At 45.2% G+C, this 60,948-nt stretch overlaps 3 protein-coding genes and 1 long non-coding RNA gene across 10 annotated transcripts; 3 read left to right on the top strand and 1 right to left on the bottom strand.

Annotated features, from left to right (window-relative positions):
• Positions 1-4,201: 4,201 nt before the first annotated feature.
• On the bottom strand, positions 4,202-5,262 carry LOC118024657. The gene is made up of 2 exons (XR_004683163.1): positions 4,982-5,262; positions 4,202-4,869 (listed from the first exon to the last, which is right to left on the bottom strand). It is a non-coding gene; the product is annotated as an uncharacterized LOC118024657 (long non-coding RNA).
• Positions 5,263-5,317: 55 nt separating this feature from the next.
• On the top strand, positions 5,318-37,374 carry GGNBP2 (gametogenetin binding protein 2). Of its 7 annotated transcripts, none has more exons than XM_035026650.1 (15): positions 5,318-5,522; positions 6,033-6,228; positions 13,379-13,459; positions 15,335-15,588; positions 17,437-17,535; positions 21,503-21,628; positions 21,717-21,830; positions 28,574-28,777; positions 29,842-30,016; positions 31,226-31,420; positions 33,215-33,362; positions 34,164-34,289; positions 34,370-34,518; positions 35,238-35,486; positions 36,730-37,374. In XM_035026650.1, the coding sequence occupies exons 2-15, from the start codon at positions 6,136-6,138 to the stop codon at positions 36,931-36,933; spliced, it is 2,217 nt and encodes a 738-aa protein (XP_034882541.1). In that variant the 5' UTR covers positions 5,318-5,522; positions 6,033-6,135; the 3' UTR covers positions 36,934-37,374. The 7 variants fall into 7 exon arrangements, with proteins under 7 accessions (XP_034882541.1, XP_034882539.1, XP_034882546.1 ...); XM_035026648.1 differs by having other exon boundaries at positions 28,574-28,783; XM_035026655.1 differs by lacking the exon at positions 21,503-21,628.
• A 1,848-nt stretch (positions 37,375-39,222) lies between these two features.
• DHRS11 (dehydrogenase/reductase 11) lies at positions 39,223-47,492 on the top strand. The gene is made up of 7 exons (XM_035027459.1): positions 39,223-39,699; positions 42,326-42,535; positions 45,142-45,236; positions 45,648-45,777; positions 46,377-46,469; positions 46,672-46,737; positions 46,863-47,492. Exons 1-7 carry the CDS (start codon positions 39,223-39,225, stop codon positions 46,902-46,904), a joined length of 1,113 nt encoding a protein of 370 aa, XP_034883350.1. The 3' UTR covers positions 46,905-47,492.
• Positions 47,493-48,316: 824 nt separating this feature from the next.
• On the top strand, positions 48,317-51,974 carry MRM1 (mitochondrial rRNA methyltransferase 1). The gene is made up of 5 exons (XM_035026647.1): positions 48,317-49,016; positions 49,211-49,304; positions 50,992-51,124; positions 51,226-51,345; positions 51,561-51,974. Exons 1-5 carry the CDS (start codon positions 48,454-48,456, stop codon positions 51,731-51,733), a joined length of 1,083 nt encoding a protein of 360 aa, XP_034882538.1. The 5' UTR covers positions 48,317-48,453; the 3' UTR covers positions 51,734-51,974.
• Positions 51,975-60,948: the final 8,974 nt, after the last annotated feature.

Raw genomic sequence — 60,948 nt, 5'->3', positions numbered from 1 at the left:
TATAAGGCAATTAATAACAAAAGCAAAGAAACACATTGACAACAATACAATAATAGTGGGGGACTTTAACACCTCCCTCACTGAAATGGACAGATTGTCTAAGCAAAAGATCAACAAGGAAATAAAGGCTTTAAATGACACACTGGACCAAATGGACTTCACAGACATATTCAGAACATTCCATCCCAAAGCAACGGAATACACATTCTTCTCTAGTGCCCATGGAACATTCTCCAGAATCGATCACATCCTAGGTCATAAATCAGGTCTCAACCGGTACCAAAAGATTGGGATCATTCCCTGCCTATTTTCAGACCACAATGCTTTGAAACTAGAACTCAATCACAAGAGGAAAGTCGGAAAGAACTCAAATACATAGAGGCTAAAGAGCATCCTACTGAAGAACGAATGGGTCAACCAGGAAATTGAAAGAAGAATTTTTAAAATTCATGGAAACCAATGAAAATGAAAACACATCTGTTCAAAATCTTTGGGATGCAGCAAAGGCAGTCCTAAGAGGAAAGTATATAGCAATACAAGCCTTTCTCAAGAAACAAGAAAGGTCTCAAGTACACAACCTAACCCTACACCTAAAGGAGCTGGAGAAAGAAGAGCAAATAAAGCCTAAACCCAGCAGGAGAAGAGAAATAATAAAGATCAGAGCAGAAATCAATGAAATAGAAACTAAAAGACCAGTAGAACAGATCAACGAAACTAGGAGCTGGTTCTTTGAAAGAATTAACAAGATTGATAAACCCCTGGCCAGACTTATCAAAAAGAAAAGAGAAAGGACCCAAATCAACAAAATCATGAATGAAAGAGGAGAGATCACAACCAACACCAAAGAAATACAAACAATTATAAGAACATATTATGAGCAACTCTATGCCAGCAAATTAGATAACCTGGAAGAAATGGATGCATTCCTAGAGGTGTATCAACTACCAAAACTGAACCAGGAAGAAATAGAAAACCTGAACAGACCTATAACCACTAAGGAAATAGACGCAGTCATCAAAAATCTCCCAACAAACAAAAGCCCAGGGCCAGATGCTTCCCAGAGGAATTCTACCAAACATTTCAAGAAGAATTAATACCTATTCTTCTGAAACTGTTCCAAAAAATAGAAATGGAAGGAAAACTTCCAAACTCATTTTATGAGGCCACCATTACCTTGATCCCAAAACCAGACAAAGACCCCATCAAAAAGGAGAATTACAGACCAATATCCCTGATGAACATGGATGCAAAAATTCTCACCAAAATACTAGCCAATAGAATCCAACAGTACATTAAAAGGATTATTCACCACAACCAAGTGGGATTTATCCCTGGGCTGCAAGGTTGGTTCAACATCTGCAAATCAATCAACGTGATACAATACATTAACAAAAGAAAGAACAAGAACCATATGATCCTCTCAATAGATGCAGAAAAAGCATTTGACAAAGTACAGCATCCTTTCTTGATCAAAACTCTTCAGAGTATAGGCATAGAGGGTACATACCTCAATATCATAAAAGCCATCTATGAAAAACCTACAGCGAATATCATTCTCAATGGGAAAAAACTGAGAGCTTTCCCCCTAAGTTCAGGAATGCAGCAGGGATGTCCACTATCACCACTGCTATTCAACATAGTATTAAAAGTCCTAACCACAGGGCGCCTGGGTGGCTCAGTTGGTTAAGCGACTGCCTTCGGCTCAGGTCATGATCCTGGAGTCCCGGGATCGAGTCCCGCATTGGGCTCCCTGCTCAGCGGGGAGTCTGCATTTAAAAAAAAAAAAAAAAAAAGTCCTAACCACAGCAATCAGACAACAAAAAGAAGTCAAAGGCATCCAAATCGGCAAAGAAGAAAACTCTCACTGTTTGCAGATGAAATGATACTTTATGTGGAAAACCCCAAAGACTCCACCCCAAAACTGCTAGAACTCATACAGGAATTCAGTCAAGTGGCAGGATATAAAATCAATGCACAGAAGTCAGTGGCATTCCTATACACCAACAACAAGACAGAAGAAAGAGAAATTAGGAGTCGATCCCATTTACAATTGCACCCAAAACCATGAGATACCTAGGAATAAATCTAACCAAAGAGGCAAAGGATCTGTACTCAGAAAACTATAAAATACTCATGAATGAAATTGAGGAAGACACAAAGAAATGGAAAAACATTCCATGCTCATGGATTGGAAGAACAAATATTGTGAAGATGTCAATGCTACCTAGAGCAATCTACACATTCAATGCAATCCCCATCAAAATGCCATCCACTTTTTTCAAAGAAATGGAACAAATAATCCTAAAATTTGTATGGAACCAGAAAAGACGCCGCATAGCCAGAGGAATGTTGAAAAAGAAAAGCAAAGCTGGCGTCATCACAATTCCGGACTTCCAGCTCTATTACAAAACTGTCATCATCAAGACAGTATGGTACTGGCACAAAAACAGACACGTAGATCAATGGAACAGAATAGAGAGCCCAGAAATGGACCCTCAACTCTATGGTCAACTCGTCTTTGACAAAGCAGGAAAGAATGTCCAGTGGCAGAAAGAGAGTCTCTTCAAAAAATGGTGTTGGGAAAACTGGACAGCCACATGCAGAAGAATGAAACTGGACCATTTCCTTAAACCACACACAAAAATAGACTCCAAATGGTTGAAAGACCTAAATGTGAGACAGGAGTCCTTCAAAATCCTAAAGGAGAACACAGGCAGCAACCTCTTTGACCTCAGCTGCAGCAACTTCTTCCTAGAAACATCGCCAAAGGCAAGGGAAGCAAGGGCAAAAATGAACTATTGGGACTTCATCAAGATAAAAAGCTTTTGCATAGCAAAAGAAACAGTCAACAAAGCCAAAAGACAACCGACAGAATGGGAGAAGATATTTGCAAATGACATATCAGATAAAGGGCTAGTATCCAAAATCTATAAAGAACTTATCAAACTCAACACCCAAAGAACAAAGAATCCAATCAAGAAATGGGCAGAAGACATGAACAGACATTTTTCCAAAGAAGACATCCAAATGGCCAACGGACACATGAAAAAGTGCTCAACATCGCTCGGCATCAGGGAAATCCAAATCAAAACCTCAATGAGATACCACCTCACACCAGTCAGAATGGCTAAAATTAACAAGTCAGGAAACGATGGATGTTGGCGAGGATGCAGAGAAAGGGGAACCCTCCTACACTGTTGGTGGGGATGCAAGCTGGTGCAGCCACTCTGGAAAACAGTATGGAGGTTCCTCAAAAAGTTGAAAATAGAGCTACCATACGATCCAGCAATTGCACTACTGGGTATTTACCCCAAAGATACAAAAGTAGGGATCCGAAAGGGTACGTGCACCCCGATGTTTATAGCAGCAATGTCCACAATAGCCGAACTGTGGAAAGAGCCAAGATGTCCATCGACAGATGAATGGATAAAGAAGATGTGGTATATATACACAATGGAATATTATGCAGCCATCAAAAGGAATGAGATCTTGCCATTTGCAATGACATTGATGGAACTGCAGGGTATTATGCTGAGCGAACTAAGTCAATCAGAGAAAGACATGTATCATATGACCTCACTGATAAGAGGAATTCTTAATCTCAGGAAACAAACTGAGGGTTGCTGGAGTGGGGGGGTGGGGTGGGAGGGATGGGCTGACTGGGTGATAGACACCGGGGAGGGTATGTGCTCTGGTAAGTGCTGTGAACTGTGCAAGACTGTTGAATCTCAGATCTGTACCTATGAAACAAATAATGCAATATATGTTAAGAAAAAAAAAGAAGATAGCGGGAGGGGAAGAATGAACGGGGGAAATCGGAGGGGTAGACAAACCATGAGAGATGGACTCTGAAAAACAAACTGAGGGTTCTAGAGGGGAGGGGGGTGGGAGGATGGGTTAGCCTGGTGATGGGTATTGAAGAGGGCACGTTCTGCATGGAGCACTGGGTGTTATGCACAAACAACGAATCATGGAACACTACATCTAAAACTAATGATGTAATGTGTGGGGATTAACATAACAATAAAAAAATTTAAAAAAAAAGTCCTAAGTTTGGCTATGTAGTCTAACCCGTCAGAAGCTGCATGCTCGTCCTATATGCCTACACGATCTAAGCTAACAATCACGTTGTTCTGCTCGCCAAACATGGCCAAAAGACACAAATAATAAATACTGGATAATCACACCTTTGGGACTGAACAATGGTTCTTCCAGTTTATTATGTCACCCAACCTAACAGTGACAACACAATGTCATAAGTGAACATGGCTAAAGATGTACTGCGGGGTTTTTTGTTGTTGCGAGTCTCTAAGATTTGAGGTGACGAAAATACTTTTTACAGATCAGTATCACTGCTCTAGCCTAGTCTACCAGGAAATACAGATGTCATCAGGATTAGTTAGTTGTAAGAGCAGCAAATGGACTTATCCTTAAAGTCATCAAGACTTTCATAGGCAAAGTACTTCCCAATAACTGGTTTTGGCTTTACAACAGGCCTCCAAAGCCTTCAAGGTAGGAAATGAGTACATGGTGGCACGCAGAGTGTAGATGAATTGCCTTTATAGCGGCTCTGCTTCTCAGGAGAGGGTCAGAGGGAAGGGCCTTTACCCGTCCCAGTACTTTGCCCAGGGGAATCCGTGTCCCGAGTCCCTAAGTTAATATTAACCCGGCCCAAGAAGTTTCTCTGGCGAGTGCGTTCACGAGCCTCTCCTCACAGTCTTCCATCTGCCTCTAGTGTAGCAGCTACAACGCAAAACCGTCAGCACTTAGTTTCCCTCGGCGGGATCTTGACGCAATCGCAGTCAAGGAAGCAGTGATGCGGCTGCCTCCCGGTGAATCAGGGCGTTCAGGGAAAGCGGCGTCAACTACCTGGAAACCAAGCCCGGAGTTTCTCGCTCTCCCTCCAGACGCTCGTCTCCCCTTCCCTCATCCCGCTTTCCGCTCCCACTGACTTGGAAAGCCTCAGCTCCTTCCCACTTACCGAAGTCCTCCCGGGGCCTCGACCCTCGGGTGGGCACTGAGTCAGCTCGGCTCGGCACCCTTCGGCCCTCGGGAGAGCGGTTCCCAGGCCCGAGCGGCAGGGGGACAGAGGTTCGGGCCTATTCACTCCTCCTGGCGGCCCTATTTCGGATTTATTTGGGTAGCTAGACTCGGGGGAGGGGGTCGGTCACGCGTTCGAGAAGCCCGAGGGAGCACCCCCACCCCCTCCCCCAGGGTTTCGAAAGAGGCAACCCGGGAGCGGCGGTCTACAGTCTCGCGAGAGGAGGCGCCCCCCCCCCCGCCCGGAGTTCTCGGCCCCTCCCTGCCCCACCCTCCCCACGTCCCCCGCCCTCCCTCCCCCACTCCCCGTGGCGCGAGCGGCTGACTGAGCCTGGAGAGGAAACAGCATTCGGAGCTGCGCTCCCGCCCAGGCCGGCCCTGACGCGGGCCTCGTCAGCCGGTAACGGGGAGCAGAGGTGGGGGCCAGGGAGGCGACCACGAAAACGGTGAAGGTCAGAACCGAGAGGCCTCCTCCGAGAAGGGTGAGGAAAGGGTCTGAGCCTCCTTCTACAGACTCTGCAGAGCTGAGGCGGGGTCGACCCCTCCCAGGGGCGGGGTCGCGCTGGGCAACTGCAGCCCTGGGGACTGACTGGGCGGGGCGCGCCAAGAAAGGGGAGGAAGGGGTCAGCTGGGGGTTGAGGGCTCTCCGGCGGCGGGAAGCAGGAGGTGGGCTGTGGGGCTGAGGCCGTGGGTGGGGTCCTGGAGCTGGGACTCCGGTGACGGGCTGGGGAAGCCCCGGGGCCAGCGGGTCCCTTCCGCCTCTCCTTTGGACCCTGACTGGAGGCCGGCGGGGGTGGGGGCAGGGGAGGGCGAGCGGCGCGAGGGGGCGGGTCCCGGCGCTACTCGGCGCTGATTGGCTGAGCGCGTGTGGAATCGGGTGATGGGAAACGCAGCCCGGTTCTCCCGTGCCCTCCTGCTCCTCTCCCTCCCCACCGTGGCGAATGTGCTGCGCGGCGGCGGGTGCTTACGCTCGCGGGGTTTGGCTGTTGCAGGCAGGAGCTGGGAGGAGGCGGCAGCGGCAGCGGCAGGAGCAGCGGCGGCGGCGGCGGCAGCTGGGAGGAGGTGGTGACGGTGGCAACGGCAGCGTCGGGGACGATGGCGCGACTGGTGGCAGTGTGCAGGGACGGGGAGGAGGAGTTCCCCTTCGAGAGGAGGCAGATTCCCCTCTACATAGACGACACCCTCACGGTGAGCGGGCCGGGCCGGGCCGGGCTCGCCGCTCCCCTGGCAGCTGTTTCCCCTCCTCCCCCTCCCCCAGGCCGAGCGCTGCGCACTGGAGAAAGAGTGTGTTGCAACTCCTAGGCGAGGCCTCCTCTCCGGCAGGCCCCACAAACTCGCCTTTGCAGTGTGTCGCACGGTAACCTCTGCGGGCCCCTAGCCCAGCGCTCCGTAAGCATTTCGAGCCCCTCTCGCCAGATTTTCCTTCCTTTTTGAACCTCTTGCTTTCCCCTGCCTCTGAGCGAGACGCTGCTTTTGCCAAAGCCCGCGCCTCGGAGAGGAGTTGAAGGATCTTGGGCGTTTAGGGCCTATCCTTTACAGAATCCACCTACCCTCGGGGAAGCTTCATTATCTGGAAATGTCGCAGCTGCACTGCTACCTGTATATTTTCTCTCTCAATATTATAGCTCACTACGGGAGCTTAATTACTTAAGGCAGAGTGACATGCTCTCGCACAGTAAAGATTCCACTAAAATGATTTGGTTTCATTGCAAATAGTGTCATATTGCCTAGTACATTAACACTCTTTGAAATGAGTGTAGTGCTAGGCCATGACTCTTCAAAATGGATTTTCTTGGCAGTAGTTATTTTTTAGTGTACAGGTAGCCTTTTCTTTCTTTTTTTAATAAAGCAAAATTACTGAATGTGTAAGGGCATTATAAAAAGCTGATTGTTCATCTCGAGTGTCAAAACCCACTTCTGGGTAGTTTTCTTTTTTAGAGTTGATGGTAGTATAGCATTACTGACCCTCTGCGCTGTGTTGCTGTACTATTTCCTTTGAAAGGAAATGGCAGAAATTTGAATTGAATCTGAACAGGAAATGAGTGCAGTTGCTTGCCACTATTTCGTAAAAAATGAAATGAACCTTTTCTGAATATCTTTTGAAATCTGCATTTTGATGATGCTGAAGCTTTGGATTATACATTTGCCTATTTTGATAGGTGCAACTCAGTCTCTTTATCATATTACCTTTGCCTTTTTGCTTTTCAGAGGCAGTTCTGTTTTGTTCTTGAATTTTTTTTGGGCAAATATCTATTGAAGTTTTTTCAAATTTTATATAAAATGCAAGTCATTGTAGAGCTGCCACTCTGTGCCTTTCTGTTTGCCAGTCTCAAGACTTGATTGAGCTGCAGTATTTTTAGATTAGAAGAGCTATTTGGTGACTTAATTTGTTAGAACTTTTTATGTGAAAGCATCTTTTTTTTTCATGGAAAGAAAGTGCATTTTTTTTTTCATGGAAAAAGAATGATTTGGCCTGACATAAGGTAAATAGAGTTTGTGTTGATGCATTAGAAAGTGCCTGTATGCCTTGATTATGATTTCTGTATTTTTTACATTAAAAGTATAATGGAATTGTATCTTAAGTTAAAAAACTAGCACTCTGATCAAATTAAATGATGCATTTCTCCATTTGAAAACTCCTAATATGAGTTCATTTGTTACTTTCTTCTCTTCCTCTTCTTACACAAACACTTTTCTAGAGCACGTAATTTGGTATAAACTTTCTATGATTATTGTCCCACAGTGTCTTTGAAGTTTAAAAAAATCCAATGGGTTTAGACATAAGGTTACTTTTGAGTGTATAATATCAAAACATAGGGGAAATCAACATAAATTTGAATATTTACAGCATTTTAAAAGACCCTTATTGACACTTCCTGACACTTCTTTATGGTCACATAACCACCTTTTGTGCGAATGGAGCATTGATAGATCTGTCATATAGCACTTTAAAACAGTGGGTGTTTTTATACTCTGTTCTCTGTACAGTGATACTAGTTTCTAAAATTTTCCATAGAAAAAGATGTAACCTTGCACGGTGATACGTGATTGTACTTATTTCTCCAGAGAAGTTGGGATTGGACTGAACCTGGTGATGGAGTTTTGCTTTTATTGTATTGTGGACTTGTGACCAAGGCAAATAAAATTTAGGGTCATTGAATTTAAATATCCCAAAATAGCATTTTATTTAGGAAAAGGTGCAGTTTTTCTTGTCTTTAGAAGGGTTTTTATCACTAGGAATGAGTGGGACTATTTATTGCTTTGTCTTGGAACTTGTGCATAGTCATTGAATGCTGGTTAGTGAAAATTCTTGTCAAAAATGCATTATATTTAGGGAAACAACTTTCAGAACTTTCTATCAAATACTACTCAAAAGAAGAAGACAGAGCAAACACCTGTTGGGGAAGAGGGAGGGAAGATGCCTGTAGCAGAAGTTTATGCTCTGCACTGGTCCACTGATAGTTTGATGGCAGTGTATCCCTGAAGTTAACATTTGGTCTGGTCTTTGTTCTTAGGGTCCATAGGTAATGCATTGAAAAAAGGTTGTGTGATCTTTATTTCAAGTAGTCTTAGAATCTTGTTAGCGCCTACATGTTAAGTCTGGTTACAGCTTTCACAGTTCAGTTACAAATGTTGTATCATTTTAGTAACAGAAGTTGAAACCTCTAGCCTTAATTCTACGTGATTTTAGGTTGGACTTTATAAAATGAAATTGAGAAGCTTGTATGTGAGGAAGTAGTCTCCTCCTTTACGTGGTATGTTAAATCCACGTTGAAGACTCATTTGGTAATTCTTAGTGGGTTTGAATACTTGAGTACAGCTGATATAGGTGTATTTGAGAAAATCCCAAAGAAGTAAGTTGGTGGAATATTTAGGAAAGTGGTATGCTGTGTGGCCAAAATGCTTTTTGGTGTTACTAGAATTGTAAAATAACAAATGGGCAGAATACGGATTTTATTTTAGAGATATTTTTGGAGAATTACAATTTTTACACATGATCTTAGCCAAAAGGCCGAGAAGCGATGGAGAATTACAATTTTTAAGTGAGTAGTTTTTTAAAAAAAAAATTAAGAGTCAAAATTTACACCCTTTATAAAATAATCTTGAAAAATAACGGTATAACAAAGAAAAAAAATTATCCTTAATCCTACTTTCCAGAGATAACTAAGGAGATAGCAGCATTTGCTATAATTCTAGTCATAGATACACACTTAGACGCAGAATTGAGATGTATTGTTTACTGTAACATTTTATATCTGGCTTTTTTTTCCCCCAGTAAATGTAATACTGAGAACATTTGTTCTTGTCATTCTTAAGCAGCTTTATTGGCCATATAATTTGTTGTGTGACATTCCATAATTTAATTATTCTTCCTTTGTGGATGTAGGGGTGATTCTACTTTTCACTATGAATAATATAAAAATATAAATAATGCATAAATCTAGGCATTAAATTTTTTTTTCTCAGGCTTTGAAGTACAGTTCTGGATCACAGAAGAGCCTTTTGTAAAGTTCTTGATACATAGTGTCACATTGCTATAATATTGCTGGGAAGCAGTTTACCCTCCTAATAATTCAAACAATCTAAATGGACTAGAGACTCTGATAATGGATTTTAATGGAGACATTAAAAGATAGTAAATGTTAACATATCCACATATATATATATATATATGGGGATTAGGTGTTTAGCATTTTTAAATTTAGTATTTAATGTTTTCTTTTAACTCTTAAGTATTTAATTGATTTTACCAAAGGTGATAGATGTTAGAAATAGCTGTGAGGATGAAGTAAAAAAGTAAAGCTAAAGTGACAGTGACTTTTAATAAATACAGATTTAATATTGTTGGTTAGAGCTTGTGAGAATGTGCTAAGAACAGATTATTTGTGGTCAGGAGAAACCAGGACAGATATTTAAGAGTGAAAGTGGGTAATGGATTCAATAAACTTTATAAAGCAGTAATTGCAGGACAATGACTGATTCTATTTTAGGCCAGTGAGGGAAAGGCAACCTCATCATGAAACAGAACACTAATGATTCCTCTGTGAAACCACACCTGAAATACTTTACATGACTGTCTTCCTTTAGGTAACCTAGAATCCGAAGATTAAGTCAAGGAAGCGGTTTTAAAGAATGGGAAAAAATAGTGCTACTCTCCTCTTTGTCTTCTCTTTTTCCTTTTTTCTTACTGTTCTCTCTGAACATTAAAGAGCATATAGTGATTTACCAGAAAACAGCAAGGTAAAAAGCCATTGTCCTATGTGTTTGAAAAGCAAGGACAGAATAATTTAGTGTGAGTGCAGAGTTTAACCAGGGTGGTATAGAGTAAGTACAAGAGAAAATTTAGTATTATCCAAGCCAGTGAAACCCAGGAAAGACACAGTAGTAGACCTAATCTTGACATTTATCTCTACTAGTTAGGTGAAAATCAAATGATCTGAAATGAAGATTAAAAAAAAATTTTTTTAACCCTGTCCCTTGTACCTTTTAGAAAGGATTCCTAAAGCAGGTATTATCCATTAAATTATATATATTTTAAATGTCAGCTGTTAGATCTCAGTGTTAGATTTGTTTTTTGACCTCTGCTTTAATTATTAAAACAATAAAACATAGTTGATAAAAATTCATTATACCGAGTCAGAATTTAGGATTTCACCTATGAACCAGACTGGAGAGACCTGGATTTGGTTAAATAAGGAGCATTCTTTGAATGTTCCTTAAATTGGTAGCTTTGATCTTAAAATAGTATAGGTAATTATCTTAATTTTTTTATGGTGGCAGTGGATACGTGGTGAAATGGTGTGCATTTGTATCAAACAAGTGAGAATGCAAATTAAGGCGTTAGTTGCTTAAATGGTAGATTTGGAGTGACCTGCAGTGTCCTGTTCAGTTACATGGCTTTAAAAGTTTTCCTACACCTTTTTTCTGACTTGACAGTATAGTTTCTTTGTGTTTTAAACCATGTAGTGATGACAAAAAACATGTGAGTTAACTGTACAGTACTATTAACTATTTTTATCTCTTACCAGTTTTCAAGGACCAGGATTTCTTTTTTTTTTTTTTTTTTAAGATTTTATTTATTTATTTGAGAGAGAGAGAATGAGAGACAGAGAGCATGAGAGGGAGGAGGGTCAGAGGGAGAAGCAGACTCCCTGCCAAGCAGGGAGCCTGATGTGGGACTTGATCCTGGGACTCCAGGATCATGACCTGAGCCGAAGGCAGTCGCTTAACCAACTGAGCCACCCAGGCGCCCAAGGACCAGGATTTCTAATATTGGGATTATTAATTTTTTAAAAAATTTGAGTAGACTGTTAAATATAAGTACAATGGACGGTATGGATCATTAGTTTTTTTTCCCATATATTTCTGTTATATACCAAGAATGGACAATGATGCAAGCACCAACTCAACAATCCCATTTAGAGTTCATTTAGAGCCACCTTGTTAAAGCAGACCAGTGACCAGTTTTACTTAGTACTGTTGGTGAAGTTAACATATGAAAGTGCATAGAACAACACCCGGTATATATGACGCTACACTAAATGTCATTATTATTACTACTACCAGTCTTCGGAGATATTAATAAGACTGTAAGAGGGAAGATTAGAGAGAAGTCAATAAACCTGAAAATGGGGTAATTGTTCCTTGAACCTATGAGATTTGGACATAATAGTCTATGTGTATGGAAGAAGAAACTTCCAGAACAATAAAGCTCTTGAGATGGAAGCATGTCTCTGAATATGGTATAATGAACATAGAATTGGAAGCAAGGAACACTGACTTTTCCCCCTTGGTAATAAACAGTATATATGCATTGTAATAAATTTGGGAAAGGTAGGAACACATAAAGGAAAAACTCTTAATCTTTTCACTGCCTAGAGATAGGCCACATCTAACATGCGTATTTTCTTTTTCTGTAAGAAAGTATACCTGCATACAAACATTTGAATCATTTTGTACATGCAATTTTTGGTTCTGTGAAATACAGTGGTATCCTGGATTGTTGAGTTGGTGCTTGCATCATTGTCCATTCTTGGTATCCCCTTGTCTCTACTTCACATATCCTGTGTTCCCCCCTTATCAAATTAAGAAAAGATCTATTCCTTTTACTTGTCTTTATTGTTCAGTCCTTAGTTTATTGTTAGAACAAGCATGTTTTAGGGCTGTTATTTCTAATGTGGAGGAAAAAGAGGGTCACGTCTATTAAAGCAGGTCTTTGTGGTGCTGGTTGGTGAAGAAGGAATCTTTTTAAGATCATGTTCAACTGGTTGGGGTATTTTTAGTGTTTTGTTTTTGCCTCAAATGGGTCTCTTTATCATGACTTCACTCTTTGGATATGTAGGAGTTTGTGGTCCTTGTCATCTGGAAATAGAAGTTTGTCCTAGCACAGTATGTTTAATACCTTTAACAATGTTTTAGTTAAGATATAAATGTGTTACTTTATTTCATTGTTTTGAAAGGCATACTTTTTTTGCTCCCACATTTTACCATCTCTGAAATTGGGATGTTTCTTTCATTTGGTGACATATCTAATAGTTATAAAGGCTCTTTCCTAGTGGTATGTAACCATGGTACTTTCTAAAATGAGTGGTGTCACAGATCAGTGACATGTGCTAATTAATAGTTCCCCATTATCTGATACTCAGAAACATCCTTTAGCTTTATATCCCTCTTCCTCTGGTAGGGAATTTTGATAATTGAATAAATATCTCTGTATCCTTTTTGTTCCTAATTAGAATAGACATTTAGTATATGCCAGGTATTGTTCTGAGTATTTCATATATGTGTGGTCCGTATGTGTATGGCCATTTGCATAATAAAGTTTAGTATATTCCATAATTAAGAGGAATAACTAAAAGTATGTGTAATGTAAAATATCAGGTTATTTTACATATTAATTATTATTATTGGCCTCTGCAACAAACACTTTTAAACATAATTTAATCTTTACAACCTACTCTATGAGAGATATTAAACATTATTACTTAATCTCATTTTACAAATGAGGAAGCTGAAAAATCAAACAGGTTAAGTAACTTGCCCAGAGTTACGACATACTTTTAAGTGGTGGAGCTGGGATTTGAACTCTTGTTTGCCTGACTTCATTGTCCTTGCTTCTAATGACTATACCATTCCTGGCTTTAGAAACTTATGTAACTTGGGTGGTGGTGGTGGTGGTGGTCTTAACTTCTTTTGACGGAGGGGGTGTGGGGGGGGGAGACTGGGATGTGCAATCCTGCTTTAGGGATCTATTTCTGTCCTAGGAGTTTATAAAATAGTTTGTAGCACGTGTTCAAAGAAGATAAAATAATTGATTTTCATTCTTTTGCATATTAAGATGGTGATGGAATTCCCTGACAATGTGTTAAATCTCGATGGGCATCAAAATAATGGTGCACAACTAAAGCAGTTTATTCAGGTAATATTTTTTAAACTTAATGTTTTAAATGGTGTGTGTGTGTGTTTTGAAGAGTCATTTAAAATTTTAGCTTTAAGTATTAGTTTCATTTTACCTGGGGCTCTCTAGGTCTTAAGATTGCACTGAAATTGCTTTCTTTCACTGTTGCTGTAGTGAATATATTTATGTACCTGTTATGTGAAAGAGGTTTGGTGGTGGTGTGTTATCACTGTACATGTGCCTATGGCTTTAATTTCACCAAGCCATCTTTCCCAGTTTTTGAAAGATAAGATGTACAGCTTTTCTTTAAGAACGTGTTGGTTTTCTTCTGTAGTGATTGTTTTGTTCAAGAAAAAAAAAAAAACAACTTGTACTATGAACTTTATGATTTTTATTTAATTTTTAAGCAATAGATACCTTATAAAACCCTGTATGTAATCAAGATAATGGAAGGTAAATTGCTATTTCACTTCAAAATTCTATTTCTCCTTTTGGAGAAAACTTTGAGTGAAAGGTTAATGGTAAATGTGAGAAAATTCTTGGGAGTATCTTACCCATCTTTTTTGGTAAAGCTAGAAACACTATTTGTAGTATAACTAACTCCATCCAGATAGAAGTTACTTACTAGAGTTTTGCCCATTTCTCTACAGCTGTGGTTCTCAGTCATTTTTCTACCTGATTGTCATAACCAACATAACATTCATATGCACCACCATATTACTTACTCACTGCAGGCTTCTACATAGGTAAGATAGGCCTTGTTCTCTCCCACTAATCTGTAACACACCTGTCCATACCTCCACGTTGAGAATTGTTGCTTTACATGATCACCATCCTAACTTGATTCCAGTAGCTAAACATAATGCGTTGGTAATTGAGAGGAAGACATGGCAAAGCTGTATTCCATCTTTATTTTTTTCTTTGTTTTAAAATTTTTTTTTTTTTAAAGATTTTATTTATTTATTTGAGAGAGAGAGAATGAGAGACAGAGAGCATGAGAGGGAGGAGGGTCAGAAGGAGAAGCAGACTCCCTGCCGAGCAGGGAGCCTGATGCGGGACTCGATCCTGGGACTCCAGGATCATGACCTGAGCCGAAGGCAGTCACTTAACCAGTTAGCCACCCAGGCGACCCTAAAAATTTTTTTTAAATTTTATTTATTTGAGAGAGAGAGCAGAGATAGCGACAGAGATAGCACGAGAGAGTATGAGCGGGGAGGAGAGGGAGAAGCTGGCTCCTCGCTGAGCAGGGAGCCCAATGTGGGACTCAATCCCAGGACCCTGCCGTCATGACCTGAGCTGAAGGCAGATGCTTAACTGACTGAGCCAACCAGGAACCCTAAAATTTTTTTTTATTTCAAGTGAGCATACTAAGCTTAATAGTCACTGACCAAACTAAATTTCCAGAGGCAGGGCTTCTTTTTGCTATGCTGAGGCACATACTGCTAGCCCTGACATCCTAAGCAGAGTTTTGTTTTGTTTTGTTTTAAAGATTATTTATTTATTTATTTATTAGAGAGAGAGAGAGTGCAAGCAGAGGGAGCGGCAGGCAGAGGGAGAGGGAGAAGCCGACTCCCTGCTCATCAGGGCGCCCCATGCGGGGCTCGATCCCAGGATCCTGGGATCATGACCTGAGCCAAAGGCAGACACTTAACCGTCTGAGCCACCCAGGCGCCCCAAGTTTTTTAGACCTCAGATGCTAGAACAGAGGGCTTTGTGGAGCAAACAGTACAGCTTGGGCAAGGCCGACTTGTTTTTCTGACTCCGTTGTAGATAGAGATGGCAAGTCCTGCCCATATTGTACTTACTACACAAAGACAGGAACCAGAAGTAGTAATGAAGAGAAATTTTATGTCTTTTTTAAGGACTGTTCTTCATTTTTCTTTTCCTCTTTCTCAGCGACATAGCATGCTTAAGCAGCAAGATCTAAGTATTGCCATGGTGGTGACATCACGTGAAGTATTGAGTGCACTTTCTCAGCTTGTCCCATGTGTTGGTTGTCGTCGCAGTGTGGAGCGCCTCTTTTCCCAGCTTGTAGAGTCTGGAAATCCTGCACTTGAACCCCTGACAGTAGGGCCCAAGGGAGTCCTATCTGTAACTCGAAGCTGCATGACTGATGCAAAGAAGCTTTATACCTTATTTTATGTACATGGGTAAGTGTAATCAATGGGGGTTAGATGACTTTGTTAAAAATTTTTAAACTTTGTGACAGTGGTAGCTCTTTTACTAAATTTGGTAGTGGCAAAGCTTGATTTCAAAATCAGTAATTTTATTGAGTATCTTCTGTGTGTCAGTGACTATATATATTGTTCTCATATGGAGAGAGGCAGGCAGTAGGCAAATACATGATTTGTCCAGTAAGTTATAAGTAAGGGAGATGAGAATGGTTGGGTGGAATTGATACGGAGGATGGTCAGGGAAGGCCTCTGTGATAAAATGACATTGAGTGTAGACTTGAGTAAAGTGAGTAAGTAAACCTTGTCGATATCTGGGGGAAGGCTCAGGAGGAGGAGCAAGTGTAAAGGTTCAAAGGTTGGAGTTTTCCTGGCATGTTTGAAGAACAGTAAGGAAGCCATTGTGGCTGGAGCCAGATGATTGAAGGGAACAGTAATAAAAGATGAGATCAGAAGAGTCATAAAAGGCCTACTTACGTAGTGCCATCCTGAGTTTTTTGTTACTGTTGGTTTTTTTTACTCTAAGACGGGAAGATTTGGGAGTGTTTTGAGCAGAGGAGGGACGTGGTCTGACTTGAACACCTCTGTGTTGAGAATAAGTGGAAGGGGAGAGAAACAAAGGCTATTTAATAATCCATGCAAGAGATAATGGTGACCAGTATGGTGGTCACAGAGGTAGTAAGAAATGGCTGGATCCTGGGTATATTTTGAGTAATGAGCCAGTAGTATTTTTGGATAGATTGGATATGGAGGACATCAAGGATGATTCTCAGATTTGGGATCTAAACAACAGGACCAGTGGTTTCCATTTACTGAGATGGGTAAGAATGGGAGGAGCAATTTTGCAGAGCTCACTTTTGGACATGTTAGAGATACCATTTGGGCATCCAGGTAGAGTTCACAGAGGTCTGCCCTAGAGATAAAAATTGGTGTCATCAGCATATATATAGTATTTGAATTATAAATAAACTACACACACACACGGACATAATTTAAATCTATGAGATGAGATGGTCATCAGAGACTGAATATAAATAGGAAATGAGAAGGTCTGAAGACCAAAGCCCTGGGTTTTTCTGTTTAGAGGTGATGGTAGAAAGTTAGGATTTTTTAGTGTACCTGAGAAAAGGCTTGCAGGGTTTTTGAACAGAACATAATGTGATTTTTGTTTTGAAAAGATCACTTCAGCTGCTGAGTGAAGCCTAGGATGTAAAGGCAAAGGGTGGGAAGCAAGGAGACCATTTGGGAGGTCAGCTATTGCACTTGGCTAAGCTAGAGAGGTGAGTTGGATATCGATGGTAATGGTGGAGGTGATAAAGGATATGATTCTGGATATATTCAAAAGTTAGAGTTGACAGGCTTTGCTGATTGGTTGGATGTAGGGTGTGGATATTAACTGTACACATTACTATATTTGCATAAAATTTCTGTTGATGGTTCCTCATCAAGGATAGTTTTTATTTAGATATTTTTTGAACGGGAAGATGGCTGAGAGGTAGCAATCAGTCATAAAATATGTGAGTGTCAGACACACTGCTAGATACAATGCAGATACAGGAATGAATGAGACAGATGCAGTCTAGGGGAATGAGTACATTGAATAGAACAGGTCTCTCTCAACATATTGACAGACTGGGAATGGAATGGAGAAGACAAGTGTACAGATTCTTCCCGGTTAGAATTTGTTTGATGAGAAATTTTCAAGGTCAGTGATGTATCTATAATACTTTAAATATACTTTGCACTAAAAGGTAGTAAATAGAGATTTTGAAAGTTCTGAAGAAAAATGAATATTAATCAAAATTTTAATGCTTTATTTTTGATTAGGTCCAAACTAAATGACATGATAGATGCTATTCCAAAAAGTAAAAAGAACAAGAGATGTCAGTTGCACTCCTTAGATACACACAAACCAAAACCTTTGGGGTAAGTAGAATCGACTATCAAGATGCTTTGTAATTGTTAAGATTTAAATGTTGATTGTATTTAGTAAAAAGAAAAAAAACACTGCTAGTTTTATTAATTAGTTAACACTACAACATAGGTTAAAATAAATCTGTCTTCCGATTCTATAAGGCCTTTTTGCATTGAGACTGTGTAGGGTCTGAATATAGATTTGATTTTTCTTTTGGAGATTTTTTTTCCTTATATTAAATATGTTTCAGAGGAAGAAAGTTGAGATCTTTATGGATATTTATTTAGCCAACACTAAGTGTTTCAAAGTAGTGATATCATTATTTGATCTATATATAGTCATAATGTATAAATTATTTTTCTTGTCTTTCTTACCTCTAGGTCTCCCTAATAATTTATCAAGGATTAAAAAAAAGTCTTGGATCAGTTGTAGCAATGTGTATTTATGTAACTAATCTGCAATTTTGTTCTGGTTAGGTGGTACAAATGCAGGAGGCTGCTTTTGCCCCCATCTCCCAGCACATTGTTACATTTGCCCCCTACAAAATTGCTTGAGGTTGCGGGTGGTAAGGAAAAGCCATGGAATTTGAAGGGGGGTTCTAAGAAGTAACTTGTGTTTTGAAGAGAATGGGATGATATAAAACAATACTGGGTTGCTTTAAAAATCAGTTTTTTAATATCTCATTAATAGTGTTGACACCATTGTTGTATAGACCTTTTCCTTCCTGGTAAAAGACCTGGATGACCAGGTGGTGATATGTTAATAATCTATTAACAAGTTTGTTTGTTTTCCTGTACTCAGGAACAAGATTTTTAAAAAATTTTATTATGAAAACTGCCAAACACATAGGAAAGTAGAGAGACTATTCAGGAACCTTCCTTCCTACCAAATATCTTCACCCAGATTCAGTAGTGTTATCAAGATTTGTCACATATGTTTTATTTATCCATCTTTTTCTTTGCTGAAGTATTTTAAAACAAGTCCCAGGCATCATGCTTTTTTACTCCTACATATTTCCACATCTATCTCTAAATACATGGACATTATCTTTCATAACAACAGTGCCATTATAACACTTAACAGAAGTAACTATAATAATCTAATACCCAGTTTAGATTTCCACAGCTTTCTCTAAAAGTGTCTTTTTACATGGATTTGTTAGAATCAGGATCCAGACAAGAACCACAAAGTATATATCTAAATGTGAGAGTACTCTGAACCTTCAGTGAAGCTCTATACAACCTGAAGTGGTTATCAAAAGAAAATTACTTTACATACCTGATTTACCAACATCTTTAGAGAATTCCTGTCTTTCTAAATGTAAAACTCAGTCTAGTTTTCTCATTATACAGTATCTTTAACTGAATGACCTGTTGGCTAAAGCCACAGAGTAGTATCGTATTATAAAAAGCCTGCCTTGTGGTTTTTTTGTTATAAATATTCTTCATTGCAGAACCAAAGAGCAACAGATCTCAGTATCTTACACATCTGCTCATTGTTACCTTCCTTCAAAGACCAGTTCTACTTTTGCTCTGGGTTCCATTTCTTCTTGTTCTCAGTGACTTTGCTTTATTAATTACCTACTTTTGTTAAATTGACATAAGCTATGTTTTCCTAAAAACAAAAACAAACCTCCACAGACTTCACATTCCCCTTCAGCCACAGCACCACCACAAAGCCAAATGTTTTAGGAGGAGGTTTGCTGAATTATGGAATCAGTATGAGTTGATCTGGGGCACTGTCTCCTAAGGTAGCTTCAGTTATTCCCACGTGCCATCTGGATAGCAGGCCAGGGAGTACAGTGTGCTTAGGCAAGACTCCCTCTCCTCCACTTTGGATGGCCACTGCCATTGTATGATACTGTGACTCTCCATTTTACGTATTTCCACTGTTATTCCCCCCCTTTCTCTGTTTAGACTTTCTCCAGGGAAGTGTTAACAATTGATTAGGTTTCAGCCTAATCAATGGCAGCAGTCCAGCTCAGCTTTCCTGAGAGTTCTTGTATCCATGCAAGTAACCCCAAGTTACTGGCTGCCTGGGAGTAAGTTTGAGATCCAGAAGAAAAGTCTGGGCTACATTTGTAGGCCTGTTGCTGATAACTGAAGATTATCTTAGAGAATAGTATGTCACATCTGTCTGGAGAGAGAGTAAGAAGGAAGAATGCTGAGGAATTCATTCAGTTTATTGGTAGAAAAGAAGCTAGTAAAGAAACTTGGGAAAGAGTGGCCAGAGAGGTAGGAGGAAGCCAAGGGAAAAGAGTGTTTCATGGGGGTCTGGTCAGCTGTGTTGAATGCTGCTGAGTCATCAAGGACCCAGCAGTGTCCATTGGATATAGCAACACTGTGATAATTGGTAATCTTGATGACCAAATCTGTGGTTGAGTGGAAACAATTCAGATCAGAATGGGTAGAAAAGTGATTGCGATATAACGTTGTAGTGGATTAAGCTGTGAGAGGAAAGTACGGGAGTGGAAAGACTTCTTTTTCAGAAAGCTTGATCTTGAAGGAATGATATAAAGACAGTTTAGAGAGGTTATGGATAAAATCTTGATTTGAACTACAGCATTTTTTTTAAAGGATTAATGCTCTCATGTTCTGATGATATAATAATCGTTCCCCAGCTCTGATTTCATGAACCTTTTCCTCAATTGTGAGAACTTGGGTTTGAGAGTTGATCAGTTGTAGGAGATTATGGATCACTCAAGCATAATTAGAAAAAGAGGAAATATGGGCGTTGAGAGTAGAAGGATAGAACATGGAAGTCAGAGGGGAGTGGTAGAGGTCTTTGTTTCAAATTAGAGTGCTGAACCTTGCTTGAGCCCTTGTGACAGGGAATAGGGAGTTGAAATGTACGGATGAACTTAAAATGGTGGGCAGGGAGTTGAGAAATACCTGTTTAGCTATATAGAGTAGGTTAAGTAAAGATACAGAGGTTTTTCCATCTCAAGCATCCAAGGTAACGAATTTCTAGGGCTGCAGTGAGACCTGCAAAGGAATAGGCAGGAGCCAGTTGTTCAGAATCATGAAATAATCAAGAAGAATATCATTGAATGGAATAGAGACACACATTTCTCTTGGAATTTACATCTGCAACAAAGCAAAATGCATGACCAGCACTACATTGAAACCTGTGGGGGAGGGAGAGTCTGGGAAGTTTTTAGTAAGTTTTTAAAAAATTATTTATATAGGGGCGCCTGGATGGCTCAGTTGGTTAAGCGACTGCCTTCGGCTCGGGTCATGATCCCAGGGTCCTGGGATTGAGCCCCGCGTCGGGCTCCCTGCTCGACGGGAAGCCTGCTTCTTCCTCTCCCTCCCCTGCTTGTGTTCCCTCTCTCGCTGTCTCTCTCTCTCTCTGTCAATTAAATAAAATCTTTTAAAAGTAAATAAAAATTATATAGTATTTATTACTGATATAGGCAGTGTAAAGTGTTCATCTTAGTGTGCTCTCTTTAATTCAGTAAGTGTAAAAATTTGTTTACTATAATTAGATTAATCTGATTTTTTTTTTTTCCTCAGCTACTTATAAATGTGAAGGTAGAGAAGAGTTGTTGCCATGGGTTAGATATAAAACCACATTAAGTAGATCAAAACTTCTTAGAATTTTCAATTTGTGGACGATTGATCCATGTTTATAGGTGAAAATGTTGTTTTTCTAGTTCTGTTGACTTTAAAGCATTCCAAGTAGATTTGCTCATAAAATGCTTAGTATTTTAATGAGTTGGTATCTTGATAAATGTAAATGTTGTTAAATTGTGTCAAATAAGCTTAATAAGTTGAGCAGAAATTTTTATGTAAAGGTATGAGCATATGTTTAAATAGTATTTAATATGGTTAAAATGAATATGTAATTATATACAAATTTGTAAACTTATTCTACTACTGTAAATGTATTAAAGAGTTGATGATTTTAATTTAGACTATAGAAATTATGCCTTCAGATCATCTCTGTCACTAAGCTTTGTACTATACTGTACTGCAGTGAAGGGAGCAGTAGCAGTGTCAGTTCAGAGAAGTTAAGTACAGATAAGAGAAGTAGTGAAGACCACAGGAAGGACAGCAAGTGTAGGATCATTTTCCATTATGGACCTTTCCAGGGAACAGCCAGGTAAAATCAAGCAATCCTTTACTCTGCCTTTTTTAATGTTTTACCCTTATCTATTCCTCCTTTCACTAGTATTTGTTTCTTTCTGCAGAGGTTGTTGGATGGACGTATGGGAACTAATGTCCCAAGAATGCAGGGATGAAGTAGTTTTAATTGACTCTAGTTGTCTTTTAGAAACACTAGAAACATATCTGCGAAAACACAGGTAAGTCTAAAGGTCATCACATTATAGTTGGAAGGTGCCTTAGTGCTCTCTCAGTCATCCAGATCGACCTGTTACCTCCTTCATATAACAGCACTCCAGTCTTCCCATTAATACCTGCTGCTGGGCAGAGCTTAATGTTAGGGTAAGCAGTTTCTTTATGGGATGACTCTCAGTGTTAGCCTTCTTGTGTTGAGCCGGCATCTCCTCTTTTTGTAATTTTTACCTCTTGGTTCCCGGCCAGTAAAGTGTACTTAATTGAGTAAAGTGTGCTTAATCACTTTGGAAACTCTATAGTGTTTCTTGTTTTTATGGTAGAAGCATTTCATGTTGTCATTTTCAAAATTAAAGTTTAAATTAGCAGCTTTCATTTAGTAATATTTTGAAAGATTTCTTCTATAATTGTCAAGACCTAAAAATAGAGTTGGAATTTGTGTGGTTCGTGTACTAAAAAAGTAACTTTTGGTTTTTCTTTTTAGAAAAATAGAATTTTTTAAGATTTTATTAGAGAGAGAGAGAGTGCACAAGCGGGGAGAGGGACAGTGGGAGAGGGAGAAGCAGCCTCCCCGGTAAACAAGAAGCCCAATGCGGGGCTCCATCCCAGGACCCTGGGATCATGATCTGAGCTGAAGGCAGATGCTTAACCGACTGAGCCACCCAGGTGCCCTACAAAGGAATTTTCTCTAAGTGTCATTAACATTTGGAAATTTGTAGGGAGGGAGAGTGCAGTAGGAAAGGAAACTGGTAAGGGAGCTATCTAGAGATGGTGTTCTTGCGGGGAGCTGTACTCTTTTAATATAAATTCATCAGTTATTTGGTATGTGATTGTGTGTTCGTTGATGTGGGACGTAAATATTTACTTTGGGGAAACTTCTAGAAAACATACGTGAATGATAAAAACTAGCATTATCAAGATTCGTGTTTATATGGCAATGAGCTAATGACTTAATCTGCATACTAAGTTTATTCAGTGTTTTTCTTTTTTCAGTTACAAACTTTCATGTTTATTTGCCTTTTTGGTTGATTATACCCAAGAGAGTAGAGAATATGTCAAATATTTGTAGTTTTGTTGGAGAGGGATTATACCGACAAAAAACATATTTAAATATGTAGGTCCATTATAGATTCCTTCCTCTTTCAATATGAATTGATCCTTATATTCAATATTAATTGGTCCATCCAAAAGATAACTTTTTGGGCTGATAAATTACTAGTTATAAGAGCTAATGTTTAGGAGTTTCCTATAATGGTTGTAGGTGCTTCCTGTATTTGGATGGCAGTATTTTATGCCTATAAGAAGGTGGAGTCTATTTGATAAATACCTGAAGGGTGGGGAGAAGTACGATTAAGAGAGATTGCTTTGGGGCGCCTGGGTGGCTCAGTTGGTTAAGCGACTGCCTTCGGCTCAGGTCATGATCCTGGACTCACAGGATCGAGTCCCGCATCGGGCTCCCTGCTCAACAGGGAGTCTGCTTCTCCCTCTGACCCTCCCCCCACTCATGTGCTCTCTCTCTCACTCTCTCTCTCAAATAAATAAATAAAATCTTTAAAAAAAAAAAAGATTGCTTTGAATCTGGGTTCTACTGATTATAATTTTGTACAAGTTACTTGACTTTTCTTTGCCTCCATTTTTTTCTTAAGACAAAAATAATGATAGTACTGATTAATTGTAGGATTAAATTTGTCATGGGGATAGACGATACACAGTCAGGCTTACTTAGAACAGTATCTGGCTGGGAATGCAAGCTGGTGCAGCCACTCTGGGAAGCAGTATGGAGGTTCCTCAAAAAGTTGAAAATAGAGCTACCCTACAACCTAGCAATTGTGCTACTGGGTATTTACCCCAAAAATACAAATGTAGTGATCTGAAGGGGCACCTGCACCCCCATGTTTATAGCAGCAGTGTTTACAATAGCCAAACTATGGAATAAACCCAGATGTCCATCAACATGAATGGATAAAGATGTGGTATATATACACACTGGAATATTACGCAGCCATCAAAAAAAAAAAAAAGAAATCTTGCCATTTGCAACGATGTGGATGGAACTAGAGGGTATTATGCTAAGTGAAATAAGTCAATCAGAGAAAGACAATTATGATACGCGGAATTTAAGAAACAAAGCAGAGGATCATAGGGGAAGAGAGTTAAAAATGAAACGAGATGAAACCAGAGAGGGAGACAAACTAGAGACTCAGTGTTAGGAAACACACTGAGGGTTACTGGAGGGAAAGGGGCTGGGGGGATGGGGTAGCTGGGTGATGGACATTGGGGAGGGTATGTGTTGTGGTGAGCGCTGGGTGTTGTGTAAGACTGATGAATCACAGACCTGTACCTCTGAAACAAATAATACATTATATGTTACTTAAAAATAATAATAATTAAAAATATATATAAATAAAATGTGAATATATATATAAAATTAAAAAAAAAGTATCTCGCACATAGTAAGCACAGTAGTGAATGTTTTCATGCCAGATTTGCAAGGTCTTGTTATTCCTATGTATCTAGTTCTTGTTTTAGGTCCAGTTTGAGTTTTTGAGGTCCGTATAATCAGCTGAAAATGATTTCTAAATGTCTGAATAATGGGGGCACCTGGGTGGCTCAGTCGGTTAAGTGTCTGCCTTCAGCTCAGGTCCTGGTCCCAGGGTCCTGGGATCGAGTCCCATATCGGGCTCCCTGCTCAGCAGGGAGTCTGTTTCTCCCTCTCCCCGTGTCTGCTGCTCCCCCTGCCTGTGCACGCGCGCACTCTCTCTCTCTGTCAAATAAAATCTTTAAGAAGAATGAGTAATGTACCTTTTTGGCAGTTCTGTTTTATTTAGTGGACTTTTCTGAGTACTTTATAATAAAGATTTGATGGGGAACTGGGGTGGCTCAGTCTGTTAAGTGTCCAATTCTTGATCTCAGCTCAGGTCTTGATCTCAGGGGTGTGAGTCCAGGCCCTGTGTTGGGCTCCATGCTGGGCGTAGAGCCTATGTATAATAAAGATTTGATAACACTAGCCAGTTAAGTATTATGGTAGTACATGATTAGAAATAAAGTGTTAAGAAACTGAAACCTCTGCCTTAAAAAATGTTTTTTACATTTATGTGCAAGGTTACTTTTGAAAACATGAAAAATCAGTTTCATTCTTACTGCTTCCATATAGTATTTTTAAATTGCTGTTTACTTATACTTATTATGATTATGTACAAAGATACATTAAACTGAGGATTTAAAGTAGTAAAATAAGGGCGCCTGGGTGGCTCAGTCGTTAAGCATCTGCCTTCAGCTCAGGACACGATTCCAGGGTCCTGGGATCGAGCCCCGCGTCGGGCTCCCTGCTCTGCAGGAAGCCTGCTTCTCCCTCTCCCACTCCCACTCCCCCTGCTTGTGTTCCTGCTCTCGCTATCTCTATCTCTGTCAAATAAATAAATAAAATCTTTTTAAAAAAAATTTAGTAAAATAAGGGGAAAATATTTCAAGTTTTATTATTGTTACTGTATGACATCTAACCATTTATTTACCTGAAAATGTAAACTTACCTTTTATAACCTGAAAACATGGAAGTATTTGTTATTTCTGCATCGAAGTCTTTCTTCTCCCCCTCAAGGGGAAGACTTTTTTTTTTTTATTGTGGTAAAAAAAACATAAGTTTACTTCTTAAACAGCTTTTAAGTAAACACTACATTACTATTCACTATGCACATTGTTGTACAGTAGATCTCTAGAATTTTTCATCTCGCATGATTGGAACTACACCCATTGAACAACAATTCCCCGTTAACCCCTTGACCCACGCCCTGGCAACCAGAGTTCTGTTTTCTGTTTTTATGAATTTGATTATTTTAGATAACTCTCATATGTGGAATCATTCGGTATTGGTCTTTTTGTGATTGGCTTATTTAACTTAGCATAAATCCGTGCTGTAGCATATGATGCAGAATTTTCTTCCTTTTTTAAAGCTCCGTAATAGTCCCATTTGTGTATATACCACATTCACCTATCAGTGGACATTTGGTTGTTGCCCCTACATCTTAGCTATTTGTAATGATACTACAATGAACATGAGTGTGCAGGTATCTCTTCTTTTGGCTATATACTCAAAAATGGGATTGCTGGATCATATGATAGATGATAGTTCTGTTTTCAGTTTTTTTTAGGAAATGCCATACTCTTTGCCATTATTGGCAGCACTATTTTACAGTTTCAGCAACAGCAGTGTCAAGGGTTCCAGTTTCTCTACATCTTTGCCAACACATGTTGTTTCCTATTTTTTTAATAGTGGCTATGCTAACAGGTATAAGGTAGTATCATGTGGTTTTGATTTGCATTTCCCTGATGATTAGTGATGTTGAGCAACTTTTCATATGCTTGTTAGCCGTTTGTATATCTTTGGAGAAGTGTCTATTCATACCTTTTGCCCAGTTTTTAATTTTTTTCGTTATTATTGAGTTGTAGGAGTTCTTTATAAATTCTGGATATTAACCACTTATGCAGTATATGGTTGCAAATATTTTCTCTCTGTGGTTGTCTTTCACTCTCTTGTTTCCTTTGCTACACAGATTTTTTTTTTTTAAGATTTTATTTATTTATTTGACAGAGACACAGCAAGAGAGGGAACACAAGCAGGAGGAATGGGAGGGGGAGAAGCAGGCTTCCCACTGAGCAGGGAGCCCGATGCGGGACTCGATCCCGGGACCCTGGGATCATGACCTGAGCCGAAGGCAGGCGCTTAACGACTGAGCCACCCAGGCGCCCCGCTACACAGAAGTTTTTAAGTTTGATGTAGTCTTATTTGTCTATTTGCTTTTGTTCCCTGTGCTTTTGATGTCCTATCCAAAAAATCATCACCTATTCATTGTCATGAAATTTTTCTTCCTGTATTTTCTTCTAAGAGTTTTGTAGTTTCAGGTCTTAATGTTTAGGTCTTTAATCCATTTTGTGTTAATTTTTGTATATTTCTGTGTTATTTGAAGCATTAGTGAAACTGATTTAACTTGTCAGCATTATTGCCTGTGTTTACTAAGTGGGTTTAGGGACTGTATTAACATATATTCATTTCAAGAAACATACTTAGAGGGGCGCCTGGGTGGCTCAGTCGTTAAGCATCTGCCTTCAGCTCAGGTCATGATCCCAGGATCCTGGGATCGAGCCCCACATCGGGCTCCCTGCTCCACGGGAAGCCTGCTTCTCCCTCTCCCATTCCCCCTGCTTGTGTTCCCTCTCTCGCTATGTCTCTCTCTGTCAAATAAATAAATAAATAAAATCTTTAAAAAAAAAAGAAACATACTTAGATGTGTGCATCAAACTAATGTGTGGCAGTATAAGGGTAAATGCAGTAGGAAGTGTAAATTGCAAATATAGGAACACGGGAAGGCTGAATTCTAGTTACAGGAATTGCAGAATGCGTCTTTAAGATGGACATGATTTAGGCAAATGGAGCAGGATCTGGAAAGGGGTGGGGAGGAAGCAGAAGAAACAAGACTTTGAAGTAGGGACACATCTGCTATGTTCACAGTAGTCCATTGTCTGTATGGTATGTGTACAGGAGCAGGGTAAATTGCCTAGGCAGGGGGAATTGGAAAGAAGACCTATAAGAGATGTAAGAAATAACTGATACCAGTTGGCTCCACGCCTAAAAGAGGATCTAAGAAGTTGGGAGTTAACTGAGGTTTTCTTCCTGGGTGACTGTATGAATGGTGGTGTTCTTAACAGGTTTGTAAGGGAACATTCATGTTGCCCTTGGTTTTGGAGAGGAAGTTTAACATGTTGCCTATTGTACATCTATGATGTCCCCGATTTTTCAGTATGGGTTTAGCCCTCAGGCAAAGGCAGAAGACTTGAACAAGAGCTGTAGAGGTGAGAAGTACACATGTTGGCTGAAGCCATTGGAATAGAAGAGGTCACCTAGAGAGATGAATTTAAACTAAAGAGATTGAAATTTCCTCATTCCACCACAGCTGATCTTCTCAGAGATGCAGTTATTAATTCTATGAGCCTAGCATTTTTATCAGACCAGGTTGTTTCTTGTTTCAGGAAATCAAAGCTAAAGAAACAAGGCTCTGTTTTTTTTCTGATTGAATAATGTTTGGTTTCTAAAAGAAAATGTCATCATCCTCTACATTCACACTCTCTTCTACACTTTTTTTCTCTTCTGCTTTTGCCGCTGAAATTTAGACTACATTTCTATGTATATATTGTCAATATTATGATTGTGTATTTTTTTTAAGAAGAAAATTTTTTGGAAGTTATTAGTAAACTAAAACTACATGTGCGACTTTCCTGTTCTTCTTGCCCCATTATCTAGTGAGGTGTTAAAATGTTGTAGCAAAATTTGGACCCAAGGTTTACTGATTGAAGATAGCTATTTTCAGAGGCTAAAAGGAGAGGGATTCTTTGAGTCACTGGTTTGTGGCCTCTTGTTTTATTTCCGACTTGTACAAATAGCTCTTGAGGTGGAGATACTCTAGTCCTTGGCAACTATTTTCTGGACGTATATTTTATGAATGAGCAGGTATATATCCATCTCATTCTTTTAGGTCCACATATCTCTCTCATTTAAGAATCATTTGCAAATGGAGATCTAGCTATACTCTAATCCCTAAATTTGTATTTCTCTTACATGTGTATGTTTTAAATGTGTGTTTGGAGGATTTTTTTTAATACTCCATATGGTAGGGGAGTGTCATTGTCTAGTACACTGTTAGTTTCATGAAATAATTACGCAGCAAGTTCTTAATTTTGAAGTTTTTCTTTTCAACAGGTTTTGCACTGATTGCAAAAATAAAGTCCTCCGAGCATACAATATCCTTATTGGTGAACTTGATTGCAGCAAAGAAAAGGGCTACTGTGCTGCACTTTATGAAGGTTTGCGGTGCTGTCCACACGAGCGGCACATACACGTTTGCTGTGAAACAGACTTCATTGCACATCTCTTGGGTCGTGCTGAGCCAGAGTTCGCAGGAGGGTATGAGTATGTAATTTGCTAGAATGGGCTATCTAGCGCTTTGCTTCATTTTATTACTGAAAGTTTATTTCCATCACCTTTTGCCTCAGTACATATGATATATGTATCAATTAAAGTGTGCCTGTAAAGATTTTGCTTTCTTTAAAGTATGCATTTCTTAATTGACTGAGTAAAAATAGGTAGGGAGAAAGTGTTGTGTTCATTTCAGCCCTCTGCTCCTTGTTGCTTGAAGTAGACAGGCTTTTTTTTGGCTTTCATTATTATAGATTATCATTTTCATTTGAAAATGATTAGAAGGGATTTTCCCCCCTCCATCCATGCATTTCCATGTTTAAATTTTGTTCATAATGATGGTTTTTGCATAGGAAGGAAGGTCTTTGCAGCAGGGGGTTAAATACTTTATTGACTGTAATTCATGAACTGTATATATTATTATTGAATTGCGTAAGAACCTAAAATTTTATCTCTGGCTTTATTATGAAAATAAAATTCAGAGAAAGTTGTTCTAGAATAAATTGAACCCATTTTTCTTTGTGTTTTGTATATCAGCTCTCATTTGAGTGCCTACTTTCTGCTAGGCATTTAGAACGTGAAGACTTATCACTGAAATTCTGTGAACACTTCTACTGAAGACTAGCCTGAAGGGCTTTTGTCCATGATTGAATCACGTTGGCATTTCTCCATTCCCCCTCAAAAAAAAAAAAAAAAAAGAAAGAAAGAAACAAGTAGGCATTTGTTATAATAGGTGAAAGGAGCTGTCATGCCTACCTCTGAGCTGGACACATATATGACTTCTCTGTGCCCAAAAAACCATCTCTTCAGGGCCAGTTCCTGAATTACCTTATTTTTAGCAATATTAGGACTGAGTTCTGCCTGCATGTGTATTTCTTATTGGTTATATACATGTGTGCTTGTATGTTTATGTGTATATTGAATTTGAATGTATAACTGGCTTGTTATTAGATATGCAAATTGTGTTTAAAACCTGAACTTAAGTCTTACCTGTCTTTTACTGTTACGGTAAAGGGTATTAGGAATTATGTGTGATTTATTCTCCTTTACAGGCGAAGAGAAAGGCATGCTAAGACAATAGATATAGCTCAAGAGGAAGTTCTGACCTGCTTGGGAATTCATCTTTATGAAAGACTGCATCGAATCTGGCAAAAACTACGAGCAGAGGAGCAAACATGGCAGATGCTTTTCTATCTTGGTGTTGATGCTTTACGAAAGAGTTTTGAGGTAAGAACGGTGGGCTGCTTCAGTGTCTAAGATTGCTTAGTCACATTATTAGACTGAATGTTAATATAAGCCACCAGTCTGATTTTGCCTCAGAGGCCTGTGATCCACTGATAGTGTAATGGATTTGGAGAGGTTCGGGAAGGAGAATTGGAATCTAGAAGTTGTTTGTGGGTTTTTCTTAGTTTTTTAATCCTCTTATTCTGCCAACTTTGTTTTTAGACTTTCTCAGAGTAGAAAACTGAAGTTGATGATTATTTAGCAAGATGGTGCTATCAAATATATCTAATGAAAAGTTAAAAGCAGTCCCAAAATAAGCAATAAAATTAGAAACCTTTAATGAGTCTCAGCTTGCCTGCTGATGTCCAGTAGCTTCTTTATATTGCTGTATTGGGTTTAGTGCTTATGATTTGGTGACTTTTTTTTTTTTTTTTTTTTTTTGGTTCTACTCTCAGCACATAAAATAATTGGCTAGTGAACATTTTGTTACATTCTAGGGCATGGTCGTAACCCTTTAACTGGGTCACAGATCCCTTTTGAGAAGAGTATGAAAGCTATAAACCCTTTTTTCAGAAGCCCATCCATGAGCTTAAACATTGTTCTGGGGAGTCTGAGGAGATTTGTACTAGTTCTTGCTGAACACATTTCTGTTTCTTTTCTCTCTGTATGTTTGTGACTTCAGAAACTAGATCATCTAATCAGGTTAAATAGTCTTCTCATTGTGTGAAGAAATTAATGTTTACTCGCTGCATTAAAAATTTTGAAATTTGAAACTAGAATATTGCTGGTTTGGAATAGGAGTGTGTATAAGTCTGGCTTTCCTGTAGGGATTAGTGGTATATTCACTTGCTGTGGATTTTAAGATGTCATCATTTAAAGTATTAAAATTGAAGATTCTTTATGGGGATGCCCTGTAGAATTGCAACATGAATTACCTGTCTGTGTGTGGTATCATTTAAAATTAGCAAGTGAGGGGGGCGGAAATTAGCAAGTGAGGGGCACCTGGGTGGCTCAGTCGGTTAAAGGTCTGACTCTTGATTTCAGCTCAGGTCTTGATCTCAGTCGGGGTCGCGAGTTCAAGCCCCGAGTTGGGCTCCATGCTGGGCATGGAGCCTACTTAAAAAAATAAAATAAAATTAGCAAATGAGAGTTTCCATGGAAAATAGAGGAAGTTTTGACCAATATTCATTCTCAACTTTGTTTTTATAATAGATGACTGTGGAAAAAGTACAGGGTATTAGCCGATTAGAACAACTTTGTGAAGAATTTTCAGAGGAGGAACGAGTAAGAGAACTCAAGCAAGAAAAGAAACGCCAAAAACGGAAGAATAGACGAAAAAATAAATGTGTATGTGATATTCCTACTCCCTTACAAGCAGCAGATGAAAAGGAAGTAAGCCAAGAGAAGGTAATATTCCTTAATTTTGACTCATAATTATGTAGTATTGCTTTTTGCTAGATTTTGGCATTTTTACTATGCTTTTCCAGAATGTGAGGAGCTGCAGCTTGTGTATTGGCTTTTTTCCTACTACAAAGCCAAAATTTTTAATGTCTTGTATTCATTTTATAATGTTCAGTAGTTATCTTTTTACCTGATCTTAGCATGTTGTTAGATCAAATGTGGAAAGTTAACTCCATGCATGACCTAGAGCAGTTCTTTTTGGCCTCAGGATCCCTTTGCATTCTTAAAAATTACAGTGCCCAATGTGCTTTTTGTTAAATTTACTGTATTAGAAATTAAAGTGGATAAATTTAAAATTACTAGTTTTTAAAAAATAATATAAGCCATATTATACGTTACCATGAATAACATTTTTTGAAAAATGTCACCGCCGCCCCCAAAAAAAGAAGTGAGAAGAGTGGCATTATTTTATATTTTTACAGATCTTTTTAATATTTGGTTTAAAAGGAATTAGATGGATTCTCATATCTGCTTCATTTAGTCTATTTCCATATGTTGCTTGGTTGAAGCATATGAAGAAAGTCTGGCCTCACACAGAAAAGGGAGGAATATTTTAATATAAACTTTTTCAGATAGTTGTGGCTATTCTTTGGCATTACAACTTAACAAGTGGTAGTTTCTTAAAGATTAGTTATGATGTGGAACCTGGCACCTGTCAATGACCTTTTCATAACTCAGTTAAATTAAAATCCATTATTCAGTCTTGCACTTTGAATAGATCTTTTACTCATGCATGATTCTGTAACATCATGCATTGGTCATTTGAAAGATACAGGTTTACTGAGTTATGCAGATCTTGCCAGATACTGACATTTCATTACATAACATCACATAATCATGTTAAAACCACTACTGATCTCATCAGAAAGGTCTTTAAGTATTGGGAAGCTTCAAGCTCATTGTGCTTGTGTATACAAGTTTTCAAAATTCTGATTGTGATTTGAAAGTTTGAATTTTATCACTGACAACAAATACTGTCCATTGTTTTCCTTGAGGTGATGGGCTGATTTCATTTTTGAGAAAATTTCTTTTAAGTGTCTGAGTCTGAATAACCACGGTTTGTCTCTCATGCTTTCAAGTAAAATTAATGTTCCAGGATAAAAAAACACCTAGTTCAGTTTATAACTCAAACAGTTGCTCAAGTGCTCTTCCTTGAGACAACCGTTGTACTTTGGTATGCAGCAAAAGTGCGTTAAGCGTACTTCCTGTTTGTCACATAGACTATTAAAAAGGCATCTACTCGTGAGTTGATACTTAATAAAAATATTTTTATTATCTTCACCAAAGAAATTCATAAGTGGAGTATCTACTTACTGATTTCTAAGAGTGCTTGACAAGTAAAGAATATAGTGACTGTTAGTACACTTGGATTGCCACTGCTTTGACTTGTGCTAAGTACCAGCAACTTTTCCCCACCATTGCTTTTGTACTGTCAGTGTAAGTGTCAGTACAGTGAAAAAGGCGATTCGCATCTTGGTATTCTGATGAAAATAGTTTTGACCTAGGAATCAGCAGTCTACACTTTGAGAACTACTCTCCTGGATTTTCCTGATACCGTTAACTCTTAACCTTGCTTTTAGTTGTTTCATAGTCTTGATCAGTGGGTTAGTGATTTTTTCATGAGAATAATTTTTTCAGTTGTTAACCTCTTAGCTCCTAATTAGTTGATGTTAAGGAAATTAAAATGTATCCATTATGAAGGTAAGACTTTTTACTATCCCTTAAAATTGGTCCTTAAAGGAAACAGACTTCATAGAAAACAGCTGCAAAGCCTGTGGCAGCACTGAAGATGGTAATGGTTGTGTAGAAGTCATTGTTACCAACGAAAATACGTCCTGTACCTGTCCTAGCAGCGGCAATCTCTTGGGGTCCCCTAAAATAAAGAAAGGTAACCAAATACAGTTATGTTTTTTCTTTTTTCTTTTTTTTTTTTTAAGATTGATTGATTTATTTTAGAGAGAGCACGAGCGGGAGGGGCAGAGAGGGAGAGAATATCCAGCAGACTCTGCACTGAGCGTGGAGCCTGACGTGGGACTTGATCCCACGACTCTGAGATCATGACCTGAGCTAAAACCAAGAGTCTGATGCTTAACTGACTGTGCCAGCCAGGTGCCCCTCTTTTTTCTTTTTTATGTAGGCTTCATGCTGCCTGTGGAGCTCCAACGTGGGGCTTGAACTCACGACCCTGAGATCAAGTCCTGAGCTGAGATCAAGAGGGCTTGATGCTCAACTGACTGAGCCACCCAGGCACCCCCACCCCCATATTCATTCTTTCTTTCTTTTTTTTAAGATGTAAGAGGTTTTTTGGGGCGCCTGGCTGGCTCAGGCGGTAGAACGTTCAACTCTTGGTCTCAGGGTTGTGAGTTCAAGTTCCACATTGGGGATAGGGATTACTTAAAAAAAAAACAAAACTTGAAAAAATTAGAAAATAAATAGAGGTTTTAGAGATCTTATAACTTAGACACTTAATATTTCCTTTTTCTTGGGGCACCTGGGTAGCTCAGTCAGTTATTAATTTGATGAAAACAAAACACCGTAAGCCCATAATCATGTTTTCATTATTTAATTTACTTTCTATTTTCAGTAAGCCATCAGTTTTGAAATTTTTCTGTAGTCTCCAGTTGGTTCACTCTTTGTGTAATGTATTTATTGGTATCTTAATTGTAACTCTCAACTGATTTATTCTCAGGCTTATCACCACACTGTAATGGTAGTGATTGTGGATATTCATCTAGCATGGAAGGGAGTGAAACAGGTTCTCGGGAGGGTTCGGATGTTGCCTGCACTGAAGGCATTTGTAATCACGATGAACACGGTAGGTTCAGATTAAGCTTCCCAATTACTTCTACTACACGGCTGATTTAAGCACATAAATGAGATTATTGATTTCTGCAGGTGATGACTCCTGTGTTCATCACTGTGAAGACAAAGAGGATGATGGTGATAGTTGTGTTGAATGTTGGGCAAATTCTGAAGAGAACAACACCAAAGGAAAAAATAAAAAGAAGAAAAAGAAAAGCAAGATGTTAAAATGTGATGAACATGTAAGTGTTATAATTCTTAAACCTTTGCTGTTGAGGGGAGAGCAACCTGTTTTCCTTGGAGTAGCAGCTTAGTTGCTAGTATTTATTATTATTTGAGAATGAGTACCTTTCGAATGCAGTTCCTATTGGTTGCTTTTCTTGTGAGGTTTGTATACATGTGTGTGTGATGTGGTCATTTGACCAGCAGTCCATGTGAGTCATAAATCCAATTCATTCTTTTCATAATACTTTTTTTTTAAGATTTTTTTTATTTGAGAGAGAGCAAGAGCACGAGTGAGGGGCAGAGGGAGAAGCAGGCTCCCCACCAAGCAGGGAGCTCGATGTGGGGCCTGATCCCAGGACCCTGGGACGATGACCTGAGCTGCAGGCAGACACTTAACCGAAAGAGCCACCCAGGCGCCCCACTTTTGTAATACTTTTAAATGAATTAGCTATGTAATCTCGAGCAGTTTGCTTGATATTAGTTGTTCCATCTTTGAGGAGAGAATAGTCCCTATCAGATTAAGTTCTGTGAAGATGAAATGAGATGATATTGATGGGTTAGCATAGCATCTGGTATGTTGTCAGCACCTGCTAAATGCCGGCACTGCTGTTACGCTACATTCCTTCTAAGAAGTTAACACACTCTTGGTTAACAGACTTTTTTTTCCCTTTCTTTAAAGAGCAATTGCTATTATTTCCTGCCTTTTTATCTGGGACATCCTTTGCTGTGCTTTCAGATCCAAAAGCTTGGAAGCTGTATTACAGATCCAGGTAATCGAGAGACCTCAGGAAATACCGTGCACACAGTGTTTCACCGCGACAAGACCAAAGATGCACATCCTGAAAGCTGTTGCAGTTCTGAGAAGGGTGGGCAGCCACTGCCTTGGTTTGAGCACAGGAAAAACGTACCACAGTTTGCAGAATCTACAGAACCGTCATTTGGTCCTGATTCCGGAAAAGGTGCCAAGAGCTTAGTTGAACTCCTTGTAAGTGAGGATATCTTATTGTGAATAACTGATTGCTCTTGGGGTAGATGTGGGAGGGGACAATATTTGAGAATTTAAAGGTGGGACTGGGGAGGCTTTTAAGAAATTAAGGGCAGTCTTTCATTATTTTTGATGACTTCATTTCTGTTCTTCCCCTCATGGCTTATGCAACTGCTCTAGAGCACATTTCCTTGTCCTCCTTTGTCTTCAAGGTAGGAGAGAATAGTTGGGAGAGGGGGATAGAGTTAGCATTATGTCCGGGAGTCTGCCTCCTTGAAGAGGGTTATTTGTAAGCAAACTGCCTTTCTGAGTGGCACTTTATAGTGGCCAGCCTTCCAGACCAGGAAAATATGTAGAATCTGAACTAGAGTCCACTCTTCTAGGTTACTTCCTTTCAGTTCATGTAAGATAAAAGCATAAGTGAACTTGGAAAATCTTTTATATTGACTCCAAGTCTTGATACTTCAGATCAGTTTTGCCTAATTCCAAGCAACCCAGCACATATTTGTGTGCGGCTTGGAGGAGGGGCAGAAAAGAGAAGGGTGGTATATCTTCTCTATAATAGTTCGGCTCCTAATGGAACCAACTCCTTTAGAATAGTTTTTTCTTTTTAACATGGTGGTTAAGTTTCATAAGTTGTTGTTTTTTTTTTTAAAGATTTTATTTATTTATTTGAGAGAGAGAGAATGAGAGAGAGCACATGAGAATGGGGAGGGTCAGAGGGAGAAGCAGACTCCCCGCCGAGCAGGGAGCCCGATGCGGGACTCGATCCAGGGACTCCAGGATCATGACCTGAGCCGAAGGCAGTCGCTTAACTAGCTGAGCCACCCAGGCGCCCCAAGTTTCATAAGTTTTAAAAAGGTTATATTTTACTTACTTTGTAGAGATAAAAGTTTCAACATAGGACCAGCTGATTAAAAACCAGATCAGTCTGGTTATTTAAAATTTGGGAACTAGTTGTACCATCTCTAATTAGTCATTTTTTAAGGCAAAGGCGTCTGTCAGGCTCATAGGTCTTCTAGGACAAATTATAGATCCAGAGTTTCAAACCGAGTTGAGTTGGATTTTATTCTTACTTAGTACTTTAATGACATGATGCTTGTTCTGTAAACAGTCCAAAGACTTATGTGACTAAATTGCAATTAAAAGGCTAGACTGCCTTAATTTTTAGCTGTCATCCATCGGTATAGTATTTCGCATTCTTAATTTAAATCATAATCTTAACTACTGCTTTAATTTGCAGGATGAGTCTGAATGTACTTCAGATGAGGAAATCTTTATCTCACAAGATGAAATACAGTCATTTATGGCTAATAACCAGTCTTTCTACAGCAATAGAGAACAATACCGACAGCATCTGAAGGAGAAATTTAATAAATACTGCCGCTTAAATGATCACAAGAGGCCCATTTGTAGTGGCTGGTTGACAACGGCTGGAGCAAATTAAATAAATAAAATAGCTCTGTCTTTCAATGAAACACTCAAGATGACTACTGCGCCTTCTCTTTCAAAAACTCTTAATTTAGTGACTTATGGCAAAATTTTACCTTAAATCAATGTGATTCTTTCTTGTTTTGGGAGACGGTGGAGGTAACCTCATTAGTTTGTTCTTTCTTCAGGCTTGTGTCTTTAGTTGCGTGGCTGCGCAGGCCTGCCATATGATTTAAGCCATCTCTCTTCATTAAATGTTTCTCTTCCTGTGAGACTTACTAAAGCAACTTAGTGGCAAAAAGTAATGTTGTACTTATACTTCTGTACAGAAATGACAATGAGCTGAATATATGGTTTTACAAAGTAGACATCCACTTGCGAAATGTTTGGATGTAATGTTAAAGCGCAATGTGCAAAATTTAAAATAAAGAATATTTATTAATATGCATAGTAAAAATTGGTGTACATGTTTCTACTTAATGTGTGGCAGTATTTTAATATTTGCCACTTTTGAACTCGGTACTTGGCCAGTGATGATGTCAGGATGAACTGCAAATGAGGATAGAGTTATAGATTGTTGAGGACAAAATTCTTCCCTTCACCGGAATTGACAGCCAAGAAAAGCAGTTTCCAGTCTTTTGTTTTGAAAGAATAAATGTGCTGCAATACCTTTAAATACTGGCTAGCTAGCATCTTTCTCATGACATTGTTAATTGCTATTACTAAAAATTCTCTGATAACTAACATAAAGCACCTTAAATTCAGAGATTCATAATTGAACTAGAAGAATGAAAACAGAACTTGGCAGAATTTCCATCAAGGGTTGCCTGAGAATTAATTACTCTGGCATGTAGACCTGGGACTAGAAGGCTGCACCCAGAGCTAACCACATTGCAGTCTGTAAGTGCATGCTCCTTATCTGGTTTCCAACAATAAAGTCACTATGGCATTACAGTTTACTGCTTCCATAAGCTGTCTGTGAGTACTGAAGGAGAGGGATTCCCCCAGGACTAGCATTTGGCTGCCATTTAAAAGGTTGAGTCAGTAGTAAACACATGTGCTTAGAGCTTTGTGTCTGCATGTTGCTAATACTTGGTGGGCAGCAGGCAAAGAGTGGGACAGTCAATACCTCTGTGCAGTGGGGATGGAGTGAATTTTATGGGCTCTCTACTATTTAATCAGATTTCAGGTGGATGACAGCAGAAGCTTAGATTTAATTTTTATAGATGGTGGCATTTCTTTGATATACCCCCTCATTTTTCAAATCTAAGTGTTTTATAGTGATGGGGCAGAAGTAAAATGAGTCTCTCTGACCTTTGTTCACTTTCATTCTGGAATCCAGGAAAAATGACTAAGGATCCCCACAGCCCTGGGCTCTGAGCCCAAACCTCACTTGACCATCTTTGCTGTCAAGTTCTCTCTTATCCCTGAAAGTAAGGGCTGGTCTTATTTTATTTTAATCTTTATCTTTGGGCGAAACACATGAGTACTTGGTGAATGAATAAACAAGCGCATTTACTGCTTATACCATTGCTTGCAGGGGAGGGATTCCTTAGGCAGAGGTGTTTTTTTCTTTGGAAGGATGGCTATATTAAGAATGCAGAGGAAAGGAAGGCAGTTTCCAGAGCTTTGATGGAACATCCTGAGAGGTCAGAGAGCAAAGTGAACTCTCCTCTGAGCAAAACCAATAACCCAAGAAGAGACAAAGGGGAGAATGGGGAGAAGGCAGTTGAGGAGCACATCCCCTGGCCTGACTGGACAGTGTGAAGTCCAGACCATGCTTCACCCCTTTCTGTCCGGTATAGTCCTTTATACAATGAAGGCTAATAAGTAGTATCTCAAAGGGCTGTTGTGCATATTTGTTAATATATTTAAAGTGCTTAAAAGTGCCCATTACACAGTAAGGGCTCAATAAATACTAGCTATTGCTTTAATCTTGGGCATACATAGTGATACTTTTGTCTCATTGGGAGTGGGAGGGTCTAGGACAGTTGGAGACAGTAGGCCAATGAACGTGTACTTGGGAATATTTCCATTCTTGAGTTCTCATTCTGGTAACACCGAGGGATCAGGTAGGGTTGAGAGTCTCTCAAGGGAACTGGGCGGTGATAGCTGAGACACAGCCTTTTCTGGGCTGAACCCTTCCCATCAGCCACTGGGGGGGCGGGAGTCACCTTAAGTGCCCGTAATTTCTCTTCCTGACCTTAGGGCTCCGGAACTGGGAAGGGAGACTGAACACGGAGCCGGGGTACGTGCAGCCTCGGGGCTGCAGCAAGCCCCCGCTAAACATCGGCTTCCCGCCCCTATGGGAAGCAGCCCCCGGGACTCTGCCGCGCCGGCGGGCGCCGCGGGAAGCCTGTTTTCCCACCTCCCGCCAGGCTTGGGGCGGGGCCGGAAGGGGCGGGTCACGGGGCGGGACGGCCAGGCCGGGGCCGTCCTCCGGCTGGATGGGGCGGGTGGCGGGGGTGCGGAGGGTGGAGCCCCCGCCGGGGCCCGGCAGAACGGAGGCGGGTTCAGGCGCGGCTCGGAGCGGGCAGATCGGCGGCTGCCGCTGCTGAGCCCCTGCGACCCTGGGCGGAGCTCCGCGATCCAACTGTCCGGCTCCCGGAGCGAGGTGGGCGGGCGGCTCGGGACCACCGCCAGGGCTGGCATGGAGCGGTGGCGGGACCGGCTGGCATTGGTGACAGGAGCTTCGGGGGGCATCGGCGCGGCTGTGGCCCGGGCCCTGGTCCAGCAGGGACTGAAGGTAGTGGGTTGTGCCCGCACCGTGGGCAACATCGAGGTAAGTTCCCGCCGGGGGGGAGGTCGTTCTGGGAGGCGCCGTTTCCGCCGGGGTAGGGTCTGGGGCGGGGCGGGGCGGGGGGGGGGGGGGTGGTGACCTGAGCCAGGCTGCGACCCTGTCCTCCCTTGCCCGCCACCCCAAGGCCATTTGCAACGGGATCAGAGTGGGAGGCTTAGATACCTAATAGGACGGGCCTCTCCCTTCCCTTTTATAAAGTCCCGTCTTTGAAGGAGCCCCTACCTACTCCTGACAGACTCTACTCCAGTGTACCAAATCTCTGACTCCTTGGCATCTTTCTCCCTGCCTATCTGCCTGCCCAGGTAGTCTGAGGAAAGGGGAAGCCAGGGAGAAGGAAAGAAAGCTTTCTGGCCTCAGGGGCTAAATTGGCTACTGGATTGTTTCCTCGAGTCCCCGGACCTCGCCCACAAAGCAGAGCAAAGTGGCTGGCCAGTCAGATGAACAGGGGCTAGAGGTTTTAATCATGATGATTTTTTACCCAGGACTGAGAGTGGTTTTGGGGTGGGAATGAAGTTTCTCAAAAGAGACTCGCCCTCTCCTTCCTCACCCCCAAATTTGAGGGTTAACCCTTACCCAGGGGGATATTTACAGATAGACCTTTCTCCAATTTCACTGTCCTAGGTGGGACTGAGTAGGTGAAATAAGGTGCAGAATATGTGAGCCCTGAGGGGACAAAGCAGTGTGGAACTGGAACTCCTGGTTTTTCTCTTAACCTGGGGTTGGGAGCCCCGAGATATGAGCACTAAGAGCTCAGAGAAAAATGAAATGAAGTTGGCCATGTTGTAAGAGGAGGGAAGAAGACGAGAAATTTCCATCATAGGTCATCTTTGGATTTGCTCCTGGCAGGAATCACTCTTGGGGTTTGGGCCAGTGCTTAGCAACAGGGCATTATTTTCACCATTGCTCAAAGTCCCTGCATAAGGAGGCCTTGTGTGGGGACAGAGGGAGAAGGTGTACCAGAAGGAGGGCTGTCCCCTCCCCTGCTGCTGACCAAAGGTACACTTTATAGCTGCCTAGATAGTCCCAAGGTCACCCCGCTATACCACTGCCCTACTCTACCCCTCCCTTTCTCCTAATCCGAGGAGCTCTGGGCCCAGCCCCAGCCTTGGAGCCTAGATGATCAGACCAGGACTTACACCACTGGATTCCTTAATTCTAAAGCCACTGTTGCCTTCTCTTTCCTACTCCCCCACCCCAAACTAGCCAGGAGAGGGGTCCCTGAGCTCCAAGGGGATCATCAGGTTGCTCACCCAGCCCCAGGATGACTCCTTTAATGAGATAAATGCCTGTGCTGTGAGGGGACAGACATGGTTTCAGGTCATTTCTAGGATAAATGAGGACAGGTGGGACAATGAGAAAGCAGTGACAGGGAGCAATAGGTCCCCCGGCCCTGCAATCTGGCTTTCCTGCGGGGATTTGAGTCTGGAGGTGGAAGGGAGAGTCCCAGGCTTCCTTAGTTTGCTCTTATTGATACTAAAGCAGAGTTTGAGTTCTGGCCTCCGACAGAGAGAAGCCCTATCTCCTGAAGTGGTTGTGAGTAGGTGAAAGGGGGTCAGCGGGGCCTTCTAAGTTCCAGAGGACCATACCTTTTGAACTCTTGGAGAGTTAAGGCAGAAAAGAATCTCTAGGTCACCTGATCCAGCCCTTTATTCCCATCTCGATTTGGGGAGGAAGGGGTTCGAGGCCAGGGCAGCTGGCCAAGCTGGCCTTCCTCTAGGGCACCTCCTACCCCCCAACTCTCTCCCTCCCACACATGTACGGTCACCTTCCCGAGGCTCAGGTGCCCAGTCACTGGCCTCCAAGGCCACACAGCTTGATTTCTTCCTGCTTCTGAATCTCCACGTCCCTTACAGCCACCTCCCAGTGGCTCTGCTTCCTCCAGTCTTTCTGTCTCAGGGCCCTCAGTGTGCTGAGGTCCCTGTTGATACACTGGGGCTGCAAGTCACCTGCCACCTGACTTGCCTCATCATATCCCCAGAAATTTGGGGGTAAAGGAGGGTACACTGTGGGACAGACGGAAAGAATCTGTCCTGACTTCCTCACCTTTCCTAGAGGTAGGGCGAGGGGAGACTGGCAGTTGGGCCCAACTCAAAAGCCACCCGGCTGCACTCTGTGGAGGGACGGGGACAGTTCAGACGTAGGCTCTCTGGGAGGGACTGGAGGAGGGAAGGGGAGAGGAGAGAATCCCAGAGTAACCAGCTTAGTGACTCATGGCACTGGTGGAAGAAGCATGGGGTGGGGTGAGAGGTACAATTTACCTGTGAGCAGAGCAGGGGTTCCCGTTGGAGGAGAGGCAGAAGAAAGAGAGGTCATGCTATGCCTAGGACTCCTGGCTCCCCTCTCCCTTTTCTGAACTGAAGACTCGAGTTTATCAGGGGATTCCTCCATTGATGATCTCAACTCGCCTGGGCCCCCCTCACTCAGGGGGTGCTCTTAATCCCCTGGACTTTGACCAAAGAGAACCAGTAGTCCCAACATCTATGTGGCTGGAAGGTGGCCGCCAAAGGAGTGAGTTCTGTGAGTGGTGACAGCGGAGGAAGGTTGTCTTGGGCGGGAAGGTGTGGGCATGAGCAGCTCACCCCAGTTAGCCCCCTGTTGGGTTTCATAGGAGCTGGCTGCCGAATGTAAGAGTGCAGGCTACCCCGGGACTTTGATCCCCCACAGATGTGACCTGTCCAGCGAGGAGGATATCCTCTCCATGTTCTCGGCCGTCCGATCTCAGCATAGCGGTGTGGACATCTGCATCAACAATGCTGGCTTGGCCCGGCCTGACACCCTGCTCTCAGGCAGTACCAGCGGCTGGAAGGACATGTTCAGTGTAAGGGCTGCAGGCCTGGAGGGTGGGGCTGGGGGGAGAGTAGGGGAGCCAGGGCTTTGTGAACCAGAGGGCTGCTCGGGGTAGGACATCCAGCAAGAGGGAGCTTTGGGTTCCTACCTGGGGCACCTTGACTCTCCCCTTGCTTCTTTCCCTACCAAAGGCATAGTGAGTGGATGAATGGCCATATCTTTTGTTCTCCTTTCCTTTGAGCCCCTTAAAGGGGCAGTTTTCTAAAGTCCAGGCTGATTTCCTTCTACTGGAAGAAAGACTGGTAGGGAAGAGAACTGTTTATTGAATGCCCTGCATGTTGGCACCATGCTGAGTGCTTGGGAACATGGTCTTACAGGAAGCAAAGGAACCAAGACACAGGAGATGAGGTTCTGACCCAGCCCTGCCAGTCACCCTGTGGCTTCAGGCAGGTGGTTACCCTCTATGAGCTGCAGTCTTGTCACATTTAATTGGGGTGAACACACCTATACCAAAAATATCTAGGGCCCAGGGTCCCCTGGGGCCAGGTCAATACCTCAGTGAGTGAGGTGGGTCAGGTGGAGTGTGCAGTAAATGGGGGAGCACACGGCCAAGTACAAGGGTGGCTGCTGATGTCCCGCATCGCTGCGGTAGGGCAGTGTGGGTCCAGTGTGGCCAGATCTTACAGTTTCTTTGAGAGGAGTGGAGAGCCTGGGTTTTTCTATGACATCCTACCCCTCCCATTTACCAAAACCTCAGCTCCACAAGGGGAAGGATTTTTTTTTTAATTTTTTTTTAAAGATTTTATTTATTTATTTGAGAGAGAGAGAATGAGAGACAGCACGAGAGGGAAGAGGGTCAGAGGGAGAAGCAGACCCCTTGCTGAGCAGGGAGCCCTATGCGGGACTCGATCCCCGGACTCCAGGATCAGACCTGAGCCGAAGGCAGTCGCTTAACCAACTGAGCCACCCAGGCACCCGGGAAGGATTTTTTTTTTAATAAAGATTTTTTATTTATTCATTTGACAGAGATGGAGAAAGCGAGTGAGAGGACGAGCAGAGGGGAGGGGCAGAGGGAGAGGGAGAAGCAGACTTCCTGCTGAGCAGGGAGCCTGATGCGGGGCTCGATCCCAGGACCCTGGGATCATGACCTGAGCCGAAGGCAGATGCCTAACCAACTGAGCCACCCAGGCACCCTAGGGCAAGGATTTTTGTCTGGTTTATTCTCTGTTGTATAGCCTCAGCCCATAATAGATATCCAGTAGATACTCAGTAGATATTTTTTGAGTGAATGAAACCTTCCAGTACATGTTGGGAATGAATTGGAAGTGTTTTAAAATTTTGTATGGGCCAAACACAGCCTTGTTTTCAACCTGTAGACTATATTATGGGGCAATATTAGGGTATAAAAGTATTCTGAGAAGTTGAAAGCAGTGTTTGCATGGGGATGCGTCTTTTCCCACAATTGATTTAGCACCAAAGGTGCTTGGGCCTGCGAATGAACAATGAACGTTGAAACAGTGAGCCTGAAAATGAGGCACTACCCTGTGCTCAGAGAGCCTTTTGGGAGATCTGAGTTGTGGTCCTCACCTGCAGTAAGTGGGTCACTAAACCTGGACCGCAACTTCCACATTTGTAAAATGAGGGACTTATATCGAATCCTTAAGACCTTTTCACTAAGAGGACCAGAAACAGGGCTGAAAGCCCACAAATGCTGAGGCAGGTTCATGCCGAGAGTGTTCTGTACCGATGCCTGGCTCTGAACCCTGATAAAGAGAAACATCTAATGTACTGGCTGGTCTTGTTTCTTCTCGGGAGGAGAGACAGGAGGACCTGCTGAAAGCTCTGTCTCTGCTTGTCCTCATGGGGGAGGGGTGGGGCTCGGTGGTAGCTTTAGAGCTGAGATACTTCTTCAGGCCTTTGTTCCTTGGAGGGTGGGGATTTGGGGTCACCTCTGGCAGAAGCCAAGGAAGACAGAAAGCCCCCATGTGCTTGGGAGCTCCCCTGCCATCCTGTGACCAGTTAACCCCACCCCCTAAAAAGTCTCTGTGCCTAGTCTTGTAGATGGAACAGAGGGTAAAGGAAGGCACGGAAGGAAAGAAGGTCAGGATTCTCTGCTTATAGTTGCTGGGGAGGGGATGGGAAGGCAGCAGAGAGTACTCGGTAGGGTGGGGAGAGGCTAGGGTCTGTGCTTGAGGAGAGAGATTTTTAAAGCCATCTTAGGAAGGATTTTAGGCTTTTTAGAGAGAGCAGGGCCAGGGACGCTGACCCAGAGAAGAGTAGGGTGTTTGGGGACGAAAAGGAGATGGTTCTCTAAGGCAGACGTTCTATTGTTTGCCGAGGAGACAGCCAAGACAGGGAGGTTCCGTGGACATGGATAGGTTTGGGGGTTTTCCGTTCCTGTTTACAGAAACTGGGGGAGGAGGGGGTTCACCCAGGGAGAGGAGCTACCTACCACTACTGTCAGCTGGGGCTGGTGGCTTTCGGGGGAGGCAAGGTGCCCTGGAGCCATTGGTGGTCTCTGATGGGACCTGGACACTGTTTTATTCCACCTGCCCTGGGCGGGGGCTGCTCTGTGGTCTGTTACCTGCTCAGATGGGCCCAAGCTGGAGACACCCCATTGCCCTCCCCGGCCTGCAGGTGAACGTGCTGGCCCTCAGCATCTGCACGCGGGAGGCCTACCAGTCCATGAAGGAACGCAAGGTGGATGACGGGCATATCATTAACATCAACAGGTGAGGCAGGTGGCCAAGGGCTAAAGCTCAGACCACCACTCACCCACCAAGCTGGGCGACCATGCTGAGTGATCTGTTGCAGCTCATTTGACCTCTTTGGAGGTCCATTTCATTGGTGGTAAAGTAGGGATTTAATACCTGGTTAGCAGCCAAATGGCCCAGTTATGGGTGAGGGAAAGAATAGGGCATATCGAGTGCCAGGCCCTAGTTGGACTTGCAGAGGGCGCAGGGCTTGCAGGAGCCGCCTGAATCACAGAAGCTACCTCGGTGGGCCCCCAGGATGGCCTCCAGAGGTCCCGCTGAGCAGGCTTCCGTGGGGCATCCGGGTGGCAGGGCTGACTGGTGCAGCAGGGGACACGGCTGCTCTCAGCAGCTTCACTCTCTTCTTTCCCCTTCTCTCCCTCCACCCAGCATGTCTGGTCACCAAGTGTCACCCCACTCCGTGATCCATTTCTATAGTGCTACCAAGTATGCTGTCACTGCACTGACAGAGGGACTGAGGCAAGAGCTTCGGGAGGCCCAGACCCACATCCGAGCCACGGTGAGGGTGCGGCCTGGTCCTGGGGCCGGGGGCGGGGGGCAGGGTGGGCACAGGCCCTCCCCACCCCCTACGCACGCTGGTCAGGGTGTGCTGCTGGGAGCTTGAGGGCACAGGGCCCCTGGGCTCTGCCGCTGCTTGCATGAGCCTGCCCAGTCCTTGCCTGGGAGTGGGGGTGGCTGACGGGAAAGGGAACACAGTGGGTGAGACTGAGGGAAAGCAAGGGGTGTGGGAAAGCCTGGCTGGAAACCCGGACTCTGGGCTCTTTCCTGGAAGGCCGCAGGACCCTGGGCAGCTCACTCAGCCCCTCCAAGCCTCAGCCTTCTCACTCATAAAATGGAGACAGTGACCCCTACCTGGCTATGACATTTTAAGGGACACTGTCGTAAAACCCTTACCGGAGAAGGGCTCTGTAGGTGGCGGGTGTCACTGCGATCATCGCAGCTTTGGGAGGACGGGGTGGTTGCTGGACATGGGGCAACCATCACCGGGAAGCAGGGGGCCCCGCCGTCTCCATCCTGCCCTCCCCAAAGCCTGGCCTCTGATTGGGGTGGAGGTGGGGCTTGGCTCGGCCCCTGAGCAGGCCCTCTCTGTTGGTCCAGTGCATCTCTCCAGAAGTGGTGGAGACACAATTCGCCTTCAAGCTCCATGACAAGGACCCTGAGAAGGCAGCTGCCACCTATGAATGCATAAAGGTGGGGCCTCCCTCTGGGATGGCTGAGCCACTCACCCCCTACGTAAAGGCAGAGGGAACCCTGGCCTTTGGACTACACCCTTCTAGCCAGCCTGTCGCCCCTCCTGGAGGGCTGGGGTGGGGATGAAGATGCTAGAGAGGACATTAGAGGTGGGAGGTCCATTCTGCCCTCACCTCACCCCCTTTCCTCCGGTGCTCTCCAGTGTCTCAAGCCCGAGGATGTGGCCGAGGCTGTCATCTATGTCCTCAGCACCCCTCCACACGTCCAGGTGAGTCTGGCCTTGACTGCCCACCCCCTGGAGGAGGCCAGCCATCCTCAGAGGAGGACAGCAGGGAGGCCTTAGGGGGGTGGGGACAACGTCCTGGCCGCCTCAAGCCTTGTGCCTTCCAGCAGATTGGAGATATCCAGATGAGGCCCACGGAGCACGTGATCTAGTTTCCTGTGGGGAGCTCGGCCTTCCCTCCCCGCCCCTCGCAGCTTGGCTCCTGCCTCTGGATTTTAGGTGTTGATTTCTGGACTCCTGGATTCTGCTTCCTCTCCCCACCCCACCAGGGGCTAAAAAATTTGTTTGAAGTTTTTATATCTTATCAAATCGTTTCCATCACAAATAGGAACAGTGGGCTGGGAAGAGGAGGTGGTGTCCCTGATTATTTTACCTGTTAACTCATTCTCAGTCCCCTTCTTAGGCTCCTTGGCCTTTGTTTGCTCTCTTCCGTCTCTTCCTTTTGACCTGGGGAAGGGACTGTGGCCAAAAGGGGGGCTCCCCCTGTCCCTCAGGAAGGAGGTGGCAGAGAGAAGCCCTCACCTTCCATCTGAATGGTAATCCAAGGCTCCAGGCTTCCTCCTCTCCCTGCCCTACTGCCCCATTGCCCCTTCACTTCCCCCATCCCAGTTCTCCAGCCCAGTCTTGGCTTCTCGGCTCCCCCAGGGGTCATCACTCCACTGACTATGGCAGCTGAATACCAGGGCCTGCCTCCCAAGTGGATTTCACTGTGATAATTAAAAAAGAAAAATTGCAACAACTTCAGGAGTGTCTTTCAGTTCTTCCTCCTTTTCCGTGATCAGGGGCGGTTGTGGGTGGATTTGGGGCATCACTCCTGGAGTGTGGATGACCTTAGGTAGCAGATGTGGGTTTGGGTTGGGTCTTGAAAATGGGTCGTAGTTTGCCAGCCAGGAAAGAGGACAACAGTGGAGACGAGGGTGGGAGGCTGGCTGTGCAGGCAGTGGTGTGGGAACAGCACGGAACATAGTGCGGAGCTGTGCGGGGCTGGAAAAGAAGTTCCTGCCTGGATCACCGGAGGTCTGAGTGCTGAGCCAGGAGACTGCCCATTACCTGTGGGCCGAGGGCATCAGTTGGCTTGTCAGCAGGCGCAGGACAGGCACAGAGCTGTCACTTAGAGAATCAGCCGCCACGGGATAGGAAGTTACTGCTGGGGTCCTGCTGACTGATGCCGAGGGTTTGACAAGGCAGTGGAGGTGGAGAGGAGGGGCTGGATGCAGAAGTTTCTAAGGAAAATCACCAGCACCGGGTGGGGAGCTGGATGGGGGGAGGGAGTCACCACGGTTGATCTGGTTGACCACCTGCTCTTAAAGTGGCCTTTGCTGGTGCCTGGGGTGAGTGTGGCCCTCCAGCCTCCTGGGACCTCTTGGGACCTGGAAGGGCGCAGAACGAAGTCGCTGGTAGGGGTGGCTCGGCCGGCGGCGGGTACAGAGAAGGCGGCCGTTCAGCCAGCCCTGCAGGAGGCGCTGTGGGCACGGCCCGGCGGGAGGGCATGCGCAGTGCGTCGGCGGGCAGGGGGCGGGCCGCCTGGACCCGGAAGCGGGGTAGCCCACGTGGGAGGCGGGGCGGGGCCGCTGTGGTTCGGCTCCCTGGTTCTGGGTAGTCTCTGCCGGGCAGTCCGGGCCGCTCGTCCTCTTCACCCGTGTTGGGGAGCCGGCCCCGGCGGGAGAGAGCGCTCCAGATGACGCTGCAGGGGCATTGACCATGGCACTGCTCTTGGCCGTCGGGGGCGCGACCTGGCGTTGCTCGGGTCGCCTCCCCGCGCGTCATTTCTCCCGAGCGGCGCGGCGTGGGGAGCGGCCAGGCGGGGAGGAGCTGAGCCGCCTGCTGCTGGACGACCTGGCGCCGACCCCGCGCTCTGCGGGGGGACTGGAGCTTCTGTTTGGCCTGTCCCCTTGTCTCCTGGCCCTGCGGGCCGCCCGTCGCCGCGTGGCCAGGCTCCTGCTCCAGGCCGGCCGGTCCGGGTTGCAGGGGGAGAGGGCCGAGCTGCTCCGGGCGGCAGAGGCGCGGGACATCCCCATCCTGCGGCCCAGACGGCAGAAACTGGACGCCCTGTGCCGCTTTCAGGTCCACCAGGGCGTCTGCATGGAGGTGAGCCCGCTGAAGCCTCGGCCTTGCACCGAGGTCGGGGAGGCGAGGCCAGGCGACGACCCCCAGCAGCTGTGGCTCGTCCTCGAGAGGCTCCAGGATCCCCGGAATCTTGGGGCCGTGCTGCGTTCTGCTCACTTTCTCGGAGTGGATAAAGTCATCACCAGCGGGAGACACAGGCACGGACGTCCCTTAGTCCCCATGTGCCCCAGTTCGGGGCGCAGCCGAGTTTCTACGCACCTTGATCCTTGATCCCTCAGCCAGGCCTCCCCATCGCCAGAATTCTCACCTTAACCCTTGGGGGCCCAGGCGGAGGGCAGGGCACTGGGTTTGCGATTACCCAGCTTAATGCGGGGCATGGGGAAATTTGCAGCTGCCCACTCACTCCGGTAGTCAGCAAGGCCAGCGCGGGGGCTCTGGAGGTGATGGACGTGTTCTCCACTGATGACCTGGCCGGCTTTCTACAGGTAATGGCGCGCGGGGTGGGGGTGGGGTAAAGGAGCAGAAATGAGCCAAGCTCAGTCTCTCCAAGGGCACTCATCCAGCAGCTGATGGAGGAAGGGGAGGATGTTGGCAGCCTTCCCTACGTCCTTCTAAATCGCTTTGGGAAGGATCCTGGAATTTTTGAAACCATAGGTAGAGCAGGATCTGAAGTTAGAGACTTCGTAGCTTCATCCCCTTTACCTCACTCCTTCCTCTGGCATATCTCTTTGCCCCGGAGGCTAGCGCACCTGAGAGCTTCACTGCCTTCTCAGTAGGTTGTCAGTAAATGCTTTTTGTTCAGCTGGGAGAAGCTGGGTGGCAGGAATCATGCATTTGCTGAGGAGAGGAGAGGTCCAAAGGCTCTTTGAACAAGGACAGACTAATCTCTGCCTTTCCCCTCCTCCCACCCCCACAAAAAACAAAAACTCAAACAAACCACCACCACCACCACCACCACCACCACCACCAAACAACAACAACAACAACAACAACAAACAACTTTGATATCCAGGAAGGGATAAACCTGAAAAACCCCTCTACTGGTCCAGGTTTTGGCCTTCAGCTGTGCTTCTCTTGCTGGACACAGGGGGGCAGTCTTGCCTTGCATTTGGCTGCTCCCCTGACCAGCCGCCCCCTCAGGGCTTCCAGGCCCAGTCCTTGGATCTCTGTTCATTTCTTAAGTTTCATCTGGTCTCAAGGCCTTAAACACCATCTATACTTGGATGTCTCCCAACTGTGTATCCTAGCCTGGATCTTACTCATGAGCCCCAGATTCACCAGCTGCCTTTGTGATCTGAGGGGCATTTCAAACTTCTTTCCAAAGCTGAGCGCTTCCTTCTGTAGACTTGCCCAGGTCAGTCGAGGGTGACTGCATCGCCTTGTTTGGGCCCAAAGCTGTGGTGGCCTTGATTCTTCTTCCTGCTCTCACACCCCGTGGCCCACCTACCTGCAGATCCTTTCGGTTTTCCCTTGAAGTTATTTTTGTATTCACACCAATCCTCACCATCTCTACAGCTCCCACTGTGGTGCAGGATACCATCCTCTCTTGCCTGCCTTATTGTGGAAACATCCTCACCAGTCTCCTTCTGCTATTGGCTCTCAACACAGCCGGCAGAGTGATTCTGTTGAAGCATGTCAGACCATCTTACTTCTCTGTTCAAAACCTTTCAGAGCCTTTACAGCTCTCCCAGAGTAAAAGCCAAAGTCCTTCCAGTGGCCTTCGAGGTCCTGCCTTAGGTGGCCACTTTGTTTCCCTCTCCTGTCCCCACGGCTCCCTCCGCACGGGCCACCACCTTGCCGGTCTGCCGTTCCTCACACATGTCCTATAAGCACCAGCCTCTCAGCCTTTGCATTTACTCATCTCTGCCTAGATTATTCTTCCCCCAGATGTCTACATGGTACTCTTCATACCCTTCAGCTCTGCCCTCCAGTGTCACCTCAGGGAGGCCCACCCCAATCACCCTTCCTCTGGGTGGCTGCGATTTTGGCCTGTTTTGTTCCCTGCCCTGTCCCCAGAGCCTAGAACAGAGCCTGTCCATTCTAGGGGCTTAATAACTGTTGACTGAATTGAGTGGATCAGCGAGGGATTGACTATATGGGCAAGTCCAGCTCCTCGCCTGGGGCTCTGATGAAGGTTTGGGGAGCTAGAACGTGATTTCTTCTCCTTGTCAGGCCAAAGCCCGGCAGGGCTGGCTCGTGGCTGGCACGGTGGGCTGCCCAGGGCCTGAGATGTCCCCCTTCTCTGGGATCCCCACCACTAGCTGCTTGGATTTCCTCTGGGACCGGCCTACTGTCCTCGTGCTGGGTAGGTAGATGTCCCCACTTTTCCGCATTCAGATGTGCATGTCCCAAGCGCCTGCGCGTCCCGCTGTGGCCTCCTTACCCCTGTGCATCCGTGCCCTGCAGGTAACGAGGGCTCGGGCCTGTCCCCGGCCGTGCAAGCCTCCTGCCAACTGGCCCTTACCATCCTGCCTGGCCGGCGGCTGCCTCCTGGACTGGGGTCCTTGAATGTCTCCGTGGCTGCAGGTGAGTCTGCTGTTGCCCAGCCTCCTGCCCTGTGATCGCACACGCATGGCTCCTTCTCCCTAAACAAGTCGCTCTTTCTCTCTCTGTCTCTGTCACTGTATGTGCCAAATGGGGAAAGTGCATTCTTTTGAGAATGAAACGAGGGAGTGCTGGGATGTGGTCCTTCCTCCTCTCCATCCTCTCCCTTCCCCTTGTCCTTTTGTCTGTCGGCGCAGGAATTCTTCTTCACTCCATTTGCAGCCAGAGGAAGGGTTTCCCTGTGGAGGGGAAAAGAGAGCACCTTCTCCAAGACCCCGGAGAACCCTCAGCCACATCAGAAGGGCCCGGAGTGGCGCAGCACCCAGGACTGGCCTCAGCATCAGAACAAGAGAGGCAGAATGGGAGCTGACTTGGACTGAGTTGTGTGTGCTGGAGGGCACACATACCCACACGCTCAAATGTGCTGGAGTCTCTTGCCCAAGTGTGCACCCAGGCCCTTGTTTACTAACCACTGTCTGGGGAGCAGGGAGCTCTGCAGTAGAGACCAGAGGAAAGTTATTTCCTGTTTTGATTTTGGCCTTGGGGTTGTGGGTGGTGGCTTGTTCATCTCCAGAATGTGCTGCGCTGGGATAGAGGGTCTCTCTTCCAGGGCCCTGCCTGGAAATCAAGACATCAGAAGGGAATTGGGCAGCCCAGTCCAGTTGTCCTGCTCCTCTTGAACCAGTGTGAGAATGTAGAGGGAGGCCTGGGTTCCTCTTGTGGATGAGACAGGTACAAATCCAGGCTAAACCCAGCCCCAGTGGGGTCCTTGAGCCCATGGCTTCATCCTTCCACGCCTGCCTCCCAGGGCTCTTTGTGAGGATCAAATAAAATCCCATGGGCCAACTGAGGGTTCTAGAGGGGAGGGGGGTGGGAGGATGGGTTAGCCTGGTTATGGGTATTAAGGAGGGCATGTATTGCATGGAGCACTGGGTGTTATACGCAAACAATGAATCATGGAACACTACATCAAAAACTAATGATGTAATGTATGGCGATATAACAATAAAATTAAAAAAAAATCCCCTGGGCTGTTCTGTCCTATTCCTCCACTAGGTGGCAGCCTCGCTCTTTGATCTACAGTCTCTCCTGGCAGCTTTGGCAGCCACCTGGAGAGATGCTTGACGGTGGCCCCCAGAGGGGCAAGGGGAAGATTAGCAAACGCCTCTCACCTCACTGGCCCTCCAGAACCCCTCACCAGCGACTCTGAGAAGGGAACCCATGAACCACAGAACCTGGCCTTTGGTTCTGTGTAGTAGTGAGCACAGGGTTGCTGTCGATTATACAACCCAGATGGGCTTGGTCCTCCTCCCACGGGGTCCCACAAGTGGAGCAGAAGCCCCCAGTATAAGTGGTTTAGAGCAGTCTTGGCTGCACGTTGGAACCATCTGGCAAGTTTTCAAAAACAATCGACACTGGGGGACTACCCCTAGAGAACCTGATGTAAATGGTCAGGGGGCAGCCTGGGTATCGGGATTGTTAAAGCCCCCAAATGGGTCTGCTGTGTAGCCCCGGCTGAGAACCACTGGAGCAGGGCTTCTGGACCTCGGCAGTCTTGACATTCGTTGTGATGGCTTGTCCCCCACTGGATGCCAGTAGCACGCCCTGCACCCTGTTGTGACAACCAAATGTGTCTCCAGACATTGCCACATGTCCCCTCCGGAGGACACAGTTGCCCCTAGTTGAGAACCACTGCTCTGGGGCCTGGGTCTGGAGAACAGCAGCCCAAGTTCAAGTCCCGATTGCTGTGTGACCTTGGGCAAGTTCCTTTCCCACCTGAACCTCAGTCTCCTCGTCCATGAAGGGGGATCACCCTACCATCCCGAGTTGTGGGAGGACAGAGAGGGCAACGTGAGCTCAGCGCCCCCCACACAGTGGTGCTCAGTAAATCATAGCACCCTTTTCTCTTTGGAATGAATTTATCTTGGAATTTGATGGGGATGCCAGTTTAGAAAGACATTAAAAGGGCCTAAGATTGCTCTAAAGTCAAAGTTTTTCCTCTCAAGAAAGAGGAAGAGGGGCGCCTGGGTGGCTTAGTCGTTAGGCGTCTGCCTTCGGCTCAGGTCATAATACCAGGGTCCTGGGATGGAGCCCCACATCAGGCTCCCTGCTCGGTGGGAGGCCTGCTTCTCCCTCTCCCACTCCCCCTGCTTGTGTTCCCTCTCTCGCTGTGTCTCTCTGTCAAATAAATTTTAAAAATCTTGAAAAAAAGATATAGAGGAAGAGGAAGAAATCCTTTCGTGAAACTCAGATCTCTCTACCACGTTGGTCCCCTTGAGGTGTCCGTCTTCAACTCCCACACAGATTCTGACTTCTACTAGCACAAGTCAGCCTTGGGCATATTACACGGCCTCCCTCACCCCTGCTGTGCTCTTGGCCAAGAGCCTAATGTGGCTTTGAACCTTGGCTACACCTTAGATGGGGTTGAGGATGTGTGTGGTGGTGGTGGGGACATCTTTAATATTCCAGATGCCCAGGGGCATCAGGCTGATTCGATCAGAATCTCTTGGGAAGGAGACAGGTCCCGTGTTTCTTAGAGCTCCCCAGCTGACACCAGTGAGCCGTCGGGTTCGAGAATCACCGGTCTTCGAACCACCTTCTCATGTCCAAGAAACTGTTTCTAAATCACTCACACCCATGCTTTTGAGTGCATGTCTGAAAGTTTGGGCCAGTTGACCTTTTATCTCTGTCCCTAAGGTTTTTAAGAAGGTGCTGGGTCCAGCCCTGGCTGCATGGCTTCTGGCCTGGATGGCTTCCCAGCCTCCGCATATGTAAGATGGGGATAGTGCCTTCAGACCTGCTCCAGCTAGCCCTCCCCAACAGGGATTTGTAAAAATAAAACGAGAGAGGGGCACCTGGGTGGCTCAGTTGGTTAAGCAACTGCCTTCGGCTCAGGTCATGATCCTGGAGTCCTGGGATCGAGTCCCACATCGGGCTCCCTGCTCGGCAGAGAGTCTGCTTCTCCCTCTGACCCTCCCCCCTCTCCTGTACTCTCTCTCATTCTCACTCTCTCAAATGAATAAATAAATCTTTAAAAAAATTAAAATTAAAATAAAAAAAAACGAGAGAGCATCAGTAAAATAGCATTCTGTAAACCTAAGCACTGTGTACCCCAGGACTAGCACATGATAACACAGACCTGCATGTAACTGCTCAGTTTATGTACCGAGTTGCCTGGGCCACAGCATACCCAGATATTTGGTCAAACGTTACTCTGAGTGTTTCCGTGAAGGTTTTTGGATGAGATGAACATTTAAGTTGCGGGGCGCCTGACTGGCTCAGTTGGAAGAACATGTGACGCTTGATCTCAGGGTTGTAAGTTTGAGCCCCACGTTAGGTGTAGAGATTATTAATAAATAAACAGATTACTAATAAACAAACTTTAAATTGGTAGACTGAGTAAGGCAGAGCGCCCTTTCCAGTGTGGATGGGCCTCATTCAATCAGTTGAAGACCTGAATGGTGGGGCGGGGGGGGGGGGGGGGGGAAGACTGACCCTCCCCTGACTAAGAATTCTTCCTGCCTTTTGGAACTGAAACATGGGCTCTTCCTGGTCCTGAGCCTGCTGGCCTCAGATGGGGACTACCTCATCGCTCTCCCGGGGCTCCAGCTTGCTGACTCACCCTGCAGAACTGGGACTTGCCAGTCTTACAATGACAGGAGCCAAGTCTCCATAATAAATAAGCAAGGATGTGTACATGTGGATGGAGATATGGGTATGGATAGACACCACCTCTTGGTTCTGTGTCTATGGAGAATCCAGACTACTAGACTTGATGAAAATGAATGGAGATGTTCCCTCCGTGTGGGGCAATACAGAATCGAGCTCTGCTCTCTAGGACCAAACCCAGCATGGAACCTAGACGTTGGGATTGGGGCTACTTGGGGTTCAGAGCCTGCTCTCCTGCCCACGGACTCCTGTGTAGTGTCTGTACCTAATCTAACCTGCTTTGGGCATGGTGGGTCCCAGGAGTCTGAACCATCTAGAGAGCCACTCTGGGGGCTACCAGCCATGCACGTTGGGGGTGGGGGGAGATGGGGAGGCTCCTCCCTGCTTCATCCCCTGGGCACCACGCTGTCTGGCCTCTGGGAAGGCAGGTTCACTTGAACCAAAGGGTATTGAGGCCGTAATTACCTGCCAGGCACACATCCATATGTAGTTCTGTCATGCAAACCAGGCATTAAGACAAAGAGAAAGCACCTGAGACCCCAAGGCTAAGGATGAGGTGGGAGTTTCCTTGGGGTGGGGGAAGCTCTGTGCCTGCCACACAACCCCGAGTAGCCCCAGTGCACAGGCCCCCGGGGAGGCCGTGGCTGCGGGTATGAAGGGGGGGCCGGGTGGGGGTGCATCCCCTGCAGGGCAGGGTCAGGATGAAGCCAGAGGGGAGCAGGGGCGGTTGAGAACACGACCCTGGCTGTTAGGCAGTGCTTGCTTGGAGTTCCAGCGCTGACTTGCTAGTCGCGTGAATATGGACGTATCTCTTAACTTCTCCGCGTCAGAGGCCGGGTGGGGGGCGGATTCAAGGAGCTTACGCGAGTACAGCGCTCGGCCAGGTCCTGGAGGAGCAGGACGGCTGTTCTTGTAGCCCCTGAGGGCACCAGCTCTGCTGTCCTACCAGCCTGGCCTCCCCCAGAGACTCCAGGGCCTATTTCAGCTGCAACACAAGATTTACCCCTGAGAACCGCTGGAGGGAGTTGGAGAGGGGAGGGGGTTGAAACGACATTGGCAAGATCCTCCTTTGTCAGGGTTCCCCAGCCAAGAGGGGAAGGGGCTCAGAAGGTTGGTATTCCAGAAGAGCTGAATTGTGGCCAGCACCCCCAGCCCCCTCCAGGGCTGGAATTTTTTTTTTGGCAGGAAGCTAAATCGCCAGGTCGCTCCCCCAGGCTGAGGTCCTAAATGAGACCCTCCCCCATCACTCTGGCAGGGCCAGGCGCCAGGGATCCCCACCGTTTGTAAATGTAATCAACCTTGAGGTCTCGGGCTTCCACAGGTGCAATTAGCATGCCCATCTGCTAATCCCTGATTAATGATGTTTACAAACACAGGACGCCACTCACGGAGCTGCTCAGCCCCTCCCTCCAGGACCAGGAGGCAGGGGTCTTCCTAATAGCACCCCCGCCCCTCCACACACACACACACACACACACACACACTATCTTTAGGCCAATGTCCCTCTCCATCCCTTTCCCCAGGCAGTGGGCAGAGCTGGAGGTCCCTCCATGGAGCCCCCTGGCCCAACTCTCCTTGCACACATAGGGAAAGAAGACCCAGAGAGCACGCAGGGAGAGTATGAGGCTCAGTGGTAGGGCTAGGATCCTGTTCTTCCCTCTTTCTCCCCGGTTCTGGAATCTCTGAATACAGGGTGGGCTTGCTGCCTTTCTTCACCATGCCAGCTTCAGCTCTGGAGTCACACCCACAGGCCTCCCTGCATGGAGGTGGGAGCCCACCCCCCATGTCCCAGGGGTTGGGCTCCTCTACCTGTCTCCAGACAGGGGACCATTTCCACTCCACCCACCTTCCTACTGAGGTCCTTGGTGTCTCCATGCCCAGGGGCACAGTAGCAAAAGCATTAAGAACGCAGACTTCTGAGACAGACAGTCCTGGGTCCAAATGTTGGCTCTGCCTCAGGCCAGTCCCTTAACCCAACTGAACCTCAGTTTCTTCACCTGTAAAATGGAGACAAGAATAGTACCTACCACGTAGCTCGTTGTGATGATTCATTATTGGACTTAGGAAATGGACTTAGCACCATGCATGGGACACAGTAGGTGCTTAATAATATGAGCTTTTTATTGTGAAAATGATGATGATGATGGTGATGGTGATGATGAGGAAGAAAGGAGGCATCTGAGGCTACAAAGATGCCCAAGGACTTCCTCTTCTCCCCGCACCCTCCTCTCTGGGGAGAAGGGCAGGTCCCAGCTCATTACCGGTGGGGGCTAGGGTGGAGGTGTCAGATTGGAATCACTCCTGGGTCTGTTCACAGCTTCCCTGTTTCATTAACACCTCCCTGGTGGTCTTCAGCTCATCCTACTGGGGGAGGTGCTCCAGAAAGTTCTAACTGCCCCCTACTCAGCCAGAGCTCAATGTGGCCCGCTCCGAGGTCTGGGCTCAGATGCACATAGAGATGGTTTTATGTGGCAGAGAGATGGTGGCCACTGGCCAGGAGGCTGTCACTGTCCCCCCCCTCCCCCCAGGGTCCTGGAGGCCTGGTCAGGGGACACCATACCTGAGGCTGCCCCTTTCTTTTCCCTCCCCCATCAACCTCTCCTCGGTAAGTTCTAGTCCCCTAGCCCCGCTGCATCCCAATCTGGACACTTCCTTTCAAATCTGTGCCTCGAGGTGAGCAGCACGGTCTTGGGTTCTAATCCTGATCCGCCTTTTCCTAGCTGGATGACTTATTCTCTAGGACATGCAGTTGCTTCTGTCAAACAGGGATACCATCACTACGGGTGGGGTAGCACGGGGCCCGGAAAACTGTAAACGCTCAATAATGACAGCCATTGTAATTTTGCAGACACAACTGCTCTCTGAATTATCTTTTTAAATCGCAGAACCTTGTTTAGCTGACTGCGGGTGGGGGCGGGGGGGCCGCCACGGTTTAGAGAAGCAGGAAAGGGCGTAAGCTCTGCCCCAGTTAATTGTCCCAGTTTCTTCCCCAGACTGGGAAAAGGAGTGGGGCTGGTCGAATGAATTAGGACCAGGAGATTTAGATCTTGGGCTCTGGGAAGCCTGCTTCTAAACCAGGTTCCCCTCCGGACACTCCAAGAAGGATTCTTATGGAAATGCTTGTCTTTGCCCCCGCTGTGCCCCCTCTGTCACAATATCCCATTTCAGAGGACACCCTTTGCCAGCTGTGGGCCCGGAAGGAGGGGCTGGCCGGCCCCTCCCTGCCCCAGCCCTGCAGCTGGCTGAACTTGGCCCGCCCTGCTTTCTCCTGCCACCTCTACACCACACTTCCCCTCAGACTCAGGGCTTTTTTTGCTGAGGTTTGTGGGTGTCCAAAGAGAGACTCCATGAAAAGTGTCACATTTTTGTGATTGATCCATAGTCTCAAAAAAAATATCAGTGGGCTGAGCAGTTTCCTCTAGAAAGGAGAAACTGATGTGGGAAACAAAGGCAGAAGAAAAATTATTAAATTTCCTTACTACCTACAGCCCATTGACAAGTCCTTGGAACAGGCCGAGTGACATTCCTCTAGGGACTCAACTGCCTCGATGTTAATACTTTGCTAGGGGCAAAAGGCAATCCTAGCCTGACCCCCTCCACCCCGACCAGGATCCTGTAAGTCTACTTTAACGTATAAAAATTCCTTTGGAAACTTTATCTCTAATCCCCACCCCACTCAAGATACGTGTTGGCAATCATCCCCCAAGCATATGGCCCACCGATATACATCTGAAGGGTCTCATGACTAAGGTTTTATTAGACGGTAATAAATGACCTTTTCCCAACAATAGCTAGTCCCCTCAAGGTCCTGGAAACCTTGCTTCCAAATTCCTGAGACTTATGCTATCCCTAACCCCCTCCCAACTTGAAAGTATATAATGGGCCACTCCTCATGACCTCGGTGAACCTCTTTCTGCCCATGGGTCCTATCCCCAGGCTTTAATAAAACCACCTTTTTGCACCAAAAACGTCTCAAGAATTCTTTCTTGGCTGTCGGCTTCGAACCCTAATAACGTCTTTCCCACATTAAACCAAGACACAAGTCCGCCAACCAGGGAGGCGGCAAGATAGTGGGGCTTGGTCTCTTCTTGCAAGTAGCCCCTTGGCCCCCCACAGGCCTCTGCAGACACGAAAGCCACTCCCACCTCTAGCCCCCGCCCCATCCTTTATTGCTTTCCTCGTTTTATATTCCCTGGTCCCTGACCAGGGCCAGGCCCACACTGAGGGTTTAAAAATCCCAAATGAACGCGGGGATGGGTCCTGAGGTTGGAGATGAACTGCCTCCCCCTCTCCTCTATTGTCGGTTGGGGGCAAATCTCAGCTCAATTCCAGCTAGCCCTCCCCTTCCCCTTTCAGAGAAGGCAAGACGCAAATGAGCCCCCAGCCACAGCTGCTCTTGATTCTCTGAAACAAAGGAGCTAATGGAGAGCAAGGGGATGCTCTGTGGAACCCCTCAGCCCTCGGCCCTGCTGAGACCCATCTGTATCCGGGTCTTGCACAGATGCCCTTCCCACAAATAGGGGGACGAGCGGTGGCTCAGGCATAGCGAGGGGCTGGATCTTGTTTGAATCAGAGCCCTGAGACCAACACACATACTTTAAACAGTCTCAGCATGGCGGGTATGGGACCCTGAAGCGGTGTGCTTGGAGCGGGCTGATGATGGTGATGGTGATGGTTCCACCGTTCATTATGTATTTACCATGTGCTAATGGTTTTACATACCTCGTCTCATTTAATCCTCATGATGCTTTGGGGTAGGCACTGTTACGACCTCCGATTTATGGATAGGAAACTGGGGCCCAGAGAGGTTAAGTAACTTGCCTAAGCTCATGCTGTGGCAATCCCATTCGGAAAGGTTTGTAGGGGGTGGGGGATGGCGGGTAGGAAGCTGGGCTTGGCAGGAGAGAACCTCCAGCTCAAGCATCAGCTAGGAGGCCTGCAGCTGAGGAGGCCAAGCCAAATCCACACACAGCCACCCTGCCCACGCCCCCACACCAAACCCGCCCCCACGCAAAACCCCAACCCCTCTCTGCACTCCACCTCTCCTGAACCATCCCGGCAATCTCTAAGTGGGGCATCCCAGCGGAGGGGCCTGGGGGCCACCTGCACCAGCCCCCCACTCAGCTGTGGGTGGTATGCCCCAGCTGGGAGGCCAGAATAGACAGCTCAGAGCTGGGATGCAGCAGAAGAGCCTGAACTCTCAGAGACACCCAGATTTAGGTTTAAATCCTGGCCCTGCTCCCAAATAAAGGCTCAGGCCTTGGTCAAGTTTCTTAACCTCTGAGCTTGGTTTCCTTTCTATAAAATGGCACCAGTAACTTTTCTCCCAGGGTTGTGCTGGGCTTTGAGAAAAGATGCTCGTGGCACATGGTAGGCCTTCAAGGACTCTTCCTTGCCTGCCTCTTCCTTCCTTCTCAGGGGCCTCCCTGTGTCTGCCTCCTTGCCCTTCCCAGCTTGGGGTCTGGTGCCTCTCTCTCAGCTCTGCCTGTTTTCTGATGATCTCTGTCCTGTCTGCTTGCCACTCGGGGCTCCCTGTTGCTGCTCCCTTTCTGGGGCTGTGTCTCCATACCCTGTCTGTCCCTCGCCTTGCCTCTCCCCTGGCTCCTGATACCCTGGGGGCTGATCGATGGCAGCCGCTGGTTATCGATTGGGGTGGGCGTCCAAGTGTGGCTGCTGGAGGCCGATATTGATGGACAGGATTGGTGCCCAGGCTGCATGGAGTGGCAGTTGGGGAGCCTGGGGCTGCAGGGGAAGTGGGGCTCCCCCCTCCTCTGCCAGGACCTGGGAGTGGGAGTCCTTAAAGCTGCAGACCCCACCACTAGGATGGGAGTAGAGGATGGGGCAGAGGGCCTCTGAGGATGGAAGGCCAAGGCTTGGCTCATGGTTTCACTTAACAAGATTTATTGAAGACCTACT

The sequence above is a fragment of the Mirounga leonina genome, unplaced genomic scaffold (assembly GCF_011800145.1).
Source record: "Mirounga leonina isolate KUSES-001 unplaced genomic scaffold, KU_Mleo_1.0 Mir_200, whole genome shotgun sequence".
NCBI lineage: Eukaryota > Metazoa > Chordata > Mammalia > Carnivora > Phocidae > Mirounga > Mirounga leonina.
The sequence above is the reverse complement of the archived record's forward strand: the minus strand, read 5'-3'. Positions and strand labels throughout refer to the sequence as shown.

Bases quoted from the DNA above. Each gene is read 5' to 3' on its own strand.
- GGNBP2 (XM_035026648.1), top strand. From the start codon at position 6,136: ATGGCGCGACTGGTGGCAGTGTGCAGGGACGGGGAGGAGGAGTTCCCC. The intron at 33,363-34,163 runs GTAACCAAATAC...ATTTATTCTCAG, and splicing joins GTCCCCTAAAATAAAGAAAG to GCTTATCACCACACTGTAAT. The intron at 34,519-35,237 runs GTAAGTGTTATA...CTGTGCTTTCAG, and splicing joins TGTTAAAATGTGATGAACAT to ATCCAAAAGCTTGGAAGCTG.
- DHRS11 (XM_035027459.1), top strand. From the start codon at position 39,223: ATGGGAAGCAGCCCCCGGGACTCTGCCGCGCCGGCGGGCGCCGCGGGA. The intron at 42,536-45,141 runs GTAAGGGCTGCA...CCCGGCCTGCAG, and splicing joins GCTGGAAGGACATGTTCAGT to GTGAACGTGCTGGCCCTCAG. The intron at 46,470-46,671 runs GTGGGGCCTCCC...GGTGCTCTCCAG, and splicing joins CCACCTATGAATGCATAAAG to TGTCTCAAGCCCGAGGATGT.
- MRM1 (XM_035026647.1), top strand. From the start codon at position 48,454: ATGGCACTGCTCTTGGCCGTCGGGGGCGCGACCTGGCGTTGCTCGGGT. The intron at 49,305-50,991 runs GTAATGGCGCGC...TCTCCTTGTCAG, and splicing joins ACCTGGCCGGCTTTCTACAG to GCCAAAGCCCGGCAGGGCTG. The intron at 51,346-51,560 runs GTGAGTCTGCTG...CTGTCGGCGCAG, and splicing joins GAATGTCTCCGTGGCTGCAG to GAATTCTTCTTCACTCCATT.